Raw genomic sequence first — 72,089 nt, forward strand, 5'->3', positions numbered from 1 at the left:
AAAGTTAGTAGTCAAGAGTTGTATATATAAAATTATTACACAAGTTACACAACCTTGTTACTCCTAAATAATTAAAATTCTAGCCTTGAGTTACATATGAATTTAAATCACAATAAACATGTAAACTTATAATTCCAAATAAATAAATTAAATTAATAAGCAGAAGTTACACATGAATTTAAACAAATAATAACCATGAAATACACATGCGAATGTTTCTGGCAATTAATATGGAAATAAGATTATACACATAACTTTAGAAACAATAAGCATATAACAAAAAAAATTAAAATCTAAAAATTTTGAACATGCAAATTATGTTATGAAATTATAAATAAAGAAGCATACAAATTATGGTAGGAAATAAAAATCATCCTCATAAAATCACACTATATTATAGAATAATAGTAAAATCAAATAATGAGCATGCAAAATGTGTTAAGCTGAAAAATTAAAAAAAATATTGCACATGAGATATGGTTATTATTATTCCTACTCATGAATTCCAGGTGAAACATGCAATTGGCAACAATGGGCTATACATTTCTTGTGGTGATGACTAAGGCTTACGGAATGGAAATAGGTTCTATACTATTATTATGAGTACTACCCAAAACAACAAAGCAGGGCAGTATACTAATTGAATTCCTAAGAAAACCAAAATGCAAACCTAGAATAAAACTGTTTTAATTTGTAACGTTACTAACAGAAGCCAATCTAATGTAATAGCTTACTATCTTACACAATACATATGAATCAATTTATCCTAATTCATGAAAAATATATAATCTGTTTTAAGTTTGTTGTATAAATTGTGAGATCAAATAGAACAAATAAATTCATATTTTATATTTGAAACTATAAACTACAACATCATGGTAGAAATTACAACTAGAAAAACAGAAATACATAAAATAAAATAACAATAGAAGGCAAACCGAAATCTGCACTAGACAATGTCCTTAAAATAGATTCGTCGCCTCACCGGTTGGGTGTTGGAGGTTGTTCGATGTCTGTCTTCCAGGATACAACGGTTGGGCAAGCTACAATAATGTACCGATTGAGTAGTTTCGGGGAACAAATCTTTACAGTACTCTCTTATAGGAAGAATATAATATAAAATTGGAAAAAAAAGGAAGTACAATTTCTGGTGTAAAAGAATGAAGGAAAAGGGTCTCTTTTTATACACATAGGGGAGAGAGGAAAAGGCTCCTACAACAAATGCAGGATTAATATCTACATAATGATGCAAAACTGATGGATTAAACCATCACCATTACAGAGGAGTTACAAAGTATTATACACATGTGACTCTATATTTCTACAACCCACAAACTTAACTTGGTCTAAAAAAATTAGAATGGATGCACCAAGCCCAACGCCCACAATAGAGTGAGAACATCCACAATACAGTGAGAACACCAGGAAAAACAAAGGGTCAGCTCCGTGTGAAAAAGCCCAAGATATAACTTCAGACTCACACCAGGGAAAAAAAGGGCCAGCTCCATGTGAAAAAGCCCAAGATATAACTTCAGACTCACACCAGGGAAAAAAAGGGTCAGCTCCATGTGAAAAAGCCCAAGATATAACTTCAGACTTTCGTGTTATGGAGTGTCAGCTCCACGTGAAAAAGCACAAGCTTCTGACTCTCGTGTTATATTTGGTTCGGAATTTAGAAAAGATTTAGAAAAAATATACATATAAATAAAATATATTTATATTAATAGCTGATCCGTATAATGTAATTTTTTTTTTACGATGTGTGTTATAAAAAATAATTTTAATTTTAAATTTTAAATTTAAATTAAAGTATAATTTTAATTATCTATTTTGATAATATTAGCGCTATTGTTTGATAAAATTGTTACTTGAATACTTATATATATTAATTTTAGTTAAATTATTTCTATATTTTAAAAATTTTAGTTTTATCTTATTACAAAAGTGTAATTATCCTGTAATAATTTTGGATATTTATTAAATTATAAAATAATAAAATAAATACTTATTTTGATATTAAAAATAATAGTTAAATTATAAGAAGAATTAGTAACATAAAATTAAAAGTAATTTTAATTATTTAATTTTCTTTTATATTCATTTAGAAAATAAAATATATAGAAATATAAATTATATAAAATTTATTTAAAAAATTAAATATAAATATGTTATAGTTGGATTATCATATAATGATTTTATATGATATATATATATATATATTAAATTATAGGAGATTTTTTTTTTTTAGGGTCTCTAGTACTATGATTTTATAGGATAACAGACATCCAATATTTTTATAATATTTAAGGTCCCTCAAATCAATCGAGAAAAAATTCAATCCAGAGAATTCTCCAAAGAAAATTCTCTGGATTTCTAAAGAATTTCTTTGGTTTTGCAAGAATTTCTCTGAGTTCAAACCATAAAATTTCTCTGCTTTTTCAATCACGATGTGCAATACACAAATCGATCACCCAAATAAGTAACAACAACAACCAATATATATATATATATATTCAAAGAATTTCTCTGGACTTTCCAAAGAATTTCTCTCCAGAGAAATTCTGGAAAGACTTGAGAAATTCTCTAGATTCTAGTCTAGAAATTTTCTCTGAATTGCCTTCTCAATCATGATGTGCAATACATAAATCCATCACCTAAATAAACAACAACAACAACAACAACAACCAATACACACACACACACGCACATATATATATAGAGGCTCATTGAAAGAAGAATTTCTCTGGTTTTTATAAGAATTTTTCTGGGTTCAAACCAAAAAATTTCTCGATCAAGAACAAGAAAAATCAATATTATAGTTTGGATGGGAAAAAATAGAGGAATGAAAAAAAACCCAATTAATTGTAGAGAAATGTGAGATGAAAGAACAGAGAATCATCCATATAATTAAATCCAAAAAAACTCATGAAGACAATTCTACTTTTTTGTGGTCAAGATGAGTCTATAGCTTCAAACGCCCAATCATACCTTCTGTATTCACTTCCTCACCTCTTAGCTCAATCTATTCTTCACACATTACGAATCTATATTTGAACACAATCTATAAACTCACCTGTAACAATCTGTGAAACTCTAACAATCTTCACATACCCATCAATTATTTTCTTGTTTCTTAGCTTTCTCTTGGAATCAAAGGCGTTGCTCTTGGTGGGGTTTTGTTTTAACCTCAACCTCATTGCTTTACTGATCATATACATAATTTTCTCTTGAACATATAAACAAACATGGGGTGGGCTATCCATGGAGTGTCTCAAAGACTGGAAATCACTCATGAATTTGGCAATTCCGAGCTGCATTTTCGTGTGTTTGGAATGTTGGTGGTACAAAATCATGATTTTGCTCTGTGGGTTGTTAATAAACCCCAAATCCACAATTGCTTCAATAGGTATTTTGATCCAAACAACCTCATTAATCTACATATTCTCATCTTCTCTGAGCTTCAATGGGTTGTTTTTAGAATTGTCTTTCTGTTCGTCGGAGAGAGAAGAGTAGAGAGAGAGGAAGAGAGGGAGAGGCTAGTTTGATTCGAGGGAATTTGCGATCATTTCCAAAAGCCTATCCCAATCACTTAAACATCGCAACAATTTTAGAGTTTTCAGAGTCTTCACTCCAATGATGAGCGGTCCAAAGCACTGTCCATTGTAGAGCTCCTTGAGAAATATGGTTTTCAGAGATGAAGTGACGATGCCAGAGCCAACAAGCTTGGTGTCACACCCCAAAATTTGGAGAATTAAATATTAAATTAGGACTAAACCCCAATTAATATTCCATCATCCAAATCCTAGGGGTGAAACAAAAAAACTAAAACGCAAACTAAACCATCCACCATAAATTTATAACTAACAAATACCTCCAACATTAAAGTAACAACAACTAGTCCAAACAACTTAAATAAAGTACGGTTACAAACCATGCCAAATTATTCCAATACTAAAGCCATAAAAAAAAATACATAAATTAGTATCAACCCTAAGCTCAAGAAAATAAAACAAGTCCAAATGACATGTCCTACGATCATAGTTATTTCTGGTCACCACCATAGTTTCAACTAATCCTGTAAATGAAGCTCGGCTGCGCTCAAACAGAACGCACCCGAATTGCCAAGAGACAAAACGGGTCCGTATACAGGTATACTGGTATGAGTACAAGAATTGACACCCACGTGTGCACCAGACACAAACAAAAAGTACATTATTTCTTATCACGGGACAAGACAAGTAGTTCCAACCGCACCGAGACGAATGGGTAGTTTCCCGAGATACGGTGGCATTTAGTTTCTTGTCCGTATACAACGAAATATAAATTGATTATAGAATAGACAATATAGAAATAAAAATATGGTGGGTCAGCCCTACATAAAAAGTTAGTAAAACCCACCATCCTGCAAAACAAATAAAGTTAGTATAATTTAATCATAAGTAACTTATAAAAAAAATATAAAATTACACCGTTTCATACTTAAATAATTCGAATTGATCAGAACTCAAAGAACGAAAGTTGTACAGAATCAAATTTCCTATAAGACAATGCGTACGAATTTAACAGAAATTGAACAGGTTAAGAGAAAAACTTGATATAAAAATCTAGACAAAATTCAATCGAAAAAATATGAAGCTGAAAATGAACAAAAACTGCCATAAGATGATTTTTTCCGAAAAAGTTCAAAACATGAAAAGTGTGCAGAATAATGTTTTACTTCAGTTTACGCGAAACCAATAAAAATGAACTCGTTTTGTGGTTAAAACAGCCTATAAAATCTGCATTACCAAAGTGAATCAAACCGACAATAACCAATGTCATCCGATTATAAGTTCTAATCGATCTTTTTAATAAAAAGCTACAACACAAGAGTTGTCCAAAATCACGTATACATGCCTCTCCTCAAATTTCATAATTTATCAAGATCGTTTACTTTTCTTTTTTTTTATCATGTACATAACAGTACCATACACACTATATTAATAAATTCATAATTAAATTCTTTGTTCCTTAACTCCACCACTTCGGCCTTCCCCTTCCGGCCTACACATATATCCCATGTGCCTGCCGTATACCTAACACCGCTCCGAAGCCAAACTTGCACGGGGATATCGTCCCGAGTTTGACTCACACTCTCCGGATGGTTAGCATATACGCACGCGTACAAATCAAAGCACTCGTCTACTCATGAGAACGAGGCAACAATATATATATACACAACATCTCACGCATGAGAATAAACATAACAATGCCGAGCCTAAGGCATTCAAATAAATCTCATAATCCTCACTTTTTTTTTATACACTCTTTCTCACCATCACTCAAATAAAACAACAATCCACGGAGTCATGATGGAGTATAAGGAATTTATCTATAGGTTCTTAATTAATTTTAATTTCATAAGACCATGAGTGTAATTACAACCATAAAATAAATCCATATAAAAATCCTAAACATGGCATATACAACTAATCAAAATAATTTAAATCAATCCATCATCTACATGCAAATACAAAATCAATCCAACATCAAATAAAAATAAACAAATAAAAACAACGAATCAATCCATCCTCTAACCAATATCTATGGATTCTAAGTTTATTTTAATTTTATATAATCATGAGTGTGATTACAATCATAAAATCAATCCATATAAAAACCCTAAACCTTGCATATACAACTAATCAAAACAATTAAAATCAATCAATCATCTAAAAATCCTAAACCTTACATAAACAACTAATCAAAATAATTAACATCAATCAATCATCTATAAACCCTAAACCTTACATACACAACTAAACAAAATAATTAAAATTAATCAATCATCTAAAAAAATTCCCAAACCTTACATACCCAACTAATTAAAATTATTACAATCAATTAATCATCTAAAAATCTTAAACCTTACATACACAACTAATCAAAGTAATTAAAATTAATCAATCATATAAAAATCCTAAATCTTATATCCACAACTAATCAAAATAATTAAAATTAATCTATCATCTTTATGTAAAACAAAATCAAACTAACATCAAACAAATAAAAATAAATAAATAAATAAAACAGCGAATTAAACATAAATCAAAGATAGTGAGTTTTGTACTCACCCTATTTTTTTGAAGATCCAAGAAATATTTAAAAAACTAATGGAGCCACCAAAATAAAATCCTAATCTATTTTTTTCTTTTTCTCTTTTTCTTCTTCTTCACTTTCCACGCCACACACACACAGCACTCTTTTTTTTCTTCTTCTTTGATGATCAATCAATCAATCTCTCTCTCTCTCTCTCTCTCTCTCTCTCTCTCTCTCTCTCTCTCTCTGGAGCTTGCCGCCGCAGACAACTCTATTCTCCTGTTTTTTTTAACTCCTAAACCCTATTTGGCTACCATATTGTATTATGTAATACAACATAATTATAATATAAATACAAATATAAAATAATATATATATATATATATATCTATATATAACACCTCTTTTCTTTATATATATATATAACAAATATAAATATTTAAATATTTAAATTAATTATATATAATTAAATAACACATTAAATTAATTAATCACCACATTAAATATCACATTAAATTCTCATGTGACCACACAATTAATGAAGCCAAAAATAAAATAAGATAATAATAATCATAATAATAAATAAATGACTTAACAAAATTAGGGTCGCTACACTTGGCAGTGGTGGCGGCCACGCCTCCACCGTCGTTGATGCCGTAGAGGCGCTTGACGGAGAGCTCTTCGAGAAAGGAACAGTGAACAAGCATTAGGTTCATGCCTTTGACTCCAAACACGCTAGATCCACACGAGAACTTCTTCAAACCCTTGCAGTTCTTGGTGAAAACGACCATGTCGAGGTCGGTGAGCTCGCGGCAGCTATGGAGCTTGAGGCGCGCGAGGTTAACGCAACGGAGCGAGATGAGAATTAGGGCCTCATTGTCTTGGTTGACGGATCACTGATCACATCGAAGAGCGAGCTTCGTGACGACGTCGAAACAAGAGAAGAGAGATGGGATGAGAGGGAGAGAGAAATGAGGTTTGATTTGAGACTCAAATTTCTCTATAATATATGGGTGTAGGGTTGAGGGACTTTAGACATCACAAAATAATATTGTAGACCTCTTCCATTACTAAAAATGGGAGATGGACTTTAGGCTGATTTTCTCTATTAAAATATCAACTATATAGAAAGAAATTCAACAACGACTAACCAAGAAAGAATCACATAACAACATCTAAACCCAAAAAGAAAAAATAATGAAAACATCCAAATGATAGATACATCTCAATATGTGAAGTGATTAATCGTCTGTAATATGATGTCAAAACATAAAAGAACTTACTGTTCAACAATTGAAAAAGTAACTCAAGTAGTAAATCCAAACTTTAGAGATTTTTCGAGAGTATCATTGTTGTGATGGTTTTTCCTCTTATGAGTTGTGATTAAATAAAATAATATAGGAAATGAAATATAATTTCATACATAGAATCACTATAAAATTTAAATGACAAATTCATAATATAAAATAATATAGAATTGATATTGAGTATAAAATAATATATGGAAAAAAAAAATCCTAATACCCTTGAAAAAATTAAGAAAAATGTGAAACACAAAATTGGTATTGGATTTGTGGATTATCTCAATTTACTATGAAAAATATTTATCAAATAGAGTCCATATAAAATAGGTAAAATTAATATAATTTAAATTATGTTTGGATTTGTATAGAACTCTATATGTGATTAAGAAAATACATGTTGACGTGACTTTCTTAGAAAAAAATAAGCCTTTATAATGTGTCACTTAAGTATGAAAAAAACATTACTTTTAATAATATATATATGATTTCATCTAATTTCATACATTTTTTTTCTTTTTTCTTTTTTTTTTATCAAATTTCTCTCCAAATCTCCCCTCAAACACTGCCTCAAGACTTCTAATACAAAAGATTTCATTTAAAGGCAAAAAAGCTTGGAAACCAAACCAGCTGGCTTCTAAAAGCCCATGCCAGAGTCATAGTGATGTTATTAAATCGAAATATGTTCATTAAATTTTTTTAATAAAAAAAAAAATTAGTCTCAAAAGTTATATGAAATGAAAAATAAAATTATAATATAGACATTTAAATTTAATGTGACATGGATTACATCCAAAATATTTTAGTTGTACAAGATTCATTTTCTCGCATTTTTCGAACCGATATCAATACAAATAGGGATTAAGAAAAATGTTTGGGAGCACTAATTAGTGCTCCCACTAATTAGGTGGCAGTGGGTCCCGCCATTAATGATGTGATGTTTTGGTCTTGGAGTTGTATTTTTTTTTTTTAACTTTTTTAATGCATTAGTGCTATTAATGGTGATGTTTTTAGTGGGATGAATCATTGTTGTAGGGACTAATATGTGGTAAGGATCACTTGTTGAATATTTGGACCAAGCAACTGGTTCCTGTGCATTTTTGTTCGTAAATTGATGGTTTTTGAATGGTGTTGTGCCTCATTAGTACCAAACAGAATTGAGGGAATTAAGAAACTTAATTGATACAGCAAAACCTTTTTTTGTTTCTTATACTCACATGAATATGGAAATATTACGAGGACAAACAAACAAGAGAAGAAAAACAAAGAAAACATTCCTGATATAACTTTATTACAGACAATTATTTGACCCAAACAAAAAAGGTCGATTGATTGCTGATTATACTGATAAGGTATTTCTCCGTAGATTGTTTCCTCTTGAGTTAGAAAAGGCATGAGCAGTAGTGAGCCAACTTGGAGGCATTACTGGAACTTTGCCCATGACTATATGATGGAGCCAATTCCACAGCATCTGAAGCGGGCGGCACAGAAACTCACCTGCCAAGAACAATATATAAAGAAAGTAGAGAAGAGGCCCAACTGAGTCTGGCAAAAGAATTGAAGTCAGAGACACCAAACCAAGCCAACCAAACACCACTGCCCCATGGCGAGCATGAGTTTGCAAGCGGCGGTGATCTTCATAAGAAGAAGACTTCAGCTCGGCATAGTAAGCGGAGCAATAGAGAAGCAAACTAGCAATGGAAACACCCAAAGATTTGGGGTACGTGTCGAATGCGGATATGTCCTTCCCATCATACTTGATTCGCAAAAGGGTGAGGAACACTGGGACAATAAAGGCCAAAACGGCGTGCCAGGAAGCAGAAGAGGGGGTACTCTCTTGTTGCGACAAGTTGTAGTAGGAGTGTGTTGTAATGCTGAGAAATGAGTCATTGATCTGTCCAAACAAGTTTGTCTGCGTGCCTTGCTGAGGTGTTCTTCTTGTTGTTGTTGTTGCCATTGATTTGACAATAGTAACACAGAGAGAGAGATCTACATCAAAATAAGGAATTAGTTGGTTATAAGAAAAAGGAAAATGATACACAAAGAAAAAATAGCAAGTAGACAAGATAGGAAGAGGATGAAACGAATTACCTAACACAATCTCTCTCCCTCCCAGACGACATCCGTCGTGTTTTATTCTTGAATGGTTGGATCTGTTAGATGGCAGGGGTCTCAATCTTATATAGAGTGCAGAAAAGGGCTGGAGGCAGAAGTGCAGGAGCTCATATATATAGAGTGATGATTTTGCACCATGCTGTGCCAAAACGGCACCGTTTTATTTTTACAATTGGTTGGGTGGGTCCCATCCCATCCAAAGCACAAATTGTTTTGTCTTCAACTCTTTTTGGGTAAGATGGAAACTTTAACTTACGTTCGGCAGATGGTTTCCGCAGATGGTTAGCTGTTTTCTACCTTTTTAATCCATTTTGACTCCTATTATTTTTCATATTTTTTATACAATTTTTTAAGAAAAATCAAAAAAATAAAAAAATTAATTTTTAACCATCTTTTTAAAATAATCTTTCGTCCAAAGCACAAATTTTGATCAGATCAAAACATTTAATTCAAAATCAATTAATAATAAATAAATAAAACTTTACATTATAATAATTAAACTAGCAATGTTGGTTTACATCTAATAGCGCACACATACCTTTTTTGGAAAAAAATTACAACTCCGTGTATTTTTATTCAAAAAAAATATTCAAATCAATGGCAAATTTTATAAATATTAATAATTAAATTCATTAATTTTTTTTCTAATATGTAAATATTTTATAAAAATTCAAATGATGTTTAATTTCCATTATTTTTTTTCCAAGAAAACAAAGACGTGTATCATTGGCCTTAGCTTCGCCCAAACTTCTTTATTATATGTACGGATGTGGCGTAGCAAAAGAGGACTTTTTTTTTTTTTTTTTTTTTGGGCGTCACACCCTCATGTAAATAGTCTCTTTAATGGCTCTCCAATAATGTCTTTCGCTAACGCAAATAATACAAAAATAATGATAACACATAAGAGAAAGTTATCTTGTAAAGTTACGAATTTTTGTAATAAAAATTATAAATTTTGTGATATATTATGTAGTTTTGTACTGAAGTTATAAATGATAAATTTATAATTGCGAACTATTATAGTTTTGTTATAAATATTATAGTTATGTTTTGGACATAAGTATAAATATAACAGTTAGAATATTTGTTATAATTATTGTGATATACCTTTTTAAGATGCACATCATAACAATTTCCTAACATATATGTTTTAAAATATATTTTTAATTTCAGTATTCATTTTTATAAAGATTGGAAGACTTCATTCATGATTTTCCAAAAAAAAATAGCAAAATAGGAATGAAAAATTTCACCAACTCAACCATCATATACTTAATATTTAATTAAAATTTAACTAGATTTCCGATTAGAATTTGCCCTATGTCTTCTTTCTCCACCCCCAAATGATCAAAATCTGGGTCTATCCCAAAAAATATTATATTAAAAAAATATTTGAGAAACCAATAAAATTTTGTTAAGTTGACCCATAATGATTTGGTATAATAAGTGTAAATTTTTAATTTGTCATACACTCAATTAAATAAATTTAAAACTATAAATTTTTAATTTGTAAATTGTTATAGATGAATTTATAAATTTAAAACTATAAATTTCTAACATTTCTTAAAAAATAAAATTTACAATAAGGCTCGATGCCCCATAGTAGGGGTCATCAACTGGCCAAGTTAGGCCTACTAGAAGAGGCATACATCAATCACAACATTGAATTTTTTTTCTTCCAAAACAAACAAACTTATTTTCATTAAACTTTATGCATTCTTTTTATTTCTTTTGGCAATTAGTAAATTACAATAATACAATTATCGTGAGATTTATATCAACATGATTTAAAAATCTGTTAAGTTTTTATTCTTGGCAATCCCATTTGACAAAACTCCTTTCAGTTGTAATTTTATTCGATCTTTTATTTCAGTGAACCTTTGAGTTTTAAATGCGAATCCAACCCGAATTGTGCCTTGCAAAAAAGTTTCAGAAGTTAATTCTTTCATATTTGCCACTTCGCTAACTATGTCGGGGATCCAACCCGAATTGTGCCTTACGGATCCGAGGCAGCGCCTAGGCGGGGTCGAGGGGCAACGCCCTCGAAGCAAAAGCAAAATTGCAGTAAAAGTTGTATGTCTGCTCGAGCGGCCGTTCCTACACTCGAGTAGAGTTCGCAACCTTTTAGAAGTTTCACTTGCCTGCAAAAGTACTAAGAGTTGTTTTTTTGCACTCGAGCGGCCATTCCTGCGCTCGAGCATAGATCTGCTCGAACGGCCATTCTTGCGCTCGAGCGGAGATCGCGGATCTGTTTTCTATAAATATGTGTTTCAGCCCAAATTTACGATTTGACTTCAAGATCTTGTTCTTGGGTATTAGGGTTTTCTTCTAGAGCTTCTTGGCTTGTTTCCTTTGATATCTGTGAGAGTTTAATCATGAATTGAGTGGATTATATCAAAGGGTTTGTTTGTTTTATTTATTCAATACAAAAAAGAGAGTTATTCTTCAGTGGATTTCGTAGAATTTGGGCCTAAAGCTTTGGTGGATTCTAGAATGGCTCATTATCGTCGATTCGACATCAGCATTATGGATTCAACGTTGTACAAGACAATTCTGGGATGAAGACGAAGCTGAAAGAGACATATAGGGGTCGGTTCAATTCGGGAGTGGATTTGCTAGGTAATTGAGAGTACATTTGTGTAATTCTTTTATGTCTTCTTAGTAGATTGTTTTGTGACTTTTGCCTGCGATTTTTTTTATCACAATTGGAGGCGCTCTAATTGTGGTTTTTCAACGTTAAAATTGGTGTGTCAATTTGTCTTAATTGTTTGATTGGGATTGATATTTACTGCTTAAAATTGAATGTATAATCACAAATCAATATCTAGGAGATTTCTAGATTTTTCAAACTCTACAATCAACAACCAAATTGTATTAACCCAATAATAGGGACAAACAAACAACTAAATCTAATATCATTAACTCAAAAGAGAGCTCTACAATGGGGAGAAATAACTAACTAAACAAATCCCATAATACTCCCAAAAAAATGATTAATTGATTCAATTCTTGCCTTGATTTGCTAGTTGAGAGTGGATAGAAATGATTAAAAGAATAGAATAAAGTACATTCTAAATTTTAAAATATAAGCAGCTCTACATGATTTAAGGAGGGGTAATACTACAATTTTATAGCAGACAAATAATATATAATCTTCATGTGTAGAGCTAATAATATAAATATCGTTTTTTTGTAAATGGTTTATAATTTTTTGAAAACAAAAATAGACAACAAATAACATTTTGTTTATAGTTTTCACATTTTTTGTAAATAGAATAAACATTACTATACAGTAAGAATTCTTTTGCAAAATGGATTTCAATAAAAATCAATTTCTTGGCAAAGAAATCACAATTTCAAAGCATAGACAAAGCCATCAAAGGGACAATGATAAATTCACATGAAAAACACAATTTCCGATATCAATTGAATTTCTACCCGGCAGTTAACTTACAGTTTTATCGATTCTGCTAACACACAAACCGGACAAGGCCATGGTTACATCACCGCTTCAGCTATGTATTCATAAATTGGTTAGCAGGGGAAGGGAAAAATCAGTATGCAAACTACAGTTTCCAAACCAATATGCCTCCAAATGAACATGCCCCAACCCAAGACTTCAGAGTTCAAGCCTAGTAACAATTTATAGCCATTCCAATTCGTGACTATCTCACATCCCTTCAATAGTATTAACATTTTGCTTCAAGAAATTATACGTGCCAGCATATGTCAGTAGTAAATCAGCGATAGATATGAAACAACTCTTCTTCCTCTCTCTTCTTTAGAGAGACAAGTGCTCCATCGAGCCTTTAAGATCATTGCTAGGCTATCCCATGCCATTCGTCAATGGTGCTGTAGGTAACAAATGTTGGACAATCTTCACTGTATTTAAATAAATTAAATTCTATTGTGTACTAAACAACAATCAGAATATAAAGAAATAAAGGAAATGAGAGAATTTGTTTGATTACAAAAATTAAACTCGAAATAAAAAATAAATAAATAAAAATAGATTTTGTTTTGCTAAAAAAACAAAATTAAAATCTGATTTAAATAAATAATAATAACACTGAAAATAAATTAAATAACTTACTTGATTTAATTTCTTCGAATTATAATCTGATCAAGTCCAGTGCTTGACACTATGTCCTTAAGACAGATTCGTCCTCTCCACGGTACTTTCAGAATACGGACATCTATCTCTCAGGATGAAATGATCTACTACAAACAATAGCAACACTACAAATTGTTTACCTTACGAACACACTAAGTGTTTACACTCTTTCTTTCAGAAATTAAATGCAGCAAAATGCAGAGATTTATAGCAGAGGATGGAGTACGAAAATTGGAGTAAAATCCAAATGGGAGGCTAGTCTATTTATAGATATAAAGGTGGCTGCTGGTTTTGAATTGAACAGGTATGAAACCTGTTGGTTTTGAATTCAAACAGGTTTGAATCTGTTGGGTTCATAATTTAAACAGATACAAAAACGAGAAGGGCCCTATTTGGATGTACGTTAAAAACCAGACTAGTTTATTTCCGAGAAGGGCTTAGTTTGAATGTACAATAAAATCAAACCAGTTTATTTCCGGTTTAATTTGAATTCTGGATTTTATTTTACCAAAAAATAAAATTAAATTCAAATATTTTTTGCCCAAAAAGATTAGTATTGGGCTGAATAAGCCCAACCCAACCTCACACTACGCACCCGCGCCCAAGCCCAAGTCGCCCGACCAGACAGATGGTGGTGCGCGTGGTGATTTTTGGGTCCACTGGGTCTAGCCCATTTTGCCCATAACCTCTCCCTCTAAAACACTTGGGTACCCCTTGGGGCACACCCCAAGTACCAAACCCAAGCCTTATAAATCCAATCAAAACTTCTCACCAAATCAACGTGGGACAAGCCTTATTCAAACCTTTAAGGATTTTCCACCAAAACTCCATTTCCATGGAGCACACTTTGGCTTCAATTTCCCATTCACTCGGTAATGGTTTTGAGCAACCAAATATACCACGTGAATCACAACGCGGCATAGAACGCGTTACCACTTTGACCCGCGTAAATCGACGCACGGGGCCCACCTAAAAAATAGACCAAACTTAAGAAAAAATTCTGATTTTACCAAGAATTTTATAACCATTTCCAACAACAAATTCATATTTTGCAATGAGAACAAAGGTTGTGAAGAGTTGATGACCAGTCTCAGCCCCCAACAATTCTCAACCCACTCGGATTGCATCTTCCAGAGGACAGCCCATAAAATTGAGTAAGCTGCTTCAAGCACTGCCTTTCCTGTCCTTGGAAGATCAACCTAATTAAGTCCAACAAATATTTTATGGGTTGTACTTTGACGTTAAAAAAGGCAACCAAAAGAGTGGATGACTTCCCGTCAGGAAAAGCATCATATTCTTCTAAATTCCATATATATTCAATACACACACATGAATGTACAATATTAGACCAGGGATTTATCCAACCAATCTTTTCTCAAGCAATTGGACGGTCATGTTTGTCACAAACAAATCATCCAACTTGTTATTAAATGCCAATCCATGGCGTAGTGAATGAAACTATCCTTAGTCAAACAGGTTATAATATACATAATTAACTATGCTTAGCTACATCCAAATCCGTAGTGCAGGTTACCTTGATGGTTGTATTCAGCAACCTGCTAAAGCCCTGCGATCAACCCTGAGCTGAAATCATATAATGATGCCAAACAACTTCAAACATGAGTTTTGATGTCAAGCATGATTTCTAATGAGTTTTGAAGTGTACATTTTACAAAACAAATATACACCCAATATCAAACAGTTAGTGACTTTAGATAGATTTTTTTATATTAATTTCAAATACCAAATATCATATACGACAACAAGATTGAAACTTTCAAGAATTAACTATTAAAAAAATTAGTCCAATCATGAAGGAAGAAGAAGCAAGGGGTTAATAGTGAACCAATTCAAGCAAAAAAGTTTGATCAATTCCACAATAACCACAATTGCATGTTAACGAACAGTCATCGGCATACTCGAATCAACCAAAGATATGTGAACCAATTGAGAGAGATTAAGAAAATGTGGAAGCAAGCATTGAGTTTATACCATGAAAATCCGTAGTGGGCTACTGATGCAAAGAGCAAGATGAATGAATGAAGGAGAGAGAGAAAGAGAGAGAGAGAGGGAGAGAGAGAGAGGCAAATGCCTGAAAAGCTCAAGATTTTCCAACCTCAGACCTTTTAGCTTCAGGGCTTTTCATACGAAAGTGTTTGTTCAAAGCCTAAATATCTGGGCTTTTAAGCCCAAAGCTTGAGTAAATAGTCCGACCCCGAAGCATAAATCTCAATGCTGTGTTTTGTTCATAGATTTGGTTACTTTTCTATTTTTTTTTATTTATTTAAATTCCTACCAAAATTCATGAACCAAACACAACCTAACAGAAAGCTATTTATCAATTGAAAAATGTTTGAGACACTTAATTTATCACCCTTAATGATGTCTTTGACGAGTGTCAAATTTTAATTTGTCAAGCATTTCATTATGTAAAGTCTAATCTCAATGTTACATTATTAGGAGTCATTTAAGGGTGATAAATTAAGAGGTATATCATTGTTGTTCTAAATTATATTCGTGGAATTATAGAAGGGAAAATTACACCACACTATAGTGTCATGAAAAAAAAAAAGAATCATTAAAAATTTTATAATTTTAATTAATAATATTGATAAAAATTTTCATTAATTTGTAATTATATTTCTGACATTACACTGATATGTAATATCCCCATTTTAAAATCCAAATCTAATCATCAAAAATAACAATAATCAAGGTTCTGAAAAGCGGTTGCGGTCGCCGTAACGGTGGCGGTGACACGGTTGCGGTTGCGGGGTGTAAAGGCCGTAGTGTAACGGTTGCGGTAACCGGAACCGTGAATTTTTTTATTTTTCGCACAATTTGAAAAAAACTTACCGATACGCATATTTTTTTTCCATGATCATATTTATTGGGTTAAAAATAAATATTGATCAATTTTTGTAAATTTTTAAGTATGATGTAATATATTTCATATTTTTAAATCACTATAAACTGAGTTTTTTATATTTTATTTTAACAATTAATGACTTTATATTATACAAAAAATCAATCACTAACTATTATACATAAGATAAACAATGACAAAAGTAAGAGAATAAATAAGAACCTAAATATATATATATATATATATATACATATTTTAACCAAGTCAAATAGATAATGACCACACTTATTATTATTATTATTATTATTATTATTATTATTATTATTATTATTATTATTATTATTATTATTATTTTCAAACAACATATAGATAGACACACACAAACAAAATGGTTTAGTGATAGCAGCTGAATAGAATAGCATAGGTCTTACAGTTTCAACAAATTAATAACATGTTCTTCATCTTCCCTCTTCTCTCTCTCTCTATCTCTTGCTCCTCCATTTTCTCTCTTTATCTTCTCTCTTCTCTCTATCCCTCTTCCCCCATTTTTAGCTTTTTTTTTTTGTGTGTTTTTTCGGAAGAAACAGTTTGGAACCGTTACGTAACGATGCTGTAACAGCCGTAACGGCCTGTTACGACCGCTACGGCAGCCGCTGCGACCGACACACCTGTGAATCTCAATCACACTGCAAAAGCGGCCGTAACGGGTGGCGGTAACCGCCAAAACCGTTACGTAACGGCGTTACGTAACGGTTGCGGCCGCTTTTTAAAACCTTGACAATAATAAAAATTAAAATTAAAAAAAGAATGAATTAAGGACCTCGGAAAAATAGTGTCATAAGTTATTGAAAATGGATTTTTGCTTGTCATTTCCCAGATTAGTTGGGTTGTGGTTTTGCTTTTCAATTGGACCGGGGCTTGTCATTTTCAAATGTTGTGATTTTCAAATGAATTAGGGTTGCTATAGGAGAAGATTTTAAGAATTTTTATATTTTTAGTTTTAATAACTTTGATATATTATTTTATTAGGATTCTTATAATTTAGTATAAATATTTTAAAATTATTAAGTTTCCTAAATTTTATTATTTTAGAATTAGATTTTGACAAGGATTTTAAATAGTTTAGAATTTTAATTTTTTATTCTTTTAGGTTTCCTTATTTGTATTGATTTAAGTTTCCTAGTTTATTTTAGAAATAATTTCCTACAAGTATTAGGTTTAGTTTATTTTAAATAGTTATGTAATCCTCATGGCAAAGACAACCTTTATTAATTCAATCAATAATATTTTAAAGAGTTTTTTTTTTCTATCTTCCTTGTAGATTCAAGGGTGTTCTTGTGGATTCAAGAATTCTCGTCTACTAGAATGATATCTAGTCTCATGATTTATTCTGTTGCGTCAGGGGTGGTCTTGGATTGGGTTGCGATTTCGCTTTGTCATTTTCAGATGTTGTGATTTTCAAATGCATTGGGGTGGTCTTGGATAGGGTTGTGATATTGCATGTCATTTTCAAATGTTGTGATTTTCAAATGGATTCGAGGTGGTCGTGGGTTGGGTTGTGATTTTGCACATTTTCAAATGAATTGGGTTAGTCGTTGGAACTGTGGTATTTATTAGGTTCCACTGTGGTCTCTATGGTCTAGAGCCTCTCTCTCTCTCTCTCTCTCTCTCTTTGATTTTCAGCGATGGTTCGGTAGTGTTCCGGTGACATTCTGGCAATCCATTCTACACTTCTAAAGTATATATCTACACTCCTGTAGTATAAACGTCACGACCCAAACTTGCCCCTATGGGTTTAGCATCGTAACCGGCCAGTAATCCTTGGATTACCAAAGACCTCTGGATAGAATAACATATAGTTAGGGGCTGCGGAAGCGAATATACAAAATATACATAGTCTAGTGAGCTGTGAAGACATACACGGGACAGATAACTTAAAACTTTTTACAAATTTGTGAGTGGTGACAAAAGATACAGTATTTACCCATCACTCCGTGTACATGCTGTCAGTAATCTTGTCCAAATACAAACATAGTATAAACATGGTCTAGTACAACTACAAAAGCAGCCACTAAGCTTGACTTCATTTAGAACCTCCTCGGAAGGCACAAAGGTTAGCTGGCAAAAACTGTAACATAGGTCGTCAACTCTGGGCCTGGTTGCGTGTCTGCTCATCTACATACATAATATAAATAGTAAGAGCTAGCCCAGTGAATAATAACACAGTGAAGATTTTTACTGAATGATGTCCATACAGAAACAAAGTCTTGTACATGATCAGATGTCATAATAGAACAGATTCATAGGCATAGTTACATTTGCATTCAAAGCTCGTATATATATGTATCATATCATAGTATGTGGCACATCCATTAGCATTAATAAATCTAATGACCCATAAGGGACTGCCGTGAAGGCTTTCTGATGACTCATGTGCACAGAGACGTTTCTGATGACCCATAAAAGGACCTGATGACCAATAAAGGGACGCATATCATATAATGCTAAGGATGCCACGAATGCATTTCAGAATCTTGGACAATCATTCAACTATTTCAAACATAGCGTAATATTTCAGAAAACTAATTGTAATGTTCAGAAAATAGTTAACATTGAACATAATTTTACAAAGTTATTACTACTGATAACTGGTAACTACGAATAGATGGCAAAGTGAGCATTCCCCAAACTTGAGGTGCGTGACCTACATAATATGGTAGATTCATACAATGAATACACACGCTCGAATTGAACATAACTTAATTCATTTGTTCTTAGTGTGTTTCTAGCCTTCATCCTCATTATGGCGTCTTGATCATGGCCTAGGAGTGTCTAGGATGAAATGAGAATGCAAAAATGCACTTGAAAACATTTTTCAAATCTTGTTGAAAACAGGGTCCATACTCGAGCGTGGCTTTCCTCGCTTAAGCGGACATACAAAAAGTGAGGGTTCGCTCGAGCGTGAATTCCTTCGCTTGAGCGGACTGTAAACTTGAAAAAGTACTAGTTGTTTGCTTTTCACGCTCGACAGACGCTCGATTCCCGCTCCAGCGTGAGACTCAAACCCTCGCTCGAGCGTAACTTCTAGCACTCGAGTATGCTGCAAAACATATGAACTTCTGGGTACATGCATTTTACGCTCGAGCGGGCATTAGGTCACTTGAGCGGAAGTGCACGCACTCAGAGTGCTCGCTCAAGCGTGAACTCCTACGCTTGAGCGTAGATTCAAATTCTGGAATTTCCAGATTTGATCTCCAAGCTTCAAACTCAAGCTAAACACTTCAAAATTCATCCTCTTCGGCCAAAATTCTAGAAAACATTTAGAAACTCACAATACATCATGATTTAAAGATCATTTCATGAAATCAAGGCCCAAAAGCATGCCAGTTGTTCTCAAATTCAACTTACACTTCATGAATTCTCCAAAAACATGACAGGCATGAAATGATTAAGCTTCAAGCTTCCAAATCATGATCAAATGAAATGAGAGGATGTAAAACATAATGAATTACCACAACTAATTTCAATTTATGATATGCATGAGAGAATTCTGATTAAATATGCTCCAAATGTAATGAAATCTACATGTATGTATGAATTGATCTTCTTTCCTACTTCTTAAGCATGGTTCCTACATCTCCTAGCTCAATTCACTTAAATTCATGGGTGAAACAACTCAACTTCAAGACTAAAGGCTTGGTTTCTTATCTAAAGTCTTCAATTTTTTGAACTCTTGGTGAATCCTAACTCAATTCTTCAATTCCCCTTTAATTTCCTAGCAATTCTTATTTTTTGGCTTCTTGAGATCAACTCTCAGTCTCTACTTCTCTCTTTCTCTCACGTTTATGAGCTCAAGGAGTAGGGAATGTGGGTGTAAAGTAAAATAAGGGAGTCAAAGTAGCCTTATATAGGCTTAATTAAAGTGGCTTAATTAAGATTGACTTAGGTTAATAACATTGACATTAATTATTCTAATTTAATCGTTCCAAATGAATTTCAATCAAACCTACCATAAAATTCTATAAATTCCACATAACATATATACCAAGTCAATTTCTGAATCAGATTCCAATAAGGCCTTCAAACCGCAAAATATAGCAGCATCTCAAACAGATATTCCTACAATAAACAGATAGAAACACAAATAATGCAGCACATGTGTAATAAATCAAAAATTTGATCTTAGTAACTTATTAGGTACATGAAATCATGGATTAACGTCAATTATAGGTCGGGGTTATTACAGTCTTCTTCCCTTAAAAGAGTTTGGTTCTCCAGACTCTAATTATCTTCATTTTGGAAGAACACCAGGTCCAAATGAAACAGATCAGGTTATCTTTTCATCATGTCTTCTTCCATTTCCCAAGTTGCATAAGTTCCTCCGTGGTTTTTCCAATCAACTTTTACTAATGGTATTTCTTTATTTCTCAATCTTTTGATCTGACGATTCACAACCTGAATAGGTCTTTCTTCGTAAGTATAATCGTCCTTCAAAAGCACATGGATCGACTCTATAACATGGAGCGAGTCTCTTAAGTAATCTCGAAGCATCAAAACATGAAAAACATTGTGCATATGCTCTATTACCAGAGGTAAGGCTGCCCAATACGTTACGGGGTTGATCTTCTCCAGAACCTCATATGGCCCAACATATCTTGGTGCCAATTTTCCCTTAATACCAAACCGGGTTTGTCCTTTCATAAGGGTCACTTTAATGAGCACATGGTCCCCAACTTCGTATTCTCTATCTCGTCTTCGGACATCTACATAGCTCTTCTAGCGGCTTTGTGCAGTTTTCAACCTTTGCTAAATCAATTTCACATTTTCAATCGTTTCTTATACAAGTTCCAGTCCCAACAAAGGTCTGTCACCTACCTCAACCCAATATATCGGAGATCGGCATTTTCTTCCATACAAAGCTTCATAAAGGAGCCATTCTAATGCTTAAGTGGTAGTTGTTGTACACAAACTTAGTCAATGGCAAATAGGTCTCCCAATTTCCTTGGAAATCTAACACGCACATTCTGAGCATATCTTCCAAGGTTTGATTGGTCTGTTTGGTTTGACCATCTATCTGTGGGTGATAAACACTACTCAACCTTAATTTTGTCCCCAAAGCCTGTTGTAAACTTTGCCAAAATCTTGATGTAAATTTCGGATCTCTGTCAGATACAATAGATACTAGTACACCATGTAATCTCACAATTTCATTCACATACATGTTAGCTAACTTATCCGCATTATAAATAGTTTTAACAAGCAGAAAATGGGCAGATTTAGTCAAACGATCAACTATAACCCAAATAGAATCCATACCTCGAGAAGAGCGAGGCAATCCCACAATGAAATCCATGGTAATGTGCTCTCATTTCCATTCTGGTATTGGAAGCGGTTGTAACAAACAGTCAGGTCGTTGATGCTCAGCTTTAACTTGTTGGCAATGTAAACATCTAGCCACAAAATCTGCAATGCACTTTTTCATTCCAGGCCACTAAAAATTCTGTTTCAAAGCATGATACATCTTCGTGTTCCCTAGATGCATGGCGAATTTTGAATTATGAGCCTCAGTCATAACACGTTTTCTCAAATCGGAGGAATTGGGTACACAAAGTCTATTCTGAAATTTTAACACATTATTCTCATACATAAACCCTGGCCTCGGTTTTGAGTCAAATTCTTCTACAATTTTTTTCAAGTACTCATCCTTAAGTTGCTTCTCTTTGATTTCTTCAATAATTGCCGGTTGAGCAGAAATGGCAGCTAAAATTCCACCCTGTTCACGCATTACAATTTCAAGCTCATTCTTTTCTAAGTCATACAACAATTCTCTCTGACTGTTAAGCAAACATGACAGATTTCCCATTGATTTTCAGCTTAAGGCATCTACTACAGTATTAGCTTTCCCTAGGTGATACAAAATCTGTAAATCATTATCTTTGATTAACTCTAGCCATTTCATCTGTCTCGTGTTCAATTCTTTTTGGGTGAAGAAATATTTGAGGCTTTTATGATCAGTTTACACTTCACATGTGGCACCATATAGATAATGTCGCCAAAATTTTAAAGCGAACACCACTGCTATCAATTCAAGATTATGCGTCGGCTAATTCTTTTTATGTGGTCGAAGTTGTCGAGAAGCATAGGCAATTACCTTTCCATTTTTCATTAGTACCCAGCCCAAACCTTTGTAGGATGCATCACTGTAAATCTGAAACCCATCGGTACCATTGGGCAAAGTCAAAATCGGTGCAGTTACTAATCTGGTCTTTAACTCTTCAAAGGTTGACTCTCGCTGTTCATTCCAATCAAATGATACATTTTTCTGAGTTAACTAGGTCAGTGGCATAGCAAGCTTTGCAAAGTCTTTCACAAATCTTCTGTAGTAACCTACAAGTCCCAGAAAACTTCTAACTTCTGTCACATTTGTCGGTTTAGGCTAGTCTACAATAGCTTCAATTTTTTATGGGTCAACAGAGATACCATCCTTGTTGATTACATGCCCCAGCAATGCTACACTATCAAGCCAGAATTCACATTGGACAATTTTGCATACAACTTCTTTTCTCTCAGAATCTGCAAGGTAGTTCTCAGCTGATTCTCATGTTCTTCCCTATCTTTAGAATAAATCAAAATGTCATCAATAAACACAACGATAAATTCATCGAGATATTGTTTGAAAACTCTGTTCATTAGGTCCATAAAAGCTACTGGTGCATTTGTTACCCCAAATGACATTACCAAAAATTCATAGTGTCCATATCTAGTCCTGAATGTGGTTTTCTCTACATCTTCTACCTTGACCTTTAACTAGTGATACTCGGACCTAAGGTCAATTTTAGAAAACACTTGGACTCCTTGGATTTGGTCAAACAAGTCATCTATTCAGGGTAATGGATATTTGTTCTTAATAGTTACTTTATTCAATTCCCGATAATCAATACATAGCTTTAACGCCCCGTCTTTCTTTTTGACAAATAGAACTGGAGCACCCCAAGGTGAAGTGCTCGGGCGAATAAATTTCTTGTCTAACAGTTCTTGAAGTTGAGTTTTCAATTCTTTCAGTTCTGAGATTGACATTCTGTAAAGGGTCTTGGAAATAGGTTGTGTTCCTGGTACTACTTCAATAGTGAACTCAATTTCCCTATCAATTAAATCCCCCGGTAGATCGTTGGGAAATAAGTCAGGAAAGTCACAAACCACAGGAATAGTTTCTACACCAGCATTATCCGCAGACATAGTCAACATGCTACAAAAGTAGCCCCGACACCCCTTTCTTAACAGTTTTTTGGCTTACATAAATGAGATCAAATATGGTGGGGGAACTACCCCATTCTCGGCAAAAATAAACTCAGGCATACCGGGCAGTTTAAATACAATAGATTTAGTTGCACAATCAATGGTGGTACAATATTTAGTCAACCAATCCATACCCAGAATACAATTAAAATGATTGATACTCAAGGGCAACAAATCAACATATAATGTCATACCACCAATCAAAATATTACATGCTGGATAAACAGAAGCACATATCATGGAATCCCCAGATGGTGTAGATACAGCTAGTAAACAGTTCATATGTTCTAATGGCCTAGTTAATTTTCGTGAGAAAGCATGCGATACAAATGAATGTGTGGAGCCAGAATCAATCAGCACATAGGTATTCTGAGCACAAATAGAAATTATACTTTACACCACAGATTTGGTGTTCTGCATATCACCTGGCACAAGTGCAAATACTCGACCCTGCCTCAAGGTTTCTTTGCTGCCAAAATAGCCTCTGCCATTAATGGCCTGTCTAATACATTCACATACGTGGGTAGGTTAAAAACTTCCACACGATCTAGTATTTGTAAGTCCAGTCCACCCTTAAATTTGCGGGCCTTCTTGTACTCCGTGTCCACCATATGAGGAGCAAACCTGGCTAACTCAGTAAATTTAGCCTCGTACTTAGCTACGAGCATTCTGCCTTGTTTGAGTTTCTAAAATTATGAAACTTTCTGGCTCCGAAAACACTGGGAAAAGTACTTGTCATAGAAAATGGTATTAAATTGAGCCCATGTCATATTTTCATTACTGTTTCAAACAAATAACCACCATCTCCGAGCTTCATCTTTCAGAGTGTAGGTTGCCAAAAGAACTTTCTGAATCTCAAAACAAGAAAATACTTCAAACAACTTCTCCATCTCCAACAGCCATGTTTCAGCCTTCAATGGTTCAATTCCACCAAGAAAGGTCGGCGGTTTCATTTTCAGAAACTTTTGAGTCAAATTGATAATATCATTGTTGCCCGGTTCAACTTGTACTGGTGAGGTGGACGAGGTAAAGGTTGTTGCCACTATTGTTGTGTTATTACTTCAGTCAACGCTGCAAGCATCTGTTCCATTCTGTTCATTCAGGCCTCTGACAACTCTGTTGTATCATCACTTCTTGCATTTTCCATTGCTATAAGGAAACAGAAGGGAAATAAACATGGGCAAATAGTCATTTTCATAATGTTCAAAACATTCATTTAATGTCATATGTTCATAGTCAATTCCAGTTTTCATTTTTTAATGAATCCACTCATATACGTGTTGATAAGATGCCCCTATTTCTTACTAGAACATTCTATAGCTCACATGGACTCGTGTGTATGGTATAACTTGTGCTCTGATACCACTCTATCACGATCCAAACCCGCCCCTATGGGTTTAGCATCGTAACCGGCCAGTAATCCTTGGATTACCAAAGGCCTCTAGACAGAATAACATATAGTTAGGGGCTGCGGAAGTGAATATACAAAATATACATAGTCCAATGAGCTATGAAGACATACATAGGATAAATAACTTAAAACTTTTTATAAATTTGTGAGTGGCGACAAAAGATACAATATTTACACATCACTCTGTGTACATGTTGTCAGAAATCTTGTCCAAATACAAACATAGTATAAACATGGTCTAACACAACTACAAAAGCAGCCACTAAGCTTGACTTTCATCTGGAACCTCCTCAGGAAGCACAAAGGTTGGCTGACAAAAACTGTAACATAGGTCTTCAACTTTGGGCCTGGCCGCGTGTCTACTCACCTATATACATAATATAAATAGTGAGCGATAGCCCAGTGAATAATAACAGAGTAAAGATTTTTACTGAATGATGTCCATACAGAAACAGAGTCTTGTACATGATCAATAATAGAACAGATTCATAGGCATAGTTACATTTGCATTCAAAGCTCGTATATATATATGTATCATATCATAGTACATGGCACTTCCATTAGCATTAATAAATCCGATGACTCATAAGGGACTGCCGTGAAGGCTTTCTGATGACTCATGTACACAGAGACGTTTCTGATGACCCATAAAGGGACCCGATGACCCATAAAGGGACGCATATCATATGATGCTAAGGATGCCACGAATGCATTTCAGAATCTTGGACAATCATTCAGTCATTTCAAACATAGCGTAGCATTTCAGAAAAATAATCGTAATGTTCAGAAAATAGTTAACATTAAACATAACTTTACAAAGTTATTACTCACTAATAATTGGTAACTCCGAATAGATGGCAAAGTGGGCAGTTCACCAAACCTGAGGTGCGTGACCTACGTAATATGCTAGATTCATACATTGAATACACACGCTCGGATTGAACATTAACTTAATTCATTTGTTTTTAGTGTGTTTCTGGCCTTCATCCTCATTATGGTGTCTTGATCATGGCCTAGGAGTGCCTAAGATGGAATGAGGATGCAAAAATACACTTGAAAACATTTTTCAAATCTTGCTGAAAACAGGGTCTATGCTCGAGCGTGGCTTTCCTTGCTCGAGCAGACATACAAAAAGTGAGGGTTCGCTGAAGCGTGACTTCCTTCGCTCGAGCGGACTATAAACTTGAAAAAGTACTGGTTGCTTGCTTTTCACGCTCGATAGACGCTTGATCCCCACTCGAGCGTGCTGCAAAACATATGAACTTCTAGGTACATGCATTTTACGCTCGAGCGGGCATCAGGTCACTCGAGCGGAAGTGCACGCACTCAGAGTGCTCGCTCGAGCGTGAGCTCCTACGCTTGAGCGTAGATTCAAATTCTAGAATTTCCAGATTTGATCTCCAAGCTTCAAACTCAAGCTAAACACTTCAAAATTCATCCTCTTCGGCCAAAATTCTAGAAAACATTTAGAAACTCACAATACATCATGATTTAAAGATCATTTCATGAAATCAAGGCCCAAAAGTATGCCAATTGTTCTCAAATTCAACTTAAACTTCATGAAATCTCCAAAAACATGACATGCATGAAATGATTGAGCTTCAAGCTTTCAAATCATGATCAAATGAAATGAGAGGATGTAAAACATGATGAATTCCCATAACTAAGCTCAATTTGTGACATGCATGAGAGAATTCCTAGCAAATATGCTCCAAATGTAATGAAATGTACATGCATATATGAATTGATCTTCTTTCCTACTTCTTAAGCTTGGTTCCTATATCTCCTAGCTCAATTCACTTAAATTCATAGGTGAAACAACTCAACTTCAAGACTAAAGGCTTTGTTTCTTACCTAAAGTATTCAATTCTTTGAACTCTTGGTGAATCCTAACTCAATTCTCCAATTCTCCTTTAATTTCCTAGTAATTCTTCCTTTTTGGCTTCTTAAGATCAACTCTCACTCTCTAATTCTCTCTTCCTCTCACGTTTATGAGCTCAAGGAGTAGGGAATGTGGGTGTAAAGTAAAATAAGGGAGTCAAAGTAGCCTTATATAGGCTTAATTAAGATTGACTTAGGTTAATCACATTGACATTAATTATTCCAATTTAATCGTTCCAAATCAAATTTCAATTAAACCTACCATAAAATTCTATAAATTTCACATTACACATATACCAAGTTAATTTCTGAATCAGATGCAGATAAGGCCTTCAAACCGCAAAATATAGTAGCATCTCAAACAGATATTCCTACAATAAACAAATAGAAACACAAATAATGCAACACATGTGTAATAAATCCAAAATTTGATCTTAGTAACTCATTCGGTACATGAAATCATGGATTAGCGTTAATCATAGGTCGGGGTTATTACAATAAATCTACAGTTTTAGAGTGTAGATCTGAACTTTTTTATATCCGAAGTAAAAGTTTTTATGCCTCAAATCTCGAGTAAAAAATCCTTTTATATGCATAGTGTGTGACACCCGAATTTGTAAATTTTATTTAATACTGCAATAAATAGAATTATTATAAAAAAAGTAATAAAATAAAATAAATAAATAATAATAAATGAATAAATAAATAAATGCGTAGTTTAGGAAATTGGGAATTAATCGATTAAATTGTTAAGGAAATAAATTATGAGGCACCGCACATTAAGGTGCTGTTTGGTAACACTTACGTTTTCAGTTTTCTGTTTATATTTACAAAAATTTTAAAAACTCAAATAAAAACTTGTTTGGTAAAATTTTTGATTTATAAATCAGTGGTCTCGGTTTATAAATTTAGCCAAAAAATGAAAACACAAAAAATATGTTTCCGTTTTGAGTTTTCAGTTTTTTTTTTTTTTTTTTTTTTTTCACCACCCAACACTAGCCACCACCTGCTACTATTTTCCACCACCATCTTCCGCCACCACCACCTGCCACCACCACCACTCACCACCCACCTACCACCACCACCCACTTGCCACCCACTCACCACCACTACCCACCCCTCGCCACCACCACCACTACCACTACCACCACCCACCACCCGTCACTACCATCCATCGCCCGCTACCACCACCCAGCACCACCACCCGGCACCTACTAGCCATCCACCTGCCACCACTAGCCACCCTCCACCACCAGCCACCTGCCACCTACCCGCCACCACCACCCGCAACCACCACCACCACTATCATCACCCACCACCCACTCGCCATCCACCTGCCACCACCATCCACCACCACTACCACTACCCACTCGCTACCACTTACCACCCGCCACTGTCACCTACCCACTCACCACCACCACCACCCACCACCTACCCGCCACCACCCACCACGACCCGTCATCCGCTACCCACTTGCCACCACTCGCCACCACCACCACCAACACCACCACCCACTCGCTACCACCCATCACCCGCCACCATCACCCACTCACCCACCATCACCACCCACCACTCACCCGCTACCACCTACCACCACCTGTCATTCGCCACCCATTTGCCACCACCACCCACCACCCGCCACTACCACCACCACCACTCACTCGCTACCACCCACCACCCGCCACCATCACCCACCGCCACCACTCACCACCTACCCGCCACCAACACCCACCCGCTACCACCCACCACCACTCGCCATCCGCCACCCACCTGCCACAACCACCAACCACCACCCACCACCCGCCACCACCACCCACCATCCACCACCCACTCGCTACCACCTGCCACCGTTACTCACTCACCCACCACCACCACTCACCCGCCACCACCCACCACCATCAGCTACCCACCACCTACCGTCACCACTTTCCACCATCGTTTTTCGCCGCCACTTGCCACCACTTGCCATTTCTCACTCTTTTTTATATTTTTAAATTTTTTTAAACATTTTGTCGATTACCAAACACGTTTGTAGTTTATGTTTTTCTAAAAATAAACAAAAATCAGTTTATAAAATTTTTGTAAATATAAACTGAAAACGTAAACATTACCAAACACACCCATATTTCAATAAGTGGTAAGTAATATTTTATAGTTGGGTTGTGAGGTTTTAGACGTGAACCTAATGTATAATCATAAGTAATTTTAGGAATCATAACCTTTAGAATTGAATTAAGTAATACTAAATAATAATAAAAAAATGGCCAAACAAACTTTCGATGGGCCAAAGATTAACATGGCCCTTGGTAATTCCTTGAGATAAACTTAAGGGCCAAAGACAAATGGCAATTGGGAAGAGAAAGTTAAGGGCCAAGGACAGGTGGCATTAAGAGGAATTACCTGCATGTATGCTTTGTTGCTTGGGAGGCACTCTTGGTTCTATATAAATAAGATAGGTGCTGTAGGAGAAAGCATCCGAGCAAGAAAATACAGTGCTATAGTAGAGAGCATTCGAGCAATAAACACAAGAAACAGGGAGTAAGCCCAGAATAATTTAGGAGTAATTTTAAAGTGAGTTATATTATATATTGAGTTACCATAAAATGTTTTCTATATGTCTTGAGTTACCATGATATATTTTACGAATGTTTTGAGTTATCACAATTTATTTTATATAATTTATGTTTTATGGTTATGTTAATATTTCAACTACGTGGATTATTTTCTGAACTTCATTTACTTAAATTGAAACCCATTAATATGTTTGTTTAAATTTTAGAAATTATTTGACAAAGATTTTATAAACAATTATGTTCTGTAAGTACCACCACGAGAGTCCTACGCCTTTGAGAACTTAAATAAACCATTGGCCCCTATTTGGCCACATTGTGATCCTCTGTTTGTCATGGATCCATTGACCCATGTTCTGATTGTTACTCCAGTGACCCATGTTTTGTTCTATCTAGTACCGTGGTTATAGTTTTTTACATAATTTCTGTATTTCAGTTTCTGCCACTTAAATGATTTATTTATTCAACTTAAATTATGTTAATGTTTTAGCTTAAATAACTATCCATGGCTGTTTTGTACCCCTATATTCACAGTATAATATTTCTCACTCTGCTATGTGCTTATAACTATTATTCCTTTCAGGTGATGAGATTCAGCGGGATCAAAATAGGGGATAAATTATAGTGTTTTTCTCTTCTTTTTTTTGTGTACTATCTGTATCTTTTATTGGACTCTTGTAATAAAATAAAGGCCCAGATGACTATTTTTATTTCTTTTAATAAACCTTTGGTATCCAACTATTTTGTTTTAATTTATTTAATTTATCCGTTACGCTACTACTACAGAAATTTAGAATTATTTTTATTTTTATCTTGTTGCGACACCATGCCTTTGGGTACCGGGTTTGGATTGTGACATAGTGAGGTTATTAAATCCAACTCTGTTCATTAAATTTTTTTATTTATAAAAACATAAAATGTAAGGAACTCCAAAAAATAGTCTCCAAAGTTACATGAAATTAAAAAGAAATTTTATAATATAAATTTAAATTTAATGTAATATAATGTGGATGACATCTAAAATAACTTTATTTATACAAAATTCATTTTCTTGCATCTTTCCAAACTGGTATCAATACAAATAGGGACTAATATGTGGCAAGGACAACTTGCTGAATTTTTGGACAAAGAAACTGGTTCTTGTGCTTTTTTGTTTGTAAATTGATGGCTTTTGAATGGTATTGTGCATCATCAGTACCAAATAGAATTGAGGAATAGTGATGAGGGAATTAAGAAACTTATTTAAAATAGCAAATCCCATTTTTGTTTCTTAGAACTGGGAACAACCTACATATCCATACTACTACTATCACTTTCATTACTAAGCAAAAAAAAGAGGAAATATGGAAATATTAGGAGGAAAAAAAAAAAGAGCCAAGAATAAACTAACATTCTTGATATAACCGTATCAGACACAGCTCATCATTATTTGACCCAAACAAAAAAGGTTTATTGATTGCTGATTATGCTGATGAGATAGTCCTCCGTAGGGCATGAGCAGTTGTGAACCGACTTGGAAGCATTACTGGAACTCTGCCCACGATGCTATCTAATAGAGCCACCTGCCAAGAAACTCACCTGCCAAGAACAATATATAGAGGAAGTAGAGAAGAGGCCCAACTGAGTCTGGCAAAAGAATTGAAGCCAGAGACACCAAACCAAGCCAACCAATCACCACTGTCCCATGACAAGCATAAGTTTGCCAGCGGCGGTGATCTTTATAAGAAGAAGATTTCAGTTCGGCATAGTAAGCGGAGCAATAGAGAAGCATACTAACAATGGAAACAGCCAAAGATTTGGGATATGTGTCGAATGGGAATATGTCCTTCCTTTGATACTTGATTTGCAAAAAGCAGAGGAGCACTGGGACAATATAGGCCAGAACGGCGTGACAGGAAGCAGAGAGTGATGAGGTACTATGTTGTTGTTGAGACAAGCAGTAGTAGGAGTGTGTTGTAATGCTTAGAAATGAAACATTGATATGTCCAATCAAGTTTGTTTGCGTGCCTTGCTGAGGTTTTCTTCTTGTTGTTGTCGTTGCCATGATTTAATATAGTAACACAGAGAGAGATCCGCATCAAAATAAGGAATTAGTTGGTTACAAAGAAAAAATAGCAAGTAGATAAGATATGAAGAGGAGAAGACGTATTACCTTTGATTCCACAATACACAAAATCAAAGTGGATTTATATCGATTTTATAAAGTGCTTTGGGTCATTTTCATTGTTTCGTAGGCCATTTTGATTGCGTCTTATTGCAGCCATTTTTATTTTTTTTTCACTGCGTCCTAGACTCACGACCATTTGCATTGCAATTTTGTACTTTTGTCATGTACTGCTGAAATCCGGTTGCTGTGAGGCGACTCAAGATCTAATTTTCATACTACCTAATTCAAAATCAATTGGTAACGAGCGAAAAAATATTTATATTATATTAACTAAATTTTGGTGGTTTAGATTAATGATGTGGGTTGACGTTTAATACTATGCACATATTTATTTTATTTTTTTGGAAGGAATTACAACTCTATTTAAAAAAAAAAATTCAACTCAATGGTAAATTTTATAAACATTAATAATTAAATTTATAATTTTTTTTATTAATATATAAATATTTTATAAAAATTCAGCAGATGTGTATTTTTTTTTTTTTAATACCAGAAAATAAAGACATGTAAATCATGGCCTTAGCTTCGCCCAAAATTCTCTATTACGGATTTGGCGTAGCATAAGACGAATTTTTATTTGCATTGCCTCTCACCCTCATGCAAATAGTCTCTTTACTGGCTCTCCAACAGTGTCTTTCGCCAATACAAATAATACAAAAATAATGATAACATATAGAGGTGACAAATTTAACCCAAAGTTATGGACTCGCCCAATTATATTAATTTAAAACACATTTTAATCTGTCTAGATCAATAAATGGATTTAAATGAGTTGTTTATTGTCAATCCAATTAAAATTGGATTTATATAGGTTGGATATGGATATCCATTTAAGCCCGTCTAAATGGCACCACCTCTACCACCAATTTAAAAAAAAAAATTACATAATTTTTTTTAAAAAAATGAAAATAAAAAAATGTTTAGTAAAAAATAAAAATAAAAATAAAAATAAATATATATTTTTTTTTTAAATGAAAAAATAAAAGAAGATAAAGTAAACGGGTTGGTTGGGTTTATTTGTCCAACCTGGATCTAATTCAATCTAACTCGTTTAAGCCCATTTATTAAATGGATGAGTTTGGATTGAATTGTTTTAAATGTATAACCCGTTTTGATCTCCCCATATTCACTCATTTGCCATCTCTAATAACATATAAGAGAAAGTTAATGTGTAAAGTTATAAATTTTTGTGGTAAAAATTATAAATGTTGTCATGTATTATGTCATTTTGTAGTTATAAATGGTGAATCTATATTATGCACCTCTAAATTAAAAGTAACTAACCGTTGTAGTTTTGCTATAAATATGATATTGTGAGTGTTGATTTTTGACCACACAACTAAACAAAGAACTCAGCTGGAGAGTACCGATAGAATAGATTAAGCCCAACAACCTATAACAAGAAGATGAGAATTCCGCAGTGGTTCGCTACCTAGGGACACTCCGACGATCAAGTCAGTAATCTCTCACAGATATCAAATCAGAGTAAAACTCATAAGTCACTACTCAAAGTATATCACACATACCTGAGACCCACGAGGGTGCCTCTCTTTTATAGCCATTAGTGCCCAAATCCCCCAGAAGCCACACTTCATAGGACTCAAACACATAATGCTTATCTCGGACTCTCAGCTAGATAGGGATAAACTCCCTAAGAACTTTATCCTTATCTAAACTAGAATCGTCGTTCGTCTAGGATTCTTGTCTTTTATCTACTTATCTCGGATTCCGACATCTCCGCAGATAACCTCGGCCTGGCCGAGATTATCTTGGCAAGCATAACCAGGCCACATGGCACCTCGGCTCACACTTCGGCGCCACCTTAACCACGTGCTGTCACTCATTAAATACTTCCCCACAACAGCCCCTAGGTTCTATTAGTTCAATAACCTGAGGTGATGGAACCTGCACATGTATTTCTCTGACAGAGGTCATGACTCATCGGCTTTACGAAACAAGGACTTAGTTGCCCACTTTATCAAGAATCACAAACCAAGAACCACATTTTCTAAGCATCCCATCCGAGATTGCTTCTCTAGCCGAGGTTATTGCCTCATTATTTCAAGAATTTCAACTGTGCATGAACTGTTACGCACAGTCATCTCAACCGTTTCTTCCACGTGTCCCAACTTTCTCTTGTCCCTCCGTCTCTTCACTTTCAATTCCCATTCTCTCTCTATTCTCACACCTTCTCTTTGTGCGTTTTCCTTGCTCCGTCATTTTCATCCTTTTAAAGCTTTACAACTGCTCCGTTCTCTATCTCTGACGAGCCTATCAACTATTTCGTTCTGACCAAAGGCACCGTTTGACTCTAGCGAGCTTTGTTCCGGCGTCGTTTCCTCGGCCTTACTCGGTAAGCTCTCAATTTCTTCTTTTTAAATTCAATTTCCCACTGTCCCTGAGTATGAAATCATTGTAAAATGTTTATGCATTTTCTCGCTGTTCAAATTCTTTATTCACTCCCTGATTTTGGTTGCCATTTTTCATGTTTAGACATTCCAGATCAATTCTTGTTCTTAAATCTATTTTACACTATACTGATCATGGTGTATTCTTGAATGGCCTGTATTGTTTTCGTCACATTGCCTTACATTGTATTTGTTAAATGTTCATGTGTTGCCATTAACTCTGTATTTTTGTCTAGATCTTGAATTTCTATTTCTTGCTTCAATCGTGTTCTTGATTGTGCACCATTGCTTCACACACCGTCACTTAGATGTTTATGAATGTATCTTTGCTTGTTTCTGTACTCTCTGTATTTCAGTCACTGAGATGGTGATTTTCAGTCTTTGTTTCTTTTGTTTTATGTGCCTAGTTTCCAGATTCTTGCCTTTGCATCTTGTTTTTCCATATAATTAGGTTTGGGATTTTCTTATAAACCATATTCTTAGGAAAATAGAAACAAGAACTCCCTTAATCCCCCCAGAATTCTTTCCCTAGTACTCATTAGGGTCTTGCCGAGATCTTTGAACGCATAGTAAACCCTTCTTCATACAGACAACAATACCCAAATCACCTTAGCCGAGATAATGGGTAGGAGAGTAGATTCACCGACCAAACTTGAGTACTTCCGCCAGGAGTTCTCCATTCCAGTCGATGTCTACTTCAGACTGGCTGGGAAGGAGGACTCGAACATGCTAGGAGAGGCCTTCTACCCATTTCCAGTAGTTTCCATAATTGAGGGTGGACTCAGATTCCCTCTTGATATCTTTTTTAGGGAAGTCCTTCACTTTTATAAAGTCCACCCTATGCAACTGGCTGTCAACACCTTTAGAGTCATCAATGGTGTTGCCGAGTTGGCACGCTGAGAAAAAGCTAGGATAACCCTGTCTGACCTCCAATATTGCTACACTATATGTAACCTCAAATCCAAGAGCGGCTACACCTACTACCTCAAGCCCAGATCTACCAAGTACAAATTATTAGCCGACCTCTCTGACTCCAACAAGGGCGCTGAAGATGACTATTTGATTATCTTGGAAAACTGGGAATTCGCTCTAGATGACAATCTTCATCACTATCCTCTGCGCCGAGGAGTTTTTAGAAAAGATGAGGGTAAGAACTTAGTCATCCCATAGTTCTATTTTGTTAGCACTTAGTAATTTATTTCTATCAAATGTACTAATGTTTTCTCGTTGTTTCTGCAGCTCTTCCCTATCCATCAAAGAATTTTTGCCAAGAGTACATTCCAAGCCGAGATCTTATCCGGCTTTTGGGTCTACCTATCGAAAAATGCAAGGCACCCTTTCTACTGAACTACGTGCCAACATACCAATCATCACTTCCTGATGTTCCTAAGAGAAACCAAACTCTGTCCACCTTAACTCCACTAGCTGTCTCTTCTCCAAGGCCAGACCAGGCCTCTAGTTCTGACCCTGTAGAGCAGCTTCAATCTTCTGTTACTGCCCAACTCATTCCACTATCCCAACGTCGATGTCGACGCTAACGTTGAGTTTCAAACGCACCCATCGGTCGAACCCAAAGTCTTAAACGCCAAGGTTCAGACTTGTCGGCCTACGATCTAACAAAACCACCAATTGCCTTGCCTGCAATTCACTTTGGCACTAGTGTGACCATTGCAGCCACTACTGAAGAGATGGGTCACAAACTAGCTATGGCTGAAGATCCACTTACTGGTTTTCCCGACGTTTTATCCATGTAGTCCACGCCTCCTTCCTAGCCTAAGCCTATGCAGAAACGGGTCAAAAAGACCAAGGCCAAGGCCATTGTCACCCATATTCCTTCTGACTCTGAGAAGGACCCAGAGGATTCCATTCCGATATCCAAACTAACTGATACCGAGAAGAGGCCGGTTGAAGCCGATTCATTCGATGCACCACTACCAAACAAGCTGAGATCTAGGGGTCCTGATAGTAGGAGCAGTTCTTCCCGCGACCAGACCTAGGCACCCGAGGTCATGGTTGGAGACCGACCTCTAAGAGCAAATGATAGTGCAATCGACAACGTAGAGGTCGACGCCGCTCTTTCAACAGTCGTGCTCCTTCCGACCGATATGAACCAAATGGCCGAGCTTCAGTAGTATGAGAACTTTTCCCTCATGATGCAGCACTCCATCTTGGTAAGTTTCTTATTATTCCCATTTCAGCTTTCCAACACTTAGCCAAAGTTTTCTAACTTGTTATGTTTCTTGCAGGCCATCTAGCATGCTCATTCTTATACAGTCAAGTCTGAGTTGATGAAGAAGGATTTGGTGAAGAAGACTCAAGAAGCTGTCAATCTCATCTCTTTACTCAACAAGGCCGAGACCAACAACCAAGGTCTAATGGATAAGGACAAGGCTGCTCAAAGCAAGGCTGAGGCTAAAGCTGACGCCGTTGCCGAAGCCGCCAAGGCCAACATTAAGGCTATCGAGGTCAGGACAACAGAGTCTAAGGCCAAGCTCGAGGAGGCCATCGAATCAAAAGAGGCCGAGGTAAAGGTGGCCAATGAGAAGGCGTTCGAGAAGGGGCAAGCTATCATGCATGACCAATACAAGGCCCAAGTCAATCTGGCCTACAACAAAAGCTATTACCTTAGCTGGATGGTGACACTCAAGAAGCTATCCATGCTCAATGACTTCCCTCTCCAAGATATCAGCCGACTCATCGTGCCATTTACCTCCTCGCATGTCCGGTCTGAGGCCGAAGAGGAGTCGGATTTCGGAGACGACAATGCCGAGGCTGAAGAGGCTGCTTTGGCTGAGGTCACTGCTAGGGCCAAGTCCCCAACTCTTAATGATCAAGTCCTGGACTTGACCACAAAGGAAGAAGACGAGGTTTCCAAGGACACCTCTGCCCAGAAGGCTACCTTTGAGGCCGAGGTCCAGTTTGCCAAGAAGAGTCTTGACCAAACACTTCTTGAGATCTACGCTGAGATTGAGGTCGAGAAGTCTACCCAGCTAACTACCGAGGCTGAAATAACACCAATTGCCAAGGCAGGACAGTTTGAGGAAAACATTAAAGACCCATGCCCTCAGGATTTTTCCTTTTTCTTTGAACCTTTTCTTTTCTGCCTGAACATTTGTAATTTTGCTATGTTTGGAACAATTTCTGCTTTTGTTTGGCCGATGTGCCTTTGTGTATGAACAAGTTTCTTTTACAATGCCAATCTCCTTTTTTCTTCTAAGTGTTGCATGCTTACTTCATTGATTTTATGCCTTGCATGTTCTTTCCATACTTAGAATTTTTTATGACCTTTCCAAGTCTAACAACTTGGCTCCTCATCTCGGATCCTCAGACCTCGAATATATTCTCACCTTGGAATTGAATATACTAATCACCTCGGATAACGACTATTACTATTTATCTCGACCAAACAACACTTTAAAACTATTCATCAAATTTTTACAAGTGATGTTTCTTCACTTGTACTTGTTGTCTTTTGCCAAGACTTCAGCCATTTCAAGTCTAGCACTTTGGCTGGGTATCTCAGACAATTACACTCCTGATACAGTACAGTACTCTTATCTCAGATTAACCAATCTCGGGTAGTTCCACCTAACAATGATCTCGGATAACTTTAACTTGAAATTTCAAAAAATTTCACTAGTGTTATGCTCATTCTCACTTCCTGCCCCCTAATGTGAACCTACGTACCACTTATATTCACACTAAGGATGTATCTCTTGTTGCTACCACAGTTTAATTTAGACCATTGTAGCCGAGGTTTTCTACCTCAATCTCTCTTGCAATCTAACCAGGTCAAACTTAGTTTAACTCTGTCGTCATGGCAAGTTTAAGTTACTAGTCATGTTTCATTTGGAAACATTGCTAACTTAGGTCAACTCCACCATCATGGCAAGTCTAAATTATTCATCATGTTTTATTCAGAAACATCACAAACTTAGTTCAACTCTACCATATGGCAAGTCTAAGTCATGTTTTATACAGAAACATTGCAAGCTTAGTTCAACTCTACCATATGGTATGTCTAAGTTATACGTCATGTTCACCATGGGAACATCGTCGTAAGACTGTTTAGTCCTATCACACAAGTTTCAACAATAATTTCACAAAATCGAACTATTTTATTAATTCTTTGGCTAATAAAATCTTTACATACACCTTAAAAACAGAAATTAATGGTAGAAAAATTTTAAATTGCTTATGTTCCAAGGTCGTGGCAACTCCTTGCCATCAGTGTCTTCTAGTCGATATGTGCAATTGCTGGCTACCAAGATGATCCGATATAGTCCTTCTCCGTTTGGGCCAACTTGGCCTCCTTGGGATCCTTCTTGTTGCCGACAACCTTTCTAAGGACGAGGCCCCCAATCTAAAACTCTTTGGGATTGACCTTTTTGTTGTATGCCCTAGCAAGCTGTTGTTGGTATGCCCCCAACCAAATTGCTTCTGTCTCCCTTCTTTCTTCTATTAGATCAAGATCTCAGGCAAGGAATGCCTCATTGGTCCCATTCCCCACTCCCTAGGTTCTGATTCCAAGGATGCCGATCTCTAAAGGAATGACTACTTCAGTGCCATATGTCATGGCAAAAAGAGATTCTCTAGTAAATCTTCTCGGCGTAGTCCGATATGCCTATAGAACATTGGGCAATTCCTCCACCCATTTCCCTTTGGCTGCTTCTAGCCTCTTCTTGATCCCATCCAGGATGGTCTTGTTGGATGCTTATGCCTAACCATTACTCTGGGGGAAGCTAGGAGTAGAGTAATAGTTTTTAATATTGTACTTTGCACAGAAGCTTTTGATTAGCTTACTGTCAAACTGGTTGTCATTATCTGCCATAATGGCTCTTGTGAACCCAAACCTGGTAATGATGTTCTTCCAAATGAAATTTTTTACATCGACATCGCGAATCTTTGCAAATGGTTTAGCTTCTACCCACTTCGTAAAGTAGTCTGTAGCTACTAGTAAGAACTTTCTCTGTCTAGTTACCTAGGGCAATTGCCCAACAAGATCCATATCCCACTAGGCAAATGGCCATGGACTGGAAACTAGATTTAGGGTTACAGCTGGCTGGTGTATCAAGGGTGTGAACCTTTGACACTTCTCACATTTCCTCACGTAGGCTTCAACATTCTTTTGTATGTAAGGCCACCAGTATTCCTGAGATATGGCCCTATGAGCAAACGATCTGCCCCCAACATGGCTTCTACATACACCTTCATGGATCTCATAAAGAAATTCCTCAACTTGGGATGGATGCACACATGTCAAAAGGGGCCCAGTGAAGGACCTTCTGTAGACATAGCCTTTTGTGGACAAGCAAAACCTGGCTGACTTTAATCTGGTTTTATGTGCTTCTTTTCTGTCTGCTGGCAACCTGTCATCTCTGAGGAACACAACTATGGCATCCATCTAGCTCGAACCCATCTCCACGCACATTGCTTCGTATTCTGTTATGTGGGGCTCTATACTTGGGCTTGACAAATAATCAACCATTATTGTTCTTGCCCTACCTAATTTCATCGCGTTGGCCAAGTTAGCCAAGGCGTTGGCATGACTATTATCATCTCGGCTAACCTGCTTGTAACAACCCTCATACTGTTTACTGATTAATGACTGATTGATTACCGATAATCACCGATTACTGTTAAACGGAACTGATAATGACTGATAACTGACTGAGAATTGAACTGGTTAAAGTACTGAACTGACTGACCGAAATTGAAACTGAATTGAATGAATACATCTGTTTGAATTGCATTTTATCTGTTGACTGTTTGTTTGATCTGTTCGTGTTTTATGTTGAAACTATTAATGGAAGGCCTTATCGGCGGCCGAACCGGAAATGGGTTAGTGTATTATGATCGTCATATTTAATGTGATTTTATGGTATAAGTATCTGAAAACTGATTAGGTATGATTAAATTAGATTAAATATTGATCAATTGCAGAGTTGGCCTTATTTACCGAACTACCCCTAGTGGACCACTATCTCACACACACACTTGAGCCTTTGCATACATTGAATCAAACATTTCTTTAGCCTATGTGTGAGACCCTTAGCCGACCATAGAGAGAGAGAGAGACTTGAGGAGTTGAGTTCATCTCAATATTGCTTAGAATTTGAAAAGAATTGAAGTGTAGATTGCTAAATTGAGCTCCTAGTCTTCTAATTCAAGACCTAAGGTAGAGTAATTACCCTCTTGTTTATGAATTGAGCTTGTTCTTGCATGATTCATGTCAAATTGAGGAGCTAAGTCTTGTTTTAGTTCATACATGTTGAAATAGAACATAATTCATGCATGCATGTTTGAATTGTTGGATTTTGAGTTGAATTCATGGCAAATTGTCACATGCATGTCCATAATTTTGTAATGGTCCATGTTTTCATCTTGTTTGTGAATCAATTGGCTCACTAGAGCATGTTTTGAAGCTTGAAAGTTATTTAAAGATCATGCATGTCATGTTTGAAGATTGTTCTAAAAAATGATTTGAAATTGAGCTTGAATTAAACACCCTTGGGCTTTGATTTCTCAAAATTGAGCTTTGAACCATGTTATACTATGTGTTTATAAATGTTTTCCAGAAAATGGGCCCAAGAGGATCGGTTTTGATGCATTTGAGTGTGAGTTGGAGCTTGGAGGTGCAATCTGGAATTCCCAGATTTTGCACTTACGCTCGAGCGGGGAAAGTGGCGCTCGAGCGTGGAATCCGAGCATCCAGCATCTCTCTGCACTATTTTGCAGTCCGCTCGAGCGGAGGATTGGGCGCTCGAGCGGAGTCATGTCTCACGCTCGAGCGGGCGTCGAGCGGAGATTTCACCCATCCAGTACTTTTACAGTACGCTCGAGCGGGAAAGTTTACGCTCGAGCGTGTACCTTTGTTGCATTACCGCTCGAGCGGGGAAACCTGCGCTCGAGCAGAACTCTGTTTTTCTGAAAATGCTTTTAAATGCTTTTACTTTGCATCCTCATCCCATTCTAGGCATTCTTAGGCCTAGTTTAAGACATCTTGTTGAGGATATAGATGTAGAACACACCGAGGCATTAGGGATTAAGTTATTATCTTTCCCAACTGTGTAGCTTAGTGTGTTCAATCTGTTAACTGTGTAGGGTTGGCGACTGGAGAGACACGCTCTAGCATACTGTAGCCCGAACTCTGTGAGTAACGAATGTGTAAAGATATGTTCACAAATGATTATTTTCTGAACAACTGAACTGTACTATTTTCTAAACTGATTACTGTTAACTGAATGAATGTATGTCCTATATTCTGAACTGTATTGTGGCATCCTTAGCACCTACTGCTTACTGTTACTGTGACAGAATTCTCTGTCGGTTCCCTCGTGGAACCACCACTGTTTACTGACTGATGGCCATCATTACTGCTCAGTCTTTTAAGACCTACTGTTACTGTTATGCTAATGGATGTACCACATATGACTGTTTACTGTACTGAGCAACTGAAATACTGATTGAAATGAACTGTTTTCATTACTGTAAGGACATTCATTCTAAACCCCTTTACGCTTTATGTTATTCACTGGGCTTTAGCTCACTGCTCATATATATATGTAGGTGTACAGGCACCGGATTGAAGCTAGAGGCGTCAGGGTTACTCTAGTTTTGTCAAGCCAGCCTGTGTGCCTCACTGCGAGGTTCCGAGCCTAACGTGTTAGGGCTTAGGGGTGTTTTACAATTCCCCCTTCTGCACTGTTTCACTGTTTTGTATAGACTGAATGTTTACCGTACTGTTATCTAGGGTTGAGTCCCTAGTCTGAATGATTGTAAATATTGTGCATACCGTTCCGTACTGTTTACGTATAAATGTATGAAAAATCTTTTCATATAGACTGTCGCAGCTCATTGGGCATTGTTTATTTACTGTTTTGGCTTCCGCCAGGCCCTGTACTCTGTTTTACTGTATTACTGTTCAGCAGGCCTTCGGTAATCTCGGATTACTGGCCGGTTACGGTGCTAAACCCATAGGGCCGGGTTTGGGTCGTGACACTGCTGTAGCCAATAATTCTCGAACAGTGTTAGTAGCTTGACAACCTCCTTGACATAGGCTATCATCCTCTCATCTTGGGCTGCATACTCGCATGTTGCTTGATTTACAATGAGCTGGGAGTCGTAGAAGACTACTACCTCGTCGGCGTCCATTGCTGCTGCTAGCCTTAGTCTAGCAATTAGTGCATCGTACTCCGCTTCATTATTTGAGGCCTTGAATCTCAAATGAATAAACTGCTTTATTATTCGTTCATTTTGCAATACTAACACTACTCATGCCCCTGCTCCCTGCCAGTTGGAGCTGTCATCGACATAAAGGTGGAAGGAGTCAACGATGTAAATGTCGCAGGTTTTAGCCTTTCTTCTGTCTTCTTTAGCTCTATTGGTATGGGGTTCTTTGGCCCCAATTGGGTTTCTTCTTGTTCTCTTGGACATCCCAAGCCGCGGCTCACTAGAGCCCACCCTGGGATCGCGCCAGAAGTGAACTCGGCCATAAAGTTAGTCAGAACCTAGTCTTTGATTGTTGTTTTAGGCCTAAATTCCAAGTCGTACTAGATCAACACCACTGCCCATCTGGCTACTTTGCTTGTCAGATCTCCATACTGTAACAAGGAGTTTGGGGGATACTCCATTAGTACCACAATCTTGTGGGCTTGAAAATAGTGGTTCAATTTTTTCAAAGCCATTACCAAGGCTAGTGTTAATTTCTCTAGAGGCAGGTACTTAGTTTATGCACTTGCTAGAGTCTTGCTAACATAGTACATTACCTTTTGCTCTCATTCTTCTTCTCGAATTACCACCGCACTCACTGTGTGGTCTGAAACTACCAGGTATAGAAATAGTTCTTCTCCTGGTATTGGCTTCGATAGCACCGGTGGGATTGTCAAGTATCTTTTCAAGTCGGTCAAAGCGACTTCGCATTCTTCTATCCACAGAAAATCGGTGGCCTTCTTCAGCAAACTAAAAAATGGTTTGCACTTGTCTGAACTTCGGCTAATGAACCTCTTCAAGGCCACTGTTCTCCCAGTCAACATCTATACTTGTTTGGCTGTTGTCGGGCTCTTCAAGTCAAGGATGGCCTTGATTTGATCTGGGTTTTCTTCAATGCCCCTCCTTGTGACCAAGTATCCTAAGAAATTATCAGATCCAACTCCAAATGCACATTTTAAGGCATTGAGTCGAAGCCGATATGATCTCAGGATGTCAAAGACTGCCTTCAAGTTGGCCAGATGGTTCTCAGGTTCCTTGATTTTCACAACCATATCATCTATGTAAACCTCTACTGTCTTCCCAATCAGCTGTTTGAACATCTTGGTGACTAGTTTCTGGTAAGTCACTCCTGCATTCTTCAACTCAAAAAGCATATTCTATAACAATAGAGTCCTTTTGGAGTGATAAATGCCATCTTCTTATCATCTAGGGCATACATTGCTATCTGGTGGTAGCCTCTGTATGAGTCCAAAAAACTCATCCTCCCATGCCCTGAAGTGGCATCTACTAGTTGGTCAATTTTGGGTAGTGAGAAACTGTCCATAGGACAAGTCTTATTCAAGCTCGTGAAGTCTATGCAGACCCTCCACTTTCTATTCTTCTTCTTCACTACTACTGTATTAGATAACCAGGTGGGATAATTTACCTCTCTGATGGCCTGTGCCTCTAGTAGCTTGTCTACCTCTTTTTCAACTGCTTGCACATGTATCAATGTCGGCCTTCTTGCTCTCTAAATGGTTGATTTGGCCGACCCGTCCACGTTAAAGCTGTGACAGGTGACCTCGGGACTGATCCCCGGCATTTCATAAGGTGTCCAAGAAAACACCTCAATGTTCTTCCTTAAAAAGCCTCCAACTCCCTTTCTTCTTCCTCGACTAAGCTAGAGCCGAGAAGAAAGAAGTGTTCATCATCTCTTTCTTACACCAGAACCTTCTTCAGTGGTTCTTCACTCTTCTCAGCAGGTTCTTTGCCGACATCATCCAAGACCTCATGGTTTTCGCTTTCAAGGTTTGCACTTTCTGCCTCCCTTACATTACAGGTGTACTATATTGCTGCCATGGAGCAATTCTTCGTCTGTACTTGGTCCTCCCTCACTTCTTCAGTCCCCTGATCCGTTGGGAATTGCAACAGTTAGTGTGGCAAGGAGGGAACAGCCCTCATGCAAACAAGGTTGTCCCAAAATGATATTGTATAGGGAGGGAGTATCTATCACAGTGAACTCAGTTGTTACTTTTTTGCTTCCTGCCTGTATTTCCATGTTCGTGGCTCCCAGAGGCCATGTCAGCGTCTCATTGAATCCAACCATGGGATTATCAGACTGCTTTAGATCATCTAGGTAAAGGCCATGCTCCTTGTAACATCTGACATACATGATGACACAAGAGCTGCCTTAGTCGATCAGCATGCACCATACCTAGCATTCTCCAATCTTCAGAGTTACCACCAGGGCATCATTGTGTGGATGCTGCACCATATCCAGGTCTCCCTCAGTAAAAGAAACTATTGGTCCCTGGTATTCATTTGTCTTGGGCTTTTTTTGCTGGATCTGATACACATGTTGCAGGTGCCTTACTTTTTGGGTCTCCCCTCATACTTCATTCTCATTGACCTTTGAGTGAATCACATTGATTACCCAAGGTTCACCATACATGCTCTTCCCTTGTCTTGTCCTCATCTACTAGGTCTTTTAGGTGACCCTGTCTGACCAGATCCTCCAAGTGCGACTTCAAAGTCCTGCACCCTTGAGTTAAGTGCCCATCCTCATTATGGTAAGCACAATGCTTCCCAATGCTCTTTCCCATAAACTCGCCAGGGATCTTCTTCGGCGCTCTGTAATATGGCCGGTTCCTGATCCTTTCCAGAACTTTATAAATCGAGATCCTGAATACAGTAATGACTGCCTGTGCAGCCCTTACCCCTGTTTCCTACCTGTCAATACCTCTATTCTCTCAGCCTCGCTTTGGCGAGCCATTTCTCCTTTCTTGCTTCGATGTCCTCACCCCCTATGTGTCTTCTTCTGCTTAGGCATATTTTTCAATCTGTCTCATGAGCTTTTTCATGATTTTCGAAAGGGTTTTGGTGAGTGATTTCTGAAGTGAGCATTTATCATTCAGGTCATTCTTGAAAGACGCAACTGACAACTCCTGGTTATAACCTGGAATCTGGTTGTACACCTCGTAATATCTCTTGGCATAAGCCCTGAGGCTTTGGCCATCGTTGATCTTCAAAGCCAATAAGGAATCTACCCTCAATGGCTGCGATTTGTTCGTGACAAACGTAGCCACAAACATTTCAGCCAGGCCTTCCCAACTCTTTACAGTTCCTTTCGACAACTTATGAAACCAATAAGATGTTATTTTCCCAAATTATGAAGGGAATACCTTGCACAGCAGCTGCTCATTCCCCCTCCACAAAGCCATTGAATTTAAATACAAGTCGACATACAAGTTTGGATCAGACATACCGTCGTAAATCTGGAATCTCGGCATGTGGAATCACTTTGGGGCCTCAAACGTATCCAACTCCGCCAAGAATGGTGTCCTCGGCTTAACGGTGGATGTGATCTCAACGTTGAGTCGCTTCCTCTGGAGGTAGTTCCTCAAATCCTTTTTCGTCCTACCGGGAACTCGGCTATCAATAGATTTCAACTTCTTTGGCGTGCGGCTCCCGGTGTAATTATGCATCCACTTGGACTTCCCCTTGTCCACTGCATCAAAATAGAGGCCCTTCCCTTGGATATACTGAGTTTCTTTGACATGGGTCCTCTTAGTTCGTGGTGTCTTCTGCGACTCACCTCGTGCAGACTTTGTTTGCCCGACATCCCTTGACGGCCAATGTGAGCGCTTATGTCCCTTGCCATGCTAAAGGACTACTAGGACTGTTTTTTGCCCTCCTTTCTGGGCATCAGTTTTAGTTGTTGGTGCCAGCGTGTCTTGCAACATGAATGGTGATTGCATCATGTTGTTCTGCATCATAAAGTTGACCACCAACTGTAGGCCTGCCAACTTGTTTGCCATCCCTTTCATCTCCCCATCCCTCATCAGTCATCTATCCTTCCATACCTAGAGGTCACTTTCATTGTAGTATTCATCTCGACTTCCCTTCTTTAGGGCGTTACGCTCTTTGCCAGCTTATTTTTCCCTGAGATTCGATTCTTGGACTCTATCATTACTGTTTTCCTCCCTGACGTTAAGATCCACATGTTCCTCACTCTCACTGTGGATGTCGTCCCTTATCTTCTCTTCTTGCCCATTACTGGCCATCTATTCTCCTTAAGTTCCCACAAACGATGCCAAATTGTCGATGTTGATTTTTGACCACACAGCCAAACGGGGAACTCAGCTAGAGAGCACCGATAGATTAGATTAAACTCAACAACCTATAACAAGAATATGGGAATTCTACGGTGGTTTGCCACCTGGGGGGCACTCCGACGATCAAATCAGTAATCTCTCACAAATATCAAATTAGAGTAAAACTCACAAATCATTGTTCAAAGTATATCACACATACCTAAGACCCACGAGGGTACCTCTTTTTTATAGTCATTAGTGCCCAAATCTCCTAGAAGTCTCACTTCATAGGACTCAAGCGCGTAATGCTTATCTCAAACTCCCAGCTAGATAGGGATAAACTCCCTAAAAGCTTTATCATTATCCAAACTAAAATCCTCTTTCGTCTAGGATTCTTGTCCCTTATCCGCTTATCTCGGATTCCGGCATCTCTGCAGATAACCTTGGTCTGGCCGAGATTATCTCCGCAAGCATAACCAGGCCACGTGGCACCTCGGCTGACACTTTGACACTACCTTAGCCACGTGCTATCACTCATAAAATACTTTCCCACAAATATAAATGTTATGAATTACTTTCGTAAAAAAATTATGCAGTTAGGATATTTGTTATGGAACGTTGTGTACGCCTTTTTAAGAGTGTACATCATAACAATTTCCTAACATATATTATGTTTTAAAATATATTTTTAATTCCAACATTCACTTTTATAGAGAGTGCACTACAAGAAAATTGCTTTTTTGCAACGGTAAAATGCCATCGCAAATACCCAAAACGCCGTCTCAAAAGGTTTTTTGCAACGGTAACTGGCCTTTTGTGACGGCAAGTGGGGGGTCGCAACAAAGGGGTTGCAAAAGGGTTTTAGCGACGGTATAACGCCGTCCAAAAAAAAGGCGACATCAAAAATGCCTTTTTGCGATGGAAAAATGTTGTTGCTATTAACGCGTGAAAATCTGAGTTTTTTTTAGACGGCACTGTGTTGCTGTTGCTAAAAAGTTTATTTGCGACGGCACAAATACCGTCGCTAAAAGTACTATTGGCGACGGCAAATAACACCGTCGCTAAAAATCTTCCTTTTCAACCAAATGCCCTATCTTTTACGACAGCATTACTGCCGTCGCAAAAAACCATGGTTCTATTTTTCTTTTTGAGACGGTGTGTGTGCTGCCGTCTCAAAAAAAAAAAAAACTGTAATAAAATTATTAAAAATATGAAAATGACCTGTATTAAATGAAAAATAACTTTAAAAAAATCAATAATTACGTAATAATATAAAAAATCCAATATATAAATAAAAATCCATCCATAATTAAAATATTCTTCCATTCATAACAATACATCAGCAAAATTATCTCAATACATAATTTTGCATAATACATGCATAATGTTAAAAATCTAAATAACGTAAATTAAAAACAAAAGTTTTCATCATGATTCTTCCGTGGGTTAATATTTTAATCTTTACACGCCTGCATTCTACAAGAAGCAAACTGCTACTCCGGAAATATCTGAAAATAACAAAATAAAAATAATTAATGACAATATAATTGTGTTAATATTTTAATTACAGAAAAACATAAAAAATTGGCAGAATAAGGATTCATACTTTTGTTGCAGCCAAAGGTTCTAGGAATATTTATTTGTTTATTTTTGACTCACGACTCTGATGGCATTAAAACTGATTGTTTTGAGGAAAGAACATTATGTCCTTACATGTCACAATTTATAACAATTTCTTTTAACAAAGTGAGATATGGGTTGGCAAAAATGAGATCATGAATAGATTGCTTCCCACCTCTGTCTATCTTCTTCAGGTTTGGGTTTTCTTATCTGGTGGATTATTAGGCTAAATCTCTTACATTGATATAGATCCTGAAAGTTCACCCTATTTGATTTGTTTTCTCACCTTATGACAACTGATCCATTGCACTGTAATTTGTACATTTTGTCCAGTATTGCTATTCACATGACAACAACATATTAATTTCAAAAGCATTCATATGCCTGTTCCTGAATTCTTAACAGTCAACAACACAACAAATTTATGAAGAGCCAAAGTTTCGTTTTTGGTGTTTGAAACTTGAACATTATGTTTCATACTAGTTTTTTTTATTTATTTATAAAAAATATAATAATTATGTTTGGACTCTGTTTCATTTCAAAATATACATGGAAAAACATTTGTAAAATGTTTGGAAACAAAAATAAAAATCGATATAAATGTTAATATATTCTCAATAATTAAATAATTTAGGTCTAACATTTGGCATAAATGCACAAAATTGTTGTCCTCAGACTTGAACCCATAACCTCAAGGTTAGTAGGCCAAGGTAAAAACCACCGGACTGAACCAGTGGTTACCCCAATTTTGAGTTGTTCCCACTAAAATGCAATTTTCCAGAAATTAAATATCAGAAACTAGCACCCGTTATTTTATGCATGACTCATATTTGACTATTCATATTGCCATTGGTAGGTTGCTTGAAAAATGCCACATCTGGTTATGTAAGGTGATGATTGTAAAACCATGGGAGCTTCAATTGGCAATTTAATCCTCAAAAAGTAGGTTTAACAAGAGAAATACAGCAAAAAATATTTCTATTAACTACTAGTTGTCTTTATGTGGAGGGGAGGGAACCAAACAAACAAACAAAACAACAAAAAAGAAAGAATGACAGAAGATGAATAAAGCACTTTTAGAGTAAATTATCTCCTTATAGAACATTACACCCTAGTTTAACTGCTTGCTTTTAGAAACAAAGTGTACAAAGAGCGTAACAAAATAAATTTGAATCCGTATGACTAGTAAGAGAAAAGAACCAAGATAGAAAAAATTAAATTAAATTAAAAATGAAAAGGATGAGGATGAGGAAAACAAGGCACATACTATTACATTAGATATGGATGCCTAGAGCTAATTAAATTCATATATATGATAAATAGATGCTACTTTAATTAACTCGGGTTGAGGGAGCACCTTGTCAATGATGCTCTCTATAACATCATCTGAAAGGTTCATACCAGATTCTGCAAGAGTTGCCACTACCATTTGCTTCACCTACATTTTGAAAGTCGATTAAATATCTAAAACACTAAAAAAATATGACAGATATTAAAGACAAATAACATGAACTATAATGTGTCACATCTTTCTTATTGAAGGCTAAATCTACGAAAAGGGAACAAAGAGGAAAACCATTAAACCAAATGCCTTAACATCTAGTATTCAACCATAGTATGCCCAACATCGAAGTATATTGGGGAACTATAATTCCTTTCTATTGGCTTAGCTCAAACAAGAATTGCTCTAGCGCAAAATCACTCACATGAGAGTGACGTATGTTTATTCTATGTCACTCAAATTATTGGCCAACATAAAAAGTCGACACCCACTAGGTCCATAATGGTCTGATGCCTTCTCTGAATTATTTTCCTCTTGTACACCTTTTCTATTTCATTCAATCTTTGTTGCAAAGTAAACTTTCAACAAAACAACTAGTAAAAATACAACGATCATTTTATCCATTCAACCTACAGTTCCTACATTGTTTTTAAGGTTCCAACCCAATAATAAAGAAATACAGCTTAGAAGAACGTTTGAGAATATATTCCCACCCAACAATGGTAGTTCATATTTTGGCTTTATAGTTTCTTACCCTAGTTGATATTTTTCTGTGTACGTATTGTCCCTATGTGAATTGTGCTCCATGGAAAAAAAAACACATTGTGTCTTAGCACATGGAAAAGTTACTGAAACTTAAACAGCAAAGCAAACTTTTTTCAGCAATGCCTCTCAAGTCAAGTCACGGTTTATGGATTTTTCATGGGATAAGATATTGGTATCTATTAGCAATTCATATAATTCACTAGACCAAATAAGAAAACAATAGAGTAGATTTCAGTGATCATAGAGCATTAATTAAGACCCATGAAAAACAGAAAAGTGAAAATAATGGATGCCATCACAGCCTATGAAAAGTCCAAATTTAATTAATTTAGGTCTCAAAACAATTCATGATAATGCAAGTAGTTACCTCTTGCCTCTCAATAAAACCTTGCTGCTTGAGATCGTACAGTTGAAACGAAACTGCAACACAAAATTATTGGTGTAATGAAAATGCAAAGTAGAAATTTCAGACTAAATGAACTACAACAAAAAATTCCCATCATCATAGCAATATTGTAGAGCATTCTAGCATACACTCAATCTTATCATCGATAGGGGCATTCGGATGAAATACAGAGAGTGCGTGGGAAAATTCTTCAAAGCCTAGGATGCCATTATGTTTTGTGTCAAACAAATCTGTTAGAATTTCCCATCTTTACCTTCACCTACTCCACTACACACTCCACTTCACCTATCTCCACTTCACCACACACTCTACTTCACCTAACCCACTATCACCTCCACTACACCTACTACCACATTTTCTTCTATATATAGATTGTATAGGAATTGTAATTAATCAATCTTGTAACAATACATCAATCAATAATACATAAATTATTACATGGTATCAGAGCGAGGTTAAGAACTTAGTGATTCCGCTTCACCGGCGGGCGGCAGCCTCGCCTTGGCCGTCCGCCGGACAAACCCAGAACCAAGATTTTCCAGTCCAGAACCAAGTCTCCGAAAAGTAATCCCAAAAGTGAGCTCAGGATCCAACCCAACATCCAAAAACTCCGACCCATCTGGTTTCTTCCCAACCAGACCCGTTTGACCACTGCCCTGGCCCGACGCACCAAGCCTCCGTGGATCCGCGATAGTAGTTGGGTTCAGAGTCTCCAACCTAAACCCTCCGCCGCCATTGCTGAACCTAGAGAATGGCTTCTTCGCTGGGTGGAAATCGACATTTCTGCTGAACAGAGATTCGATTGACGGCGGAGTCGGAGAATCCGATGACCCATCTGGGTGTGAATTGGGTGTTCTCTTCAACCGGACTCCTCCGCCGCCGGGAAGAGAAGGAAGTGGGAGGACTAGGAGCTTCCTTGCTACATTACCAGCTTTCTATCGTCATCTGCGGATTCGGCTTCAACTCCAAGACCGATCTCACCATCGAGTCGTGGGCTCACCACAAAGCCCTCGACCAAATGAAGTTCTCTGCCTCGTCTAATGAATCTGACTGAGTCCTCTCTCTGATCTTTAGAGTGGTGCCGCTCTCATGGTTCCCGCGGCGTCCAGTTTGCATCACCGTAGAGGGAGAGAGTCCTTGGCCTCTTCGTCGTGTTCGGCGGCGTCATGGGAAGTACTGAGGCCTCTGATCGTCTTTGGCATCGTGGCCCCTTCGATCTGTTTCACAACCTCGCTGACGTCCCCTTTGCCGCTGACTCCAGCGATCCATGGCCATGGCAGTCGATCCCTCCTTCTCTGACTCCTCCTCCACCGCCCTAAACATCTCCCAGTTCACACACCCACCAACTTTCTCTCTCTCACTTTTCACCCTCTCTTTCTTTTTTTTAATATTGCCATCCCTATTTTATCATTCCCATAAAGCCGCTGTCTGATCCCACCGCCCATCACCGACATAGTTTTTCTTATTTTATTTTATTTTCAACCCCTCATCATATTTTATCATCATCCTTTTAATCCCATCATTATATTCTTCCCCATATATATATATATATATATATATATATATATATATATATATATATATATATCTCTTTTTTTTTTATTATTGTCTTTTATTTTATTGTTTTTGTTTTGTAAAGAGGGGCACACGTCCAATCCAAAAAAAAAAAAAAAAAAAAAACAATTTCCTAATTTGCCCAACACTCATATTTTATTTATATCAGGGGCTCACCCCGATCACCATTTTACATCAAAAAAAAAAAAAAAAAAAAAAAAAAAAAAAACAACCACAACAAACAAAACAATTTGTTTTCTTTCTGCAGCCGGCCACCAACCGACCTCACTTCTTCGCCTATTCCGCCGGTCTTTTCTTCTTGCCTCCGTCCTGAGCGGCCCTTGACGGTGTTGCCTCCGTGCTTCCTCGACCACCAAGCAAGTTGCCTCCTCCCTGCTCCTCCACTACAGCATATGGTGGACCTCCAAATCGGAACATCACGGTGGCCTTCCGCTTCAGCTCCTTGTTTTCTGCCCTTAGCACGCTTATCTCTGCTCGCGCATCCTTATACATGCGTTGGAGCAGCGCCAGCTGGGAGTTTAAATGCTGCACCTCATTTGTCCTACTCTGCAGCCGGTTCGACAAATTTGTGACCGCCGTCATGGTTTCCACGCATGACTTCAGAGTATACTGATTAGCCTCAATATCAGTTTGCATCGCCATTTTTTGCTCCACCGACCGCATCGGAAAGTTCAATGGAGCAAAACCAGAGGTGTTTGGTTGCGGTTCACTGGCCACCGCACCAGTTATTTCTCTTGTGGGCTCGTTCAGTTCTGGAAAGAGCGTGAGCAGGTTCTGGGTAACTGGACGGGAAGAAGATGCCATGTTTTTTGAGTTGCTAAGTGTTTCAGAGAAGGGTTGGTTTCCGGGTGTTTCAAGATTTGCAGAGACAAGCTCTCCGAGCGTTCAGCGGTTTCAGACTCGTATGCACAGCCTTCGCCTCAACCTTGTTTTAAATAGCCAGGGCCAGCCACGCGCATCGCGCGCCTCTTGCCGCCCGACAAACTGGCACGCCTTTTCATGGCACATCTTTTGATGAATTGGGCACGCCTTTTGATGGCACGCCTTTTGACAACTTTGGGCACACCTTTTGAGGGTGCAACTTTTTCAAGGGTCCGACAAGACTCTGTAAACTGTCCCGACATTGATTCCGGTTAGCTCCTTTATGGGTCCGACAAGACTCTGTAAACTGTCCCGACATTGATTCCGGTTAGCTCCTTTATGGGTCCGACAAGACTCTGTAAACTGTCCCGACATAGATTCCGGTTAGTTTCTACAAGGGTCCGACAAGACTCTGTAAACTGTCCCGACATTGATTCCGGTTAGTTTCTACAAGGGTCCAGCAAGACTCCGTAAACTGTCACAACATTGTCTTCTACAACGGTCCGACATGACCCCATAAACTGTCTTCTACAACGGTCCGACATGACCCCATAAACTGTCTTCTACAACGGTCCGACATGACCCCATAAACTGTCTTCTACATCGGTCTGACACCACCATACAGTGTCCTCTACAACGTTATGACACCCCATACAGTGTCTTCACCAACGGTCTGACACGACCATACAGTGTCTCCTATCCTTTTTTATTTTTATGTATTTTCTTGTTTTGTTACTCTCTCCAAACTCAAGTTGGTTAGTTTCTCTCCTCCTTGAGTTTGCGGGGGGCTGTTAGAATTTCCCATCTTTACCTTCACCTACTCCACTACACACTCCACTTCACCTATCTCCACTTCACCACACACTCCACTTCACCTAACCCACTATCACCTCCACTACACCTACTACCACATTTTCTTCTATATATAGATTGTATAGGAATTGTAATTAATCAATCTTGTAACAATACATCAATCAATAATACATAAATTATTACAAAATCAAATACCTAAAATTATTAAAAAATTAGGATGAGAATAGCTTTAGAAGATTTAGCATATTTGTTCTGAAGCATCTATAAACTATATATCAACATAATCATGAGTGATTCCAACATAATTCACTTTCAACACAGAAATACACAAATATTTCTATATTCCTAGTCTGCAGCTTTTAAAACAGGCACAAACACACAAATAAACATGCATCTATATATGACTGTGCTTATACCTACATATATAATATGCATGTTTTTTTTTTTTTTTTTTTTATCACTAACAAAGTCTATGTATGGAAAAGTTCATAATTCATGGTGCTTTAAAAAATGCAGTGCAAGAAAAAGAACACATGAAAACTAGTTTAAGAGAATGTCTAGTTAAAGTGAGCATTAACAAGAGCAACAAGAATAATAGTAGTCAAAAATAAAATACCCGATCAGCAAGCAGGCTCTCTTTTTTGTTCGTCTTAAATAACGCCAATTGAAACTCTTCCTGCAATATTATATAGAAAGAAAGCATTCAAGAAACAATAGTTAGATTGTGGAGAGGTAACAACACATTGACACTAGAAAATATAAAGAATAGCATCAAATTCATGGTTATTAAGAGCAGTACTACAATAGCATATCATCTTAACATGTTAAAAAATGCAACAATAATTTTCCACAAAGATATAGACGAACCTTGTTGATTAAACCGTCATCAATTACTGCACTGCTAATCTTCTTAAATAGTTCATAAAGAGCCTCTATTTCACTTACGCTAACTGTGTCTAATCCAAGTAGAAAAATCACAATCTTCATGAGCAGAGTTTGGTTGCTTTTTCATTATAGAAAATAAAAAGACAAATAATTAGAATCACAAATACATTACAAAGATAGTTGAATCAGACAACGAGTGTGCTAACTACCATCATTTCTTTTTGTTTTGAAAATTTTACTTTTGATAGGTATAGGTGGACAATATGTTGACCATCACAAGGCGTTGAGTTGCATAACGGCAAGTAGCAAAAGGGCAATGTTGATGTACATTATTTGCGGTTGGATACTAGGGCATCAAATGGCATAAGGAGGCTTAATTTGACACATCCCATGAATCCTAGCTATTTGGATGCATTTGATAGGTTTGTAACCAAAAATTGAAGCAATGCATCAAATTAAACTTTTTTCTACACCATTTGAGCTGGCAACATTATGTATATAGAATTCAATTGTTATGTATATGCTTATCACTAGTTTCCCGGTCAATTCACAATGACCATTATACTTCCCAATTTAACTTAATTAGGATTCTTTGGGAAAAAAAAAAAGAAAAAACCAAAAAAAGAAAAAAGGGGAAGAAAACAGAGTACATTCAACAACTTGTTAAAACAACCAAATTAAACTCGTAAATTTCTAGCCGGTTCCTCTTGTCCACTCAATTTTCAAGTACAAAAAACGACAAAAAAACAAAAATAAAAATAACAACTAAAACTGCCAAGAATATGAGGGAAAAGCAACCAAAGGAGTAAGAATTTCACCTCTTCGAAGCGATTTTCTCGGAAAGCTAGCTTTGTTGGGATCTGGGATCCCGCCCAAGACCTTATAGAAATCATTGCAAGCAGAAAAACACACCCACACACAAGGAGACACAATATTTTACGTGGTTCGGCCCAATGCCTACGTCCACGGGAGAGTAACCGGTTATCACTATACCAATGAGGAGATTACAGAAAGATTACAATAGAGGAGGAGCTCACACTCTCCTCACTCACACACTCACCCGTCTCCCTCGCTCACACCGAGAGAGACGGTCTCTCCGCCTCACATCTCTCACTCTCTTTGTTGTCTCACGGTTTGCTCACATTTTGCTCTCTCCTCTCAACCTCCATTTATAGGTGAGGGAGTAGGTGGGAGAGCCTTTGGGCAGCCTCCATCCTTGACTCTTCAAGATGGTTGGTGGCCGCCAAGGTGGACTTTGGTTGGTTGCCTTCCCATTGTTGCCAACCAAACTTGACTTGGATGATCACCACACATGGGTGAATTCAACAAATCACCCCCTCAACCCATGTGAGGTGATCCACTGCACACACTGCTGCTAATCTTGTCACGCCCAAATTCAACATAGTCTGCATCTCTTCACTGAGACGCTGCATCCCCTGAAGCTAGAGATAAAACACCAGAGATACAAGAGGAGGAGGGAATCCGACATCCTCAACTCAACTCACACCACTCTCTGATTTGGAGAGAGCCACTGCTCCTATCTCCCACAGATCTCTTCCATGCTTCCTGTCTCGGATGTCTATACCTGCTATCCTTGAACTTGCGCAACCAAGATATCCGACACCCCCTGATTGGATGTCCTGCACCCCCTGCTTGGATGCCCTTGACTATCATGCAACTCCTTGCATGATGAACACTGGAGCAACTAGAAAACTTCAGAGTTTGACACATCAACATCCTCAAGTTTCCTTGCTCGGAGCTTATTTCTGAACAACCAGCCTTTGCCCTTCTGCACTTCTGAACAACCTCCTGGCGTTTCCACATACGCTTGTTGTCTGTGCTGCAATCCCTGATGTTCGGTTCTGTCTCACTTGTCCGTACTGATGTTTGACAGTTAGCCCTTCTGTCAAGACAACTTCCACCGGTCTGTACAAGTTACCACTATGCAACTCCGTGCATAGTGCTCGCACCCATGGCTTCTGGTCTCCCTGCGTCAAGCTTGCTTGAGAGATCTGCATCAACTCTATCATCTGCTGCCATGGAACTAAAGAAACCACCATAGAGAAATAAGACTTGCCACTCCTTGGCACGCACTCTTGCGTTTTACCTGTCTCAATTTCTCTGTCTGGAAGTTCCTGTGAACTGTCAACAACCCGCTGCTGCACACTCTTCTCGCGCCTCTGTACGACACTCTAGCGTACCCTTGCACTGTTGCACGTCTGCAATTGTACTTCTGCGCTTAGTATGCTCCTCTGCAACTATTGTTCTACATGTCCACATACCATTAGTACCTTCTCGTATACAGTAGCTCCAACAGCCACAGTATTTCCCTGAGCCTGTACTGGTTGCCAAATCATCTATCCGTCGATGAATGGTCTTCTCTTTTGATTGAACCAGATCCTCCGAATACCTCAACAACCAAGAAAGTTCCCAGGAAAGACTGGTGGGGTCACAATCGGTCCCACTTAAGAACCAGTCTCCTTAGACAGTGTCTTTTTGACAGAACTTTCCTAGACCTTTGAGATAATCATGTCTGCAATCCTCTGATCGCCCCTGACCAATCCTGATCTCCCTCGATCTGCCATTTGATCAAGCCTGATCTCCTCTGGTCTTCAATGATCTATCTCAATCTGTATCTGGTTGTCCAATCTGGTCAGAATCTGCCCATTCTAACCTCTTCAGTGAATCCGCAGCGTTCCACAATATCCGGCAACCTTCCTTCGAGTATTGAAGATGACAAACACCCATGTTTTGACAATCTTTCCAAACCGTTCAGAATTTCACTATTCTGACCTCGCGGTTGCGTCCGGAGCGGTCCGTTTAGCTAGGACCAACCTTCGCTGCACTTCTAGGGACCTCACTGAAAAACTATCCCCGAAAGCTGGGCCACACCACAATTTTCTGAAAATGTTGGGCCAAATTGCAATTTTCAGAAGTTCAGGGAATATTCCGTGTTCCAACAAAATATTCCGTCCACTGTCCCTAACGCCGTCTGCCACTCTAATCTGCCTTCTTTTTACAGAAACTCCGTCTCCAAAATCTGACCGTACGGATGTGTCCGGAATACTCCAAACAGTCGGAAACCACTATTGGATTATCAAAAACGGACTCCAAATGGCTTCGATCTAGCCAAAACATTTTTGTACGCCTCAGATCTGCGGCTGCACCGTAGCCGCGAAACACAGGATTCCTCCTCCTGCGGATGACGTGGCAGATGACGTGGCTGCTGACGTGGCACGCGCGTGCCATACACGCGCCTCCCCCCACTCGTCTTCTACCTTCATCAGCGCGTGGGGCGCGTGCCTGCGACTGGGCCGACGCGCCGGCTGCCTTCACGGCGCGTGGCGGCGCGTGCCGAGACTGGGCCTCACGCGCCTTCTTCAGGCGGCGCGTGAGGGCGCGTGGAAGGTCCTATGGATGTCTGCTTTATATGGTTGGACTCCTCTTCTCGAGCCCTTGCTCCTGGTATGCTCAAAACCTGATTTCGAGCAACTTGATTTCTGGGCAGTTTCGGACAACACGCTGTTTTTGTTCCGAAACGCCACCGACGAGGCTCTGATACCACTTGTTGGGATCTGGGATCCCGCCCAAGACCTTATAGAAATCATTGCAAGCAGAAAAACACACCCACACACAAGGAGACACAATATTTTACGTGGTTCGGCCCAATGCCTACGTCCACGGGAGAGTAACCGGTTATCACTATACCAATGAGGAGATTACAGAAAGATTACAATAGAGGAGGAGCTCACACTCTCCTCACTCACACACTCACCCGTCTCCCTCGCTCACACCGAGAGAGACGGTCTCTCCGCCTCACATCTCTCACTCTCTTTGTTGTCTCACGGTTTGCTCACATTTTGCTCTCTCCTCTCAACCTCCATTTATAGGTGAGGGAGTAGGTGGGAGAGCCTTTGGGCAGCCTCCATCCTTGACTCTTCAAGATGGTTGGTGGCCGCCAAGGTGGACTTTGGTTGGTTGCCTTCCCATTGTTGCCAACCAAACTTGACTTGGATGATCACCACACATGGGTGAATTCAACAAGCTTCCCAATCTGCATGAGATCTATTCACATGACAAAACCGTTCAAACATCACGGATGAATCGACTTCTCTCGCCTGCATTTCAATCCACACACTCTCAAGCAAAAAAAATCACATAGAGATTCACAAATTCCTCCACGAAAAAAAATACATAAACCCTCACTTCGTCTGACAATATGAAAACACAGCTTTTCTACGAAACTCTGCCGAATACTCAAAAAAACAAAAATTCAAAGAATTTGATTTCATTTCATCATATATATTTTCTCACTAACCAAACAAGTGAAAGAAAGGCTCACCCCGACGAACTCATCAACGTCTTCGAGCCCTTCCGAGGTCAATAAAAACGATGAAGCTTCCTTCTTCATTTGCAGAGACGAAGAGAGACTCGATCGGAACAGAAGCGATTTGCGAATTGAAGAAAAACGATGGTGAATGGAATGAGGAGAGTGAAGAAGAAGAAGAAGAAGAATCGTGTTCTTCAGTTGCATACACGGACCATATTAGTTTACGTGTTTCTTCACTTTCTCTCCCTCTATATCACTATACATACATATTATATATGTATATAATATGATCTTTGTCGCTTCTGATCCTAGGCCTCTAGTTGGTTCGTGATTCACCCTAGGTCATCTAACTCTGCTTCGTGACTCTGCTTCGCTGCTCCCTCGCTGCTAGCCATCGTCGATCACCGTTGTCGTCCGTCACCATCGTTGAATTTTGGCTCAAGGGCTTTGGGGATTTTGCTTCAAAATGGATTTGGGAATTTTTTTTTTTTTTTTTTTTTGATCAAATGCTTTTGGGGATTTTGATTTTAGAGATTTTAGGGATTTTGGGTTGGTTCAGAAAGGTTTGGGGATTTTGGGGAAACACATGACCGCGAATAGGCTAAAATGAGCGGGATTCAAAAATTTCATTACTTTTTGCGACGGCGTACTTAAGCCGTCACAAATGATGAATCCTATCAAATAAAACGACGCTGTTTTAACAAGGCTTTTGCGACAGTAAATGTTCCCGTCTCAAAAAAAAAAAATTTGCGACAGTACATCAGGCGTCGCAAATGTTTTATGTTTTTTTTGTGATATATGCATTAGCGATGGGGTCACCACCGTTGCAAAAGACTATTTTTTGAGACGGTTGAAAATGTCGTCGCAAAAGACTATTTTTTGAGACGGTTTGAAAATGCCGTCGCAAAAGATCATTTTTTGCGACGGTACTTATACCGTCGCAAAAAATTCCGTGTTATTTGGGCTGTTTTCTTGTAGTGGTGGAAGGCTTCTTTTATTTTATTTTTTTCTTTAAAAAATAGAAATATAAGAAGGAAAAAATCTTACTAACTCAACTATTATTTTTACTACCGCAATGTAAGAACTCTTATTAGTTAGGGATGCCACCAATTTATATTCTCGTTATACTGAATGTTTAACTAAATTTTAAACAATATTTTATCCATTTTCAATTGATAGAAAAATTCTATTCAGTGTGCTCATTTTCAATTTTATGAATTCAATTTTCTAGAAATTGAGTTTGTTATTTTTCGTATATTTTTGTTTTGAGTGAATATTTTTAAAATTTTAAGCAATTTTTTTACTTTTTTAGATGCACCTTACTTAAATAGTAAAATATTTATGAAAAAATATTTTTAGATGTTATTAAATATACAAAAATACAAAAAATGTATTGAATTTTTGTATTTTTGTATTTTTGTATTTTTTTTTTTGCATTTTTAGTATTTAGTGAATTTTTTTAAAAAAAAAATCACCAATATTATATTTTTTAAGTGTGTTTATGTTAAATGCGTCTAAAAATTTTTAAAAAATTACTTAAAATATTTTAAAAAATCACTGAAAACAAAAAAAAAATGAAAAAGTAGAATTTTCTGAAAAATGAATTCTAAAAATTGAAACCAAACAGAGTGATTACAATTTGCCCTAATGTCTTCTTCCCCCTCACACCCCCACTCCCTCTTTCAAATGATCAAAATCTAGGTCAATCCTAGTCAGAAAATAAATATATATATATATATATATATATGAGAAACTTAAAAAAAAATTATTAATTGAACTCACAATAATATAATATGATAAGTATCAATTTTTAATTTATCATACACTCACTTATATAAACTTAATTTTATTAACGCATCATTATAAATTAATTTATGAATTTAAAATTATATATTTCTAACATTTCTAAAAAAATTAAATTTTCAATAAGGCTTGATACACCCCCAAAGTAGGGGACATCAACGGGCCAAGTTAGGCCTACTAGTGATGGATCCAAAATTGCTACGTAGAAGAGATACACATAAATTGCAATATTGAATTTTTTTTTCTTCCTAAAGCAAGAAAAAACACACCCCAAATTTTATTACTCAGATAATCTTACCAATATTCATTAATTAAGTCCATTTACAAATAACATTTCATCCTTGGATGAAATGATGAATAATTAAATATACATATTCCCTCTCGTTATACAACAATGACATTTACATACAAATAAAAGAAATGCCCTGAGGCTCACAATAAAAGAGAGGACACTACTCTTTACAAAAAAGATAGCACTCAGCCAAACAACAAATGAAGTAGTACAATCCATCACTACATTACACTTATGAAATGGTAAAACCCATTGTTTGATCTTTAAATCCGAAAAGCATTTCTTGTACACATGTACAAGCAGGAGGTGAGCAAAACTTACTGGGCAATCTCATATTAAAACATTAAAAGATATGCGAGTACAAAGATACTCATACATATTCGTGAAATCACATCATGTCAAAATCATAAGGTTTTATCACATAATCTCTTAAATCCAATTTATTTAATTAACCACAACCTGTTAACTTAAATAAATAAACATACTTCAATAGTAACATGACATCCTTTTTAATCTATTCAATTATCTCATTATCAATTGAATCAAATAATTAAACAATTCATCAAATCCATTTTATACAGTTTTATGATATGAATGCATATGCCATGCTATGCCCTTTTTCAAGATAAATCACATTTTCATCTTTTAAAAACCATCATGCTCAATGATGTCATGCAATTTCAATTGTTCAAAACTTAACAATTTATTTCAAGGGCGGTAAATACGTCTCTGGTAATCCCTAGGTTGGTGTCTGCAAGTAGACTGTACAAGTACTAGCAATTCATTTCCAGCTCATATATGCTACTCAATTTATGAGTTAAATTCATTATCTTTCAACAATCAAAATGAGACTACAACTCAATGATTTTTCAATTATGCAAAATTCACATGAACACTTCAAACCTGCCATTTTACGAATACTTCGTCCAAAGGAATCGGCACCCATTTATGTATAAAATTTCGGGTCTTTCACCTAGGACACTCCGGCCAACTTGCTTTAAATGGAGTCCATCCTCTTTTTCCTCCTAAACAAATATACATATGCAATGTATTTATAAACATAATCACATATGAGGTACATCCCCTTTCTCCTCTCACTACAAAAAATTTGCTTTTTTGCGACGGTAAAATACCGTCGCCAATACCAAAGAAGCCGTCTCAAATGCTTTTTTGCGACGGTAAATAGCCTTTAGCGACGGTAGTAGGGGGGTCGCAAAAGAAGGGGTAGCTAAAGGTCTTTAGAGACGGTAAACGCCGTCGCAAAAACATAGGCGACGGCAAAGATGCCTTTTAGCGACGGCAAAATGCTGTCACAGTTAATGTGTAAAAATCTGAAGTTTTTGAGATGGCACTAAAATACCGTCGCTAATATGGTTATTTGCGACGGGAAAATACCGTCGCAAAAGGGTTTTTTTGAGACGGTAAAAAATACCGTCGCTAAAACTGGTTATTTGCGACGGGTTTAATACCGTCGTTAATACTATTATTTGCGACAGAAAAGTGTGCCGTCTCTAAAAATATTATTTGCGACGGTGAAAGTACCGTCGCTAAAGGCCTTTTGTTCATATTGCCAATATCATTGGCGACGGCTATGCTACCGTTGCAAAAACCTGTTTCTAACAAAAAATGCAGTTTTAAAATTATTAAAAATATGCAAATTACCTGTATTAAATAAAAATAACTAAAAAAAATCGATAACTATATAATAATATAAAAATTCCTGTATATAAATAAAATTTCATCCTTAATTAAAGTACTCTTCCATTCATAACAACACATCATCAAAATTATCCAACCACATAATTTTGCAAAATACATACATAATGTTGTTCACAAATCTAAATAATGTAAATCAAAAATAAAAGTTTTCTTCATAAACAAAAGTCCGTCGCAATCTTCACACGGCTGCATTCCACAAGAAGCAAACTGCTACTCAGGAAATATCTGAAAATAAAAAATAAAAATAATTAGTGACAATATAATTATGTATTAATATTTTAATTACAAAAAAAACATAAAAAATTATTTATTATATAATTACAAAGATAGTTAAGTAAATAATTTTGACTAGATAGAAATCCGACCCTAACTCCCAAACCAGAAACCCGATTCGAGTCTCATCTTCTCCCACAACTCTCTCGTGCCTAGGCGATCATGTGTGCCAAGTTTCGTGCTAAACCGACCCCTTTTGGTGATTTTGGAGCGTCAACACCTCGAATTCAAATTTCTTAAGGAACTAGTTTGCCTAGACCGAAATACGGCTCTAACTCCCAAACCGGAAAACCGATTAGAGTCCCGTCTTCTCCCACAAGTCTCTCGTGCCTAGGCGGTCGTGTGTGCCAAGTCCCGTGCCAATCCGACCCCGTTTGGTGATTTTGGAACGTTAACACTTCGAATTCAAGTTTCTTAAGGAATTAGTTTGCCTAGAGTGAAATCCGTCTCTAATTCCTAATCCGGGAACCCAATTGGAGTCCCGTCTTCACCCACAAGTCTCTCGTGCCTAGGCGGTCGTGTGTGCCAAATTTCGTACTAATCCGACCCCATTTGGTAATTTTGGGGTGTCAACACCTCGAATTTAAGTTTCTTAAAGAACTAGTTTGCCTAAACCGAAATATGGCTGTGACTCCCAAACCGGGAAACCGATTGGAGTCTCGTCTTCTTCCACAAGTCTCTCGTGCCTAGGCGGTCGCGTGTGCCAAGTTTCATGCCAATCCGACCCCATTTGGTGATTTTGGGGTGTCAACACCTCGAATTTAGGTTTCTTAAAGAACTAGTTTGCCTAAACCGAAATATGGCTCTAATTCCCAAATCGGGAACCCGATTCGAGTCCCGTCTTCTCCCACAAGTCTCTCGTGGCTAGGCGGTCGTGTGTGCCAAGTTTCGTGCCAATCTGACCTCATTTGGTGATTTTGGGGTGTCAACACATCGAATTTAAGTTTCTTAAGGAACCAGTTTGCCTAAACCGAAATATGGCTGTAACTCCCAAACCGGGAAACCGATTGGAGTCCCGTCTTCTCCCACAAGTCTCTCGTGCCTAGGCGGTCGTGTGTGCCAAGTTTCGTGCCAATCCGACCCCGTTTGGTGATTTTGGGGCGTCAACACCTCGAATTTAAGTTTCTTAAGGAACTAGTTTGCCTAAATCGAAATATGGCTCTAACTCCCAAACCGAGAACCCGATTTGAGTCCCGTCTTCTCCCACAAGACTCTCGTGCCTAGGCGGTCGTGTGTGCCAAGTTTCGTATCAATCCGACCCCGTTTGGTGATTTTGGGCCGTCAACACCTCGAATTCAAGTTTGTTAAGGAACTAGTTTGCCTAAACCGAAATATGGCTCTAACTCCCAAACCGAGAACTCGATTGGAGTTCCGTCTTCTCCCACAAGTCTCTCATGCCTAGGTGGTCGTGTGTGCCAAGTATCGTGCTAAACCGACCCCTTTTGGTGATTTTGAGGCGTTAACACCTCGAATTCAAATTTCTTAAAGAACTAGTTTGCCTAGAGTGAAATTCGTCTCTAACTCCTAATTCGGGAACCCGATTGGAGTCCCGTCTTCTCCCACAAGTCTCTTGTGCCTAGGCGATCGTGTGTGCCAAGTTTCGTGTCAATCCGACCCCGTTGGGTGATTTGGGACGTCAACACCTCGAATTTAAGTTTCTTAAGGAACTAGTTTGCCTAAACCGAAATACGGCTCTAACTCCCAAACCAGGAACCCGATTGGAGTTCCGTCTTCTCCCATAAGTCTCTCGTGCCTAGGTGGTCGTGTGTGCCAAGTTTCGTGCTAAACCGACCCCTTTTGGTGATTTTGAGGCGTTAACACCTCGAATTCAAATTTCTTAAAGAACTAGTTTGCCTAGAGTGAAATTCGTCTCTAACTCCTAATTCGGGAACCCGATTGGAGTCCCGTCTTCTTCCACAAGTCTCTTGTGCCTAGGCGATCGTGTGTGCCAAGTTTCGTGCCAATCCAAACCTATTGGGTGATTTTGGGACGTCAACACCTCGAATTTCGTGCCAATCAAGCTATGATTGTAGAAGAAGATTATGGGTACTGGAATCCCACACCATATTTTGGTGGTGGTGGTGGTGACACCGCACCAATTCCTCATGCAAAAGTTTCCTGTTCAGAAGAGACCTGAACAATCATATGATACATTAACCTATCCAGGTCAATTCTTTTTCTTTATTAGTTCTTCCCTATTAATCACCATTCAGAAACAATATCAGAAATTATAATGCAGGCATTTTCTTGCAGGAATCCCACAATGCAGACTACAAATTCTCGAATAAAAAACTAAGGTATATGTTTTATTATCCTATGAAACTGATCCATAACGCCTCCCCATTTTTCTTTATTTTCTTTTCTTTTTCCTCATGCCAAAAAGATTTAGGTTACAATGTTCAGTTGTCCTTGAAAACATTAACTGGGGATAGCCTAGTGGCTGACACTTTCAATCAATTCCATGGCTAAACATGATGATACTGAACAAATAGTAGCATCCCTTGACGAGATAATAAGAAATAAGGCTATGTGTTTCTCTTTTATAAGTCATCTGCTTATATTACTTTATTTTGCACAGGACTTTAAATAACAATAATCTACTAGTGCTAGTCCAACTATGATTGGATAGAGGCCCATTCTCCATGCAGGGACACCACTTGGTCTTTTCCCTCCTACCCTTTTTGACCAGTAAAAATAAAACATAAAATAGCATAAAGATATTTTAGGATTTTAGTACGTACCATCATTGTTAGTTTCATTGGTTATTGATGTCCTCTTGTATGATTGTATCACAGCAGACACTTAACTAAAAACTAATATGATAATTTCTTGAATAATATTAGGGATCATGAAAAAAATATCATGAAATGTTTCATGAAGATTTTTTGTCCTTTGATTAATGTGTGAGGTTTTATTATATGTGTAATCTAACAGTGGAGAATCTTTCATGATCATTTTCATGAATATATTTTACCATGCCTGTTATGTATACAATAGAACAATCTAATCCAAATAAATGAAGAATACATATTGGCAGGTTCACAGAAATTAAGAACCTCATATATGACAATCCAATATCATAATACTAAAATAATCAGCTTTAAAACAGAGAGTTCAAATTATTAGCAGGGTACAATCCATTCAAGTGATTCTACAATTAACTGATAGAGGAAACCAGAAGGCCAATTTAGACAACTCTCAAATTTGACACAAAGGCTTAAAACTAGAATTGTAATGAGCATATTATGCTACCAAAGAAATAAAAAATGTGATTACTGATGCACTGACCTAGAAAGTAGCTCATTAGATTCCAAGATGATAAAAACTGAAATCTAAAACCAGATTGAAACACAAAATGTCAAAATAAAAGATCACATATACTTGTAACAAGAATCCCACAGAAAATTAGACCAAGGGCATTTTTTGCATGAACAAAATTTAAATAAGATATCAATGAAACAAGGGCTGTCATTTGAAGTCATAACCATGCACGGATTTCAACCAATACTAAAAATCAGAACATCTCCAATGGTCAGCATGCTTACATAATATGAATGGAAGATAGACCAGTAAAGGCATCAATTCTCCGAGCACGCTGGGCTTCACATCTGTACAGTCCCTTCATTTCTTTTTTCACCCAGTGCTTCACGCATTTCTTTTCTTCCTTTACGGAAGCCTGTATGCAAAGTGTTTTAACATCAATGTAAAGCATGATATAAGCAGATCAGGAAAATAAGAAAAATCAAGTGCAAAATTCTCTTGAGGGCATGATTGAGCTTTTCCGCAAGGGATTCATGACATTCATCAATCATATTCATCTTCACTTTCGGTACCAATATTCCTGAAGTTCCAGTTGCAAGATTCAATTCAAGGTAAATAAATGACTGAGAAGTTCAATATAAAGATAGCACGGGCAAAAACAGATCAAACATGACGAGATGTAAAAATGCACCATGGAAAGAGTGCTTAGGCAGAAGATTGCTTCTGTAAACATACATGATGTTAACCAGGATTTCTATTTCAAATGTTTAAGAAAGGTTACTTTGAATTCCAAAGTAATTCAAAAAGAAAAAAAAAACAGATCTGATTGCATAACAGAAATGAACAGATTTAGTTCTAATCACAGATTTAATTCCAAACAGAAATCAACAGATTCAATTCCAACACAGAGATCTGTTGCCACACAAAAAAAAAAAACACAAATCTGATTGCCTAATAGAAATGAACATATTTAATTCCAATCACAGATTTAATTTCGAACAGAAATCAACAGATTTAATTCCAACTCAGAGATCTGTTGCCATAAAAAAAAAATCACACACAGATCTGATTGCCTAACAGAAATGAACATATTTAATTCCAAATAAATAACAGATCTGATGAGATGTGAGAGAGAGAGAGAGAGAGAGAGGCTTATCCGTGAAGTCGATCGGTGAGGAGTCGATCTTGCGAGGTTGATCGGTGAGGAGTTGATCTTGCGAGGTCAATCTGTGCAAACGAAAATGAGAGAGTGAGAGAGAGACTGATGAGATGAAGTGAGAGAGAGACTGATGAGAAGAGAGAGAGAGAGAGAAGCTTACCTATGAGATCGATTGGTGCAATGAGAGAGTGAGGTCGATCGGTGAGGAGTCGATCTTGCGAGTTTGATCGGTGTGGAGTCGATCTGTGCAGATGAAAATGAGAGTGAGAAAGAGACTGATGAGATGAGATGAAATGAGAGGAATGAGAGAGCTGTGTGCATATTAGGGTTTTTTTTGGGGATTTTTGGTTGAGGGGGGAAAAACGAGCGGGAATGGAAAAGGGGGAAGGGATTAGGGATTTTTGACATTGGGGATTTTGGGTTTGGGGTAGGAGAACCCGAGTGGGAATGGAAAAAGAGAGGGGGGGGATGGAAATTTTTTTGGAATTTTTTTTATTTTTATTACAAATGAATATTTAAATAATAAAATGATTCTTTTTTTTTTTTTTTGCAACGGAAGAATTGTTAAAAAAATTATTTTTTATTAAAATAATTTTTTTTTTATAGTTGATGAATTTTATTTTTTTTTACATTTAGTAAGGTTGAAAATTTATTTGTTTCATATTTATTTTAATGAATAAAAAATTATTTTTATTTTTTTATTTGGTAGAAGTAGGGATAATATTTTCCATTAAAATAAAGTTAATTTTTTGTGGTCAATGAAAATAATTTTTTTGTGACTCATTTTTTTTTTATATACTAAAAATCAAGAACTAATTTTTTGTGGTAGAGGATAGAAATGGCAGTAGTGGTGAAAGTGGTGGATAAGAGGAGATAGTGGTGGTGGTAGTGATGGTGAATGAGATAAGTGATGAAGTTGTGGTAGTGGTAGAGGAGATAGAATAACGGTGGTAGATGAGAGGTAATGGTAGTAGTAGTGGTGGTAGTGGAGTGGTAGCGGTGATGGTAGTAATGATAGTTGTAGAGATGGAGTGACAACAGTGGTAGTAGTGGAATGGCATTTGTAGTAGTGGTGAATATGGTAGAGAAGATGGGTGGTGAGAGAGAGATAAGTAAGAGACAGATAGAGAAGAGAGATAAAGAGAGAGAGAGAGAAAAAAAAAACAGACAGAGACAAAGTGATGAGCGAGAGAGAGACAAAGTGGTCGCTAAAAGTGCATTTTCTTATAGTGGATCGATAAATCGAAAGGGAGCTCAGTAAATAGAGAAGACGGGAGTGAGAGAGTGAGCAACGCAAACAGAGAAAAAGATAGAGAGTAAGAGACAGAAAAAGAGATAGAGAGAGAAGAGAGATGAACGAGAGAGATAGAGAGAAGAGAGATGAACGAAAGAGACAGAGAGAGAAAAGAGATGAGAGAAGAGATAGATAAATAGAGAATATGAGAAGGAGAGAGTGAGCAAGGCGAACATAATGAGGGAGAAATAGACAAATAGACAAGCATACAGAGAGAGAGATGAGTGATGAGTGAGAGAGAGTGAGAAAGAGACAAAGAGAGAGAGATAGACAGAAAAAGAGACAGAGAGAGAAAGAGAGAGAGAGAGAGAGAGAGATAGAAGGAGAGATAGAAAAGGAGAGAGAAACAAGAGATGAGCGAAAGATAGACAAAAAGAGAGAGAAATAAAGCGAAAAGAGATGAGCGAGAGAGAGACACAGAAAAAGAGAGAGACATAGAGAGAAGAGAGACAGATAGACAAACAGACAGAGAGAGAAGAGTGATGAGTGAGAGAGAGAAAGAGAAGAGAGAAAGGAAGATGAAAAAATGGATGAAAAGATATAGACAAGGAGAGAAAGAGCGAAAAGAGATAAATGAGAAAGAGACCGAGAGAGATAAAGAGAAGAGAAATGAGTGAGAGAGGCAGAGAGAGAAGACAGATGAGAGAGATAGAGAGAAGAGATATGAGCGAGAGACAACGAGAGAAAGAGAGAAAGAGAGAGACAGAGACAGACAGACAGACAGACAAACAGATAAGAGTGATGAGTTAGAGAGAGAGAGAGAGACAAAAAGAGAAAAAGATAGAGAGTGAGAGACAGAAAAAGAGACAGAGAGAGAAAAGAGATGAACGAGAGAGATAGAGAGAAGAGAGATGAACGAAAGAGACAGAGAGAGAAAAGAGATGAGAGAAAAGATAGATAAATCGAGGAGAAGCTCGATAAATAGAGAATATGAGACGGAGAGAGTGAGCAAGACGAATATAATGAGGGAGAAATACATAAATAGACAAGCATACAGAGAGAGAGATGAGTGATGAGTGAGAGAGAGTGAGAGTGAGAGAGAGAGACAGAGAGAGAGAGATAAACAGAAAAAGAGACAGAGAGAGAGAATGAGAGATAGAAAAAGAGAGAGAAACAAGAGATGAGCGAAAGATAGACAAAAAGAGAGAAATAGAGTGAAAAGAGATGAGCAAGAGAGAGACACAGAAAAAGAGAGATGGGCAAGAGAGATAGAGAGAGATATAAATAAGAGAGAGAGAGAAAAAAAAAAATAAATGAGAGAGATAGAGAGAAGAAAGATGAGCGAGAGAGATAAAGAGAGAAGACATAAGAGATAGAGAGAAGAAAGATATGCGAGAGACACAGAGAGAATGAGAGAGATACACAGACAGACAGAGAAAGAAGAGTGATGAGTGAAAGAGATAAAGAGAACAGAGAGAGATAAATACAGAGAGACAGGAAGATGAAAAAATGAATGAAAAGATATGTTATATTAAAAGAGTAAGACGACATCGTTTTTTTTATTTTTTTTGTGACAGAAAAATACTATTGAATTTATTCAAACTATTTTGTGACTGTATATATATGAAGCTGTCTCAAAACCACAATCACTATGTTAGGTTAGAGTTTTCCAAAAACTCTTTTGAGAAAATTATACTTTCTTGTTTTCCGTGTTATATTATTTTTACTGAATTTTTTAATATTTATTTTTTTTAATTTTTAGACACACCTAACATAAATACACTTAAAAAGTAAAAAAATCTTTTAAAAATTCACTAAATACCAAAAATACAAAAGAAATACAATAATTCAATACATTTTTTTTTATATTTGTATGAATTTATTAATTTTTAAAAATATTTTTTCATAATTTTTTTTTTTAGATACATTTAAGTAAAGTGCATCTAAAAAAAAGATTTAAAAATTTAAAAATATTCACTTAAAAAAAAAAAACCACAAAAGTGACTTTTTGCGACGGTAAAAAATACCGTCTCAAAAAATCAGAGTATTTGCAACGGTAAAAAATACCGTCTCAAAAAATAGAGTATTTGCGACGGTAGAAAAATACCGTCTTAAAAAAGAAGAGTACTTGCGACGGCAGAAAATACCGTCGCAAATACTCTCTTTTTTTGCGACGGTATTCTTCTACCGTCGCAAATACTCTGTTTTTTGAGACGGTATTTTTTACCGTCGCAATTTTTGCGACGGCAAGTGTACCGTCGCAAATAGTTCCGTCTTTTAAGCCCCATTTTCTTGTAGTGTCTCAATAAACATACATATACAATGTATTTATAACATGGTCATATTCAATGACACTAACTATAGATTAGCATTAAATCGCCTAATCCTCATGTAATTTCTACAACAATCATAACTATCCTCCACCGATAGTGTTGGCTTATTTTTCCTACGACGAAAAATATCATAAATGCGAGCGTGCTAGCAAGGATTGAAAAATCCTTACAGATTAAATTCAAGCCAATTATCAAGCGATTGTGTTGACGGTTCTTTTGCCTCAACAAAGAGGACTTCAAATTTGCCAAGTGTAGAGAAAAGAAAAAGTAAAAGAAGAAAGAGGGACGGAGAAAGACGATTGAGTGAACAATCAAAGTAATAATTACTTACATCTACTCCTATGCTTCGAAAAGGAAGTGCATAAAATGCTTCGAAATGGAAATGCTGAAAATAAATGCTTCGAAATATAAATCTATGTTAAACTACTCCTAAGATAAGGAAAATGACAAGAAATATTGAAATCAATTGTCTTTGATTATGAATTCTGGATCCCTTTACAATGTAGCCATTAATGGCTATTTATAGAGGAAAAAATACAGTAACAACTACTTAGTAACTACCCATTTCTTCCATCGTTATTCTTGTCTTGCCATGTGTCCTTCCACTCATCCACTTTGTCTTTCCACTCATCCACTTTGTCCTTTATATTCTCCATCATCTCTATAACTTCTTTAACTTCCAAATGAATAAGGGGATGCCACGTGTTCTGCAAAAAATTACAAATTTATGGTGCCAACATTACCCCCCGCGGCCTTAAAAATGATGTTTACTTTGAATTTTTGAAGGGCCGAACCAAGCACACGACTAATCTAAGCAATAAAGTGCTTCGAATAATATCAACAAAGTGCTTCGAATGATATAAAAGCACCAATAAAGTGTTTCGAATGAGCATGAAATTATGACTAGATGACCAATAACAAGCTTCGAAGGTGGTATAAAAGACCAAATTCATCGTTCGAAGGTCTTGCGGCACAAATTTGAAGGAA

The 72,089-nt window shown here is 37.1% G+C and overlaps 1 protein-coding gene, 1 long non-coding RNA gene and 1 pseudogene across 6 annotated transcripts; all 3 read right to left on the bottom strand.

Annotated features, from left to right (window-relative positions):
- Window positions 1–3,536: 3,536 nt before the first annotated feature.
- On the bottom strand, window positions 3,537–8,477 carry LOC114283796 (F-box protein At1g47056 pseudogene; annotated as a pseudogene).
- Window positions 8,478–8,558: 81 nt separating this feature from the next.
- On the bottom strand, window positions 8,559–9,581 carry LOC114283797 (uncharacterized). The gene is made up of 2 exons (XR_014344854.1): window positions 9,471–9,581; window positions 8,559–9,368 (listed from the first exon to the last, which is right to left on the bottom strand). It is a non-coding gene; the product is annotated as an uncharacterized LOC114283797 (long non-coding RNA).
- A 22,053-nt stretch (window positions 9,582–31,634) lies between these two features.
- Window positions 31,635–59,727, bottom strand: LOC114272364 (calcineurin B-like protein 6). 5 transcript variants are annotated; one of them, XR_014344857.1, is made up of 8 exons: window positions 59,041–59,727; window positions 58,742–58,816; window positions 55,517–55,544; window positions 54,681–54,769; window positions 54,430–54,489; window positions 50,526–50,578; window positions 49,469–49,549; window positions 31,635–31,653 (listed from the first exon to the last, which is right to left on the bottom strand). XR_014344857.1 is itself a non-coding variant. In XM_082895950.1 (7 exons), the coding sequence occupies exons 1-7, from the start codon at window positions 59,230–59,232 to the stop codon at window positions 47,946–47,948; spliced, it is 561 nt and encodes a 186-aa protein (XP_082752076.1). In that variant the 5' UTR covers window positions 59,233–59,727; the 3' UTR covers window positions 47,778–47,945. The 5 variants fall into 5 exon arrangements, 2 of the variants coding, with proteins under 2 accessions (XP_082752076.1, XP_082752077.1); XR_014344856.1 differs by lacking the exon at window positions 31,635–31,653 and adding an exon at window positions 47,778–47,981; XR_014344855.1 differs by lacking the exon at window positions 31,635–31,653 and adding an exon at window positions 47,778–47,999.
- Between the last annotated feature and the right edge of the window lie 12,362 nt (window positions 59,728–72,089).

The sequence above is a fragment of the Camellia sinensis genome, chromosome 11 (genome assembly GCF_055761805.1).
Source record: "Camellia sinensis isolate YWXY chromosome 11, ASM5576180v1, whole genome shotgun sequence".
NCBI classification, from domain to species: Eukaryota; Viridiplantae; Streptophyta; class Magnoliopsida; order Ericales; family Theaceae; genus Camellia; species Camellia sinensis.

Bases quoted from the DNA above. Each gene is read 5' to 3' on its own strand.
- LOC114272364 (XM_082895950.1), bottom strand. From the start codon at position 59,232: ATGCAACTGAAGAACACGATTCTTCTTCTTCTTCTTCTTCACTCTCCT. The intron at 55,545-58,741 runs TGTTGAATTCAC...CCCAACAAAGCT, and splicing joins CTCATGCAGATTGGGAAGCT to AGCTTTCCGAGAAAATCGCT. The intron at 54,490-54,680 runs GTTCGTCTATAT...ATAATATTGCAG, and splicing joins ATGACGGTTTAATCAACAAG to GAAGAGTTTCAATTGGCGTT.